This window comes from Cnephaeus nilssonii (assembly GCF_951640355.1).
Source record: "Cnephaeus nilssonii genome assembly, chromosome: 5".
NCBI classification, from domain to species: Eukaryota; Metazoa; Chordata; class Mammalia; order Chiroptera; family Vespertilionidae; genus Cnephaeus; species Cnephaeus nilssonii.
Genome location: NC_137076.1, coordinates 14,044,693 through 14,115,539, shown reverse-complemented (window position 1 = coordinate 14,115,539; position 70,847 = coordinate 14,044,693). Strand labels below are relative to the sequence as shown.

The 70,847-nt window shown below is 50.3% G+C and overlaps 1 protein-coding gene across 3 annotated transcripts; it reads left to right on the top strand.

Moving 5' to 3' along the window:
• The first annotated feature begins 21,296 nt into the window (after window positions 1-21,296).
• SLC25A37 (solute carrier family 25 member 37) lies at window positions 21,297-60,752 on the top strand. Of its 3 annotated transcripts, XM_079772402.1 has the most exons (4): window positions 21,297-21,632; window positions 54,728-54,956; window positions 57,148-57,204; window positions 59,143-60,752. In XM_079772402.1, exons 1-4 carry the CDS (start codon window positions 21,420-21,422, stop codon window positions 59,661-59,663), a joined length of 1,020 nt encoding a protein of 339 aa, XP_079628528.1. In that variant the 5' UTR covers window positions 21,297-21,419; the 3' UTR covers window positions 59,664-60,752. The 3 variants fall into 3 exon arrangements, with proteins under 3 accessions (XP_079628528.1, XP_079628530.1, XP_079628529.1); XM_079772404.1 differs by lacking the exon at window positions 54,728-54,956 and having other exon boundaries at window positions 21,527-21,632; XM_079772403.1 differs by lacking the exons at window positions 21,297-21,632; window positions 54,728-54,956 and adding an exon at window positions 54,962-55,454.
• The last annotated feature ends 10,095 nt before the right edge of the window (window positions 60,753-70,847 follow it).

Sequence of the window (70,847 nt, the reverse complement as noted above, 5' to 3'; positions counted from 1 at the left end):
CAGGTTTGATTCTGGTCAAGGGCATGTACCTTGGTTGCGGGCACATCCCCAATAGGAGGTGTGCAGGAGGCAGCTGATCGATGTTTCTCTCTCATCGATGTTTCTAACTCTCTATCCCTCTCTCTTCCTCTCTGTAAAAAAATCAATAAAATATATTTAAAAAAAAGAATATTTAAAAAAAAAGAAAAGAACATATGCTGTTAGTTGCCACTGGATAATGCCATGCTTTCAGTTAGCTACAATGTATGACCATTAGCTCCTGTCCTGCAAGCCACAATCATACAGTTAAATATTCTGAACCGTCAAAGCAGATGGGAAACAAACGACCTGTGTGGCCCCTTTAAGAGCCTTTATTTGCCTGGGTTCTGGGATGGGTGTGCTCGCTTTGGCTGGTCACTGCCGGCTTATCTCACCATACCTGCCACTTTGCGGAGACATCTTGCTTCATACATGTGCCTCTGGCCTGAGGGCAGATAGTTCCTGACGTAAGCCAAACCCACCTTTCCCCTAATCAGCCCAAAGGACCTGCAAGCCCATGGCAGATAAACACAGCTGGGATCTCCCTGCCCAGGAGTGTCTTGGGGGTTAAATACGATACGTGGACCAGTGATGGGGAGGCCAGCAGCTTCCACCTAATAACGCCTCCTGAGGGCCCTTTGCACACCTTCATCAGCTGTGCTGGACCGGCGCTTCCAAACAGAATTAAAGTGAAAGAGAAAACATCTGAATGCAGCTGGATCCGTGGGGACTCCATATGGCTGGAACCCTGGGGAGGGCTTGTCTCGTGGGTGCCCATGCATCTGATTGCTCCCCGCCTGCCTCCAGCAGGTCCTCACTGGCTCCAGGCCGCCTCGGCTGCTCTCTCCTGGGGGTCTTGTCCAGGTAGCACACAGCAAAGACAGGGCTCGGCTTCCCCAATGGCCCCACTAGGAAACCACTCCTTCAGAGACAACCTGCATGTCAGCAAGCCCCGGGACAGGCAGGACAGGACTACAGGAATTTCCTTCAGCCTGCATTTATTTGATTTTTTTTAAAGGTGGCTTTTTTTTTTGGCTTGAGAAAAGATAGGAAGAGGCTATTATTTTAATTTCTCTGAAAATTGCCGTAGTAAACAAAGCCAGAGTCTCCAAAAAAGCAGGAGAATGGTGTCCCCCAAACCCAGCTCAGTGTCCCGTAGGAGCAAGGGGCCTCAGAATGAAGTGTCAGTGGATAAGCCACTAGCTGGCGTGGCCATCTGGGGAAGGCCCCTTCCTGCTGGGGGCATTCATGAGACTCCCAGAGGAGAGACCCACTGGTGTTGGTGCCTCGAGGGTCCTTGGATTTGTCAGGGACCTTGTTGGATTTATCAAGCACACGAGATTAATACGTGGGGCTAGAATGCCAAGGTACCTGAGGGTTTACAGTGACAACGTGCCAAGCCCCGGCATGTTCTCCCTCTGCAGGCAATCCTCGCGGGAACCGAAGGGTGGCCCAGATGGTGACCCGGTGACACAGCCAGATGCAGGGGAACTAGATGAACGAGATTTTTTGACAGCAAGATGCCTAAGGAGGCTTCATATAATCACCGGCAAAGGCAGCAGGATGCTGGCACGCCAGGGGCCCCCGTGGCCCGTGTGACTTGGCATCGCAGAGGCTGCCAAAGGCTGGGCCTTGAGGTCTTGCCTCTTCCTTCATCTCAGCACCAGCAGGTGCCGCTGAGGTTTCTGTCTGTGACTCTCCTTTTATTCCTAGACTTCGTAACCCTTTCTGATGAACTTTATAGCCGTCAGATATGAATGACATACGACACTGTATTGGTTCAAGTACACAGCATAATGTCTTGATTTGCATATACTGTGAAATGATTCCCACAATAAGCTTAGTTACTATCCACCACCTCCTATAGTTGCCAAAAACCTTTTCCTTATGATGAAAGCTTTTAGGATTCAGTCTTTAACACTTTCAAATATACCATCCAGCAGTGTTAACTAGTCACCGTGTTGTACATTACATCCCCAGGACTTATCTTTTTTAAAAATATATATATATTATTGATTTTTTACAGAGAGAAAGGGAGAAGGATAGAGAGTTAGAAACATCGATGAGAGAGAAACATCGATCAGCTGCCTCCTGCACACCTCCCACTGGGGATGTGCCCACAACCAAGGTACATGCCCTTGACCGGAATCGAACCCGGGACCCTTCAGTCCGCAGGCCGACGCTCTATCCACTGAGCCAAACCAGTTAGGACAGGACTTATTTATCTTATGACCGGAAGTTTGTGCCTTTGAACCACCTTCATCCAATTTTCCCACCTCCCACCCCTGCCTCTGGTAACCACAAATCTGATCTTTCTTTCTGTAAATTTGTTTTTTAGATTCCATATATAATCGCACAGTAGACCCAAGTACTAACTGACAGCAGTTACACACCAGGCTTCTAGACAGATCAGTTGAGGGATTTTTGTTTGACCTCTTCCTCCCCTACCCTGTCCATGCTGTGGTGCATACGTAGTACAAAGAGCTTAGGTGGATGCTGGTCAGAACCTCCAGGGCCAGCTCAGGGGGCCACGGTACTGAGGAAACCCCTCTCAGTGTGGCGGTGCATGAGGATGTGTAGTGGGCACAGCATTGGCCCACCCTGTTGGTGACCTCTTTCTCTCCTCCCTGTTTCTGTCTCTAGCAAGGATGCTCTAACCTGGCTGAGGAGCCTCTGGCTTCCTTTGGGAATAGACATTTTCAGCCTGTGACATGCAGCACATGGCAACAGAGAAAGCACCACCTGGAAGTCGTGAGGAACGCAAAACTGTAGAAGCAGAGGAAGTGACAATCAGCACCTAGAACAGTGCTCACTACATATTCGATACCGAATGCGTGACTGACTGACTGGATGAATGAATACCTGAGTAGCCCAACTGCCTCTTTTACAAAGGAGGAAACCGAAGCCACAGGGGACGTTGATTTGTTCCAAGTCACACAGTTGAGTGAAGGCACCTGGGACAGACTTGTAGGGGACTTGAGTCTCAGCTCAAGGAGACCAGGAGAGGAGAGGAAGAAATAAGGGTGAAAATCAAGACTCACAAAAAGTGAAATGATTTTAAATAATTATAAAAGAACACAACCAGCATCAACCTCAAAGTTGGGTCCTTGATCCCACCACCCCTCACTCTCTCCTCCATCTCCCCTTCCATCCAGAATCTCCCGGGATGAGGTGCCATTATTTATTATCCTCGCTTTCATCTTTGGTTTCTCCTCTCTTTATCCCCTGTAGTCTAGATATGTGATCATGCATCTCATCTACACTAATAAAAGAGGAAGATGCAAATTGACCATACCTTTGCGACGCCCACCAGCCAATCAGGAGCAAGTATGCAAATTAACCCAACAAAGATGGCAGGTTAATTTGCATACACAGGCACAGACCAGTGCGGGGAGAGACGCTGGGCCTCTGGGCAGCATGGGAAGGCGGAAAGGCAGCTCCAGGCCGGAGCAAAGGCCAAAAGGTGGCTCTGTGTCGGAGCGAAGGCGGTGCTGGCAGCCAGGGGAAGGAAGGCCCAATCTTGCATGAATCTTTGTGCATCCGGCCACTAGTATTAAATAAAACTCTCACAAGATCCAGCTCCCCTCAAAACACGGCCTTATTCCTCTGTGACTCTTCACACCAAACTCTTTGCAAAAGGGGCCTGGGCCTGTGCTGCTCTCTGTGCTAGTCCCTAGCTCCCTGGGGCTGCTAAGCACTTGAAGGATGGCTAGTCTGAACTGAGATGTGCTGGGAGTATAAAATATACACCGATTTCAAAGACACGAAAAAGGAGCGTAAAATATCTCATTAATAATTATTTTGGATAAATTGAGATAAAGAAACTATATTGCTAACATTAATGTCACCTGTTTCCTTTTACATTGTTAATGTGGCTACCAGAAAATTGAAACTCACTCACTGTGGTATGCATTGTATTTCTGTTGGGCGGTGCTGGTCTAGACTCTGCCTCAAAGCCTTTAAAGACCATATCATATATTAAGAAAGCACAATGCTCATAAAATTCGAATGGGCTTTGAGTCTATGAAGAGCTTGTGTTCTCAAACCATCATTTACAACCACCTTTAAAGTCAGGGAACACAGAGGCTGTGATGTGGGAAATCGTGATGGGAAATAACAAGGTCGCTTGCTTATTAACCAGTAAAATTGACCCTGAGAATACAATAATGGTAAAGCCAATGCCGGTGCAGGCTAATATCACTCACCAGACAGCCTAGCCATCATCACATCCCCAAAGGCGGTGTGAGGGTGTGCTTCCTGAGGACAGCTTAGGGCCCCCTTAAGGGGGTGCCCATGTGGGGGGCAGGAGGAAGGCAGCACAGAGTTTCTGGAGGAGCCCCAGGCAGCTCTGAAGACCTGTCCCTGGCAGTCACAAACCCGGCAGGTCCCCTCCTGTGTGCAGGCTGTGCTCTGCAGCAGTGAGGTCTCTGGACCATTCTTCTTCCTTATGCCGACTGAGCACCTGGGGCCTGGAGTAGGTTACGTGAGACCTCTAAGCCTCGGTTTCCTTGTTTGTAAGATGGGGCTATGATAGTGCTGTCTTATGGAGTGGTGGAGAGTCAATGAGATAATGAGATAACCCAGGCATAAACGTTAAAACAAACAAAAACGTAAGAACTGAAAGAGCGCTAGCCGGTTTGGCTCAGTGGACAGAGCGTTGGCCTGTGGACTCAAGGGTCCTGGATTCGATTCTTCTCAAGGGCACATGCCTGGGTTGGGGGCTCGATCCCCAGTAGGAGGTGTGCAGGAGGCAGCCAATCAATGATTCTCTCTCATCATTGATGTTTCTATCTCTCTCTCCCTCTCCCTTCCTCTCTGATATCAATAAAAATATATTAAAAAAAAAAAAGAACTGAAAGGAACCATAAGGGCCATTCATTCCAACTCTCACCCAAACTCAGAAATGCCTGTACATTTCCCCTGATACCCAGCCCCACGTGTTTACTGCCTGCCAGTGGTAGGAAGTTTATCATCTCACAGGGCAGACCCTTGAGTGTCTTCAATTGTATTTATTTTTATTGTGGTAAAATATACATAACATAACAGTTACTGTTTTAACCATTTTAAGTTTACTATTCAGTGGCATTAAGTATGTCCCACCATCCATCTCCAGAACTGTTGCATCATCCAAATGAAAACTATGCTCATTAAACACAGACTCCCTGTTCCCCTGTCTCCCCAGGCCCTGGTAACGATGCTCTTCCTGTCTCTATGGGTTTGACAACTCCAGGTGTCTTGAATAATTGGAACCCTATAGTATTTGTCCTTTTGTGAATGGATCATTTCACTTAAAATCATGTCTTCAAGATTCATCCACATTGTAGCATGTGTCAGAATGTCCTCCCTTTTTAAGGCAGAGTAATATTGCATTGTATGTGTTGACCACGTTTTGTTTATCTGTTCATCCGTTGATGGACCCTCAGTTTTTGCATGTTTCTAACTGATAGTTCCTCCACACAGTGAGCTGAAACCTGCCTTCCTGTGACCTACACCAGATTGCCCAGCTCTGCCCTTGGGACCCACAGTATCTGACTGGCCCCCTTCCCACAGGAATCCCTGGATTCAAAGAGAAATCCTGAGTCCATAATTTCAGACTCTTTGCCATTACGGTGTAGGTTTTTAGACCTACTTTAATTTACTGATCTCCTTTTAAATATGAATTATTCTAACCTGAACTGACCTCAAGTCCACTCTGGGACTACACCCTGTCTTATCTCAACCCTTCACTAACACAGCCTAAGAACACGTTGCCTGCTTTTTGGCAACCATACTTCATTGATTCATTTATTGAACACGTTTTATTGGGTTCCGTGTAAAGGTGAAGCAATTCAGTGTAGTAGCTTAGAGCTTGACCTCTGGAGCCAGACCTCCTAGGTCAGATTCCAACCTCCATCCCTCAGTAGGTGCCATTGGGCACGTACCCTAACTCCTCAGAGCCTCGGTTTCTTCATCTATAAAATAGAAATAATGCTAGAGCCCGCCTCCTTGGGTTGTGGGAGGATGAAATGAGTGAGTGCATGAGGAAGCATTAGCAGAGCGCCTGGCACTCCACCAGCGTGCTACTCTCTGTGCAGGACGCCGTGCCAGGCGGACCAGCTACGGGGCTTTGTGGTTTACAATCTAGCGAAAGGGCTGTAAGTAAACTATTACATGACAACCAGAATGTATTCATGAGCAGACATATAATTAAAGGATAGCTCTTTAAGCAGAAATAAATCCCAATTACACTACAGTGTATTAAGTCTTATGATGAGAGATTTACAGCGTGATAGGGGAACTCGAAAGGGGGGCCTCTAACTCACCCTCATCTATTCACTCATTCATTCATGAAAAATGAAGACTTATAGGTTCCTACCATGTGTTAGTTGCTGTTATAGATTCTGGGAAGTAGCAGTGGAAAAAGCAAAGATCTCTCTTCAAAAGCTGACATTCTTTTGAAGGGAGATAAAGGCATAAATAAAACTATGCATAATAAAATTAATAAATAAAATTAAAATTAATAAATAATAAATGCAACTATATTTACCATCCTCCTGGGTGGTAGAGGTGACATTGTGTGTTTTTTTTAAATTATTAATCCTCACTCGAGGATATTTTTCCATTGATTTTTAGGGAGAGTGGGAGAGAGAGGGAAAGACAGAGAGAAATATCTGTCTGGGGACACAGCTATGAGAGAAACACACCGATTGGTTGCCTCCTGCACGAGCTCTGAGAGGGCCTGGGCTGGAGAGGAGTCATGCCCTTGACCAGGACCCTTTGGTCCTCAGGCCAATGCTCTGTCCACTGAGCCAAACCGGTTGGGGTGAGGTGACATGATTTTTGAGATAGTCCATGTTCTATGTGAATGACAATGAGGATGTCAGGAGGACTCCAGGGCTTGTGGCTTGAACAACAGAAAGCAAACATGTGAGTCAGGATGGCTACCCAGAGCGGGGGCACCTAAATGGGGCCTGGAAGGACAATAGCCGCTTCCCAGGGAAGAAGGCCTGGAGCTGGAGCTTATGCTAAGCTTAGGGGCAACGCCAGTGTCCTGTGAGGTCTTCCCAGCTCAGGAGGGCTCTCCCCTGTTTAGCACATCCAGCATGTAAGGATAAGATTTTGTCTTTAGAGATTTAAAAAAAAACACAACAACAAACCTTGACTTTTAGCATTCCAAGGAGCTGCTTCTCCTAGTATTTTGTCTTCTAAGAGGTTGATAAATCTGCATTCCATGGTTTTCCCCAGTAGCTGATAAAAAACATATAGTTGGCGTGAACCTGGTCAAGGACAGAGTCCTGTGTCACACCTCCTTTCCTGCTGATATTGGCCCCATTAATCAACCTTGGGGCACAGCTACCCATCAGGCCAACTGTACGATAATATCACACAGCCGGCATCGCTCCATCGTACTCACGAATAACAGCCCTAAGGATCGGGCGAGATAAGATTGTGACGGTGCTTGAACCTTCTCCAGAGTTACACAACTGTCATTTACTATGACTTGGCCACTGACTTTGGGAACGGAGCGACACAGGGACTAAGCAGGCACGCTGTGGCCAGGGAACCGAGGAGCTACACCATCTTTCTACCCGAATAAATGGGCTAAATAGTATAAATAGTAGTATCCTGCATGCGTACCAAACTCACCCATTTTGAGAGATTGCTATCGCTCTCAAAGTTGCTTTTGTGGGTGTGAAACTAACGGTGAGAATTTGAATAGGTCCTTTTTACTATAACATTGAAATTAAATCGAGCAAGCTGTGTTCGTGCCCTGATTTTATATACATACTTGCATATTTTTTTCTGGGGGGTGGGGTGGATAAAGAGAACACTTGAAAAAGCAGAATTAACTGCTCCTTAAGAGGCAGAAATCTTTGGTGAATATAAATCCTATCTAATAATAGACAAATATGCAAATTGACCATAACCCCGACACACCCACAAGCCACGCCCACCAGCCAATCAGAGCGAGCATGCAAATTAACCCAAACCAAGATGGCTACAGCCACAGAGAGCAAGATTTCCTAGGTAACAGAGGAAGCCAAGCTTTCCGCCTGCCCTTGCCAGGCCTAAGCCTCCACTCAAGCTACAAAGTTTCAATTATAGAAGGTAAACAAATTCAAACAAATGGCGGCAGAATGGAGCTTGAGAGAGCAGGCCATGGTTGCTGCCGGCAACAGGGGAAGCAAAGCTTTCTGTACACCCTGGCCGGGCCCACCTGCTTAAGGCAACAAAGTTTCAATTATAACCCCAACACAAATGGCTGCCGGCCTCGGAGGGAGCCCCACGCTTGGCTCCGCTCCAGGCTACAAAGTTTCAATTGTAGAAGGAAAATAAATTCCAGATACCAGGGCCTACGCTTGGGTTGCCAGGGGGCGTGGCTGGCCACCACAGGCCCCTCGCTCAGGGCCGCCCCACACCCCAAGGGAACCCCCACCTGATCCGGGACGCCCTTCAGGGCAAACCAGCTGGCCCCACCCCTGTACCAGGCCTCTATCCTATCTAATAAAAGAGTAATATGCAGATTGATCATCACTGCAACACACAATATAGCTGCACCCATGTGGTCAGAGATCCTGCCCCCATGTGGACACAAGATGGCCACCACAAGATGGCCAGCAGGGGAGGGCAGTTGGGAGGCACCCGGCCTGCAAGGGAGGGCAGTTGAGAGGGACCAAGCCTGCAAGGGAGGGCAGTTGGAGGTGATCAACCCTGCAGGACAGGGCAGTTAGGGGTGACCAGGCTGGCAGAGGAGGGAAGTTGGGGGCAAACAGGCTGGCAGTGGAGTGGTTAGGGGGTGATCAGGCTGGCAGGCAGAAGCGGTTAGGGGCAATCAGGAAGGCAGGCAGGTAAGCAGTTGGGAGCCAGCAGTCCTGGATTGTGAGAGGGATGTCCGACTGCCCGTTTAGGCCCGATCCCACTGCCTAAACGGGCAGTCAGACATCCCTCAAGGGGTCCCATATTGGAGAGGGTACAGGCTGGGCTGAAGGACAACCCCCCTCCATGCACAAATTTTGTGCACCGGGCCTCTAGTATGCTATGAAATATGTCCATGGTTATAGTAAGAGGTGACAAACATTTGTCAAACACTAAGGGGAACGGATATTTAAAACACACACACACACACACACACACACACACACACACACACACACCCACACACACCCACACACACACGGCTTTTACAACTTCTCTTTTAATCCTGTGAAGAATTCCTGTGGCCATTTTATAACTGAGAAACTTCACTCAGAGATTCTAAGTAATGTTTAGCCAGGTAGGAAGTAGTAAGTCAGGACTTCTGACTTCAAAGTTCATCTTTTCTCCTATGCTCTGCTTCCTCCTTAATCGATTGAGCACAGGTTTATTGCTCTCCTGCCATGTGCAGGAACCTGTGCTAGGTTCCGGGGATAGCAAGGAGTATAATCCAGGGACACTGCTCTCTAGGGATTTAAGACCTAGAAAGGGGACCAGAGCCATGTACTGAAACGAACCACAGCACATGATAGTACATGACAACTGTCATGTGGGTGATGCAGCACACACAACCTAGAGAAGTTCAGTGGAGAGAGATGTGTGTGCACTGTTGGGATCAGGGAAGGCTTTCTGGAAGAAGTGACATTTTATTTATTCTTTTGTATCTCTTTTGTGACAGCCAACTCTGTACCAAGCATGGTCCTAGGCACTGGGGACACAGCTATGAAGATATGACACCCAATGTCTATTCTCTAGACGCTTACAGTGTGGTTGTGCGTGTGTGTGTGGGGGGGGGGGTGAGAGAGAGAGAAAGAGAGAGAGAGAGGGAGAGAGAGAGAGAGAGAGAAGGAGAGAGAGAGAATAAAACAAACCAAAAGATAATTTAAGAAAGCACTGGATGCTAAAAAAAACCTTTTTAATGACGGGGTACTGGTTTAGTTTGTTTTCTCCGACGAAGTGGCACAGAACTGATATTTGAAAGACAAGAGGCCACTATGGGAAGAGCTGGCACTGTGTGTCCCAGGAAGGGAAACAGCAAGTACAGAGCCCCGAGGAGGGAGCCAGACAGGACATGGGCTGGCACCGGGTGTGCCAGAGACTTGGAGAGTGAGGAAGGTGAGTTGGAGAAGATAGGTGGGGGTCAGACTATGCAGGGCCTCGGGGAGCCTGGCTTTGGAGCATGCGGCTTTGGTTCCAAGGGCAATGGGAACTCCTTGAGGCTGCATGCTCCTTGAAGAACGAGTAGCTTGGGATAGCCAGGAGGAGGATAGATGTGTGCTGGGGACTTGAGGGTTCCTCTGTTCCTAACTAGGGGCAATGATGGAGGGATAGGAGTGGTGATCACTAATTCAATTCTAAAGTGTTGGGAGGGCGGGCCCTGGCCAGCGTGGCTCAATTGGTTGAGCATCATCCTATGCATCAAAGAGTTGCTGGTTCGGCCCTAACTGGTTTGGCTCAGTGGATAGAGCATTGGCCTACGGACTGAAAGGTCCCAGGTTCGATTCCAGTCACGGGCATGTACCTTGGTTGCGGGCACATCCCCAGTAGGAGGTGTGCAGGGAGGCAGCTGATCAATGTTTCTCTCTCATCGATGTTTCTAACTCTCTGTCCCTCTCCCTTCCTCTCTGTAAAAAAATCAATAAAGTATATATTAAAAAAAAAAAAAGAGTTGCTGGTTCAATTCCTGATCAAGGCTAATACCCAGGTTTTGGGCTCCATCCCCAATAGGGGGCATAAGGAGGCAGCCGATTGATGTTTCATTCTCACATTGATGTTTCTCTCCCTTTCCCTTCCTCTCTCTCTAAAAATCAATAAAAATATTAAAAATAAATAAATGAAATATAAAGTGTTGGGGAAGGAAGAGTTCTTCAATGAATCTTCCATAGGCCTGGCTCCCAGACACCTTACCCTTATCTTCCTGAGGAGGGAGGAAAGAGGATGGGTGGGGTATTTTAGTTTTGGATCTGTCATCTATAAGTCTCATCAATACATGAGGAGATGTCATATTTTCCCTCCAAAATATATAAATATTTCTACATTTATAATTAAGTATTGATATGCATGTGGAAAAGCGTAGAAATCTTATGAATGTCCACAAAGTGAACATACCTGTGTAACCAGTACCCAGGTGAAAAAACAGAACATACCAGAACCCAGAGGTCCCTCATGTTTCCTGCTGCCACAGCGTAATCACTGTGCCAATTTCTAACACTAACACATAGTTTTATCTGTTTGTGAACTTTATGTAAAAAAGAGTTATATTTTCCCCTTGCCAGTGTGGCTTAACTGGTTGGAGCATCGTCCTGTGCACCAGAGGGTCACGGGTTTGATTCCTGGTCAGGGCATATACTTAGGTTGTAGATTTGATCCCTGCTTGGGGCATATACAAGAGGCAATCTATCCACATATCTCTCCCACATCAATGTTTCTCTTTCTCTTTCTCTAAAAAAGTAAATAAATAAAAAGAATTATATTTTGCCTATATTTTGTGTCTGGCTTCTTTTGACCAATATTATGCGTGCGGGGTTCATCCATGTTGTTGCCTAGAGTTGCCTTGGATATCATTCATTCTCATTGCCACCTAACATCCCATTGTGTACTATATTTATCCATGCTGTTACTGATGGACTTTTTGGGTGGTTTCCATTTTGGGCATTTGTGCTGCCATGCGCATTTTTGTACATGTCTTTTGGCACACAGAGTATGCATTCCCGCTGGGTAGATATTAGGAGTAGAAATGCTGGGTCAAAGGTTATGTGCATGTTCAGCTTTAGTCAATACTGTCAGACTGTTTTCCAAATTGATTGTGTCAGTGCTGGTTAGTTTTAAAAAACCAGACTAAAAATACTTCTGATTATGTTGACCACATACCCTGGTTTTTGATAACCTGTCCAAGGTAGGCATATTTTGTGGCATAAACTGCTACATAGACCGACTTTGCGAATTACCACATTTGGGCTAAATGGAGAAGGATGTATTTCTTCCGTCAAGTGGGACTCTGGTAATTAACAACACATAGTTAAAAACTTCACAGTTTGTATGTGTCAGGATTTCCCTATAGCCTGGTCCTTTAATTTAGGGAAGAGGTACGTCCAGCCTATTCTAGCATAACCATGCCGAGAGCCTTGGGTATTGGTGCCCATCTCCTAACACAGTAGCTGAGGGAAGGGAGGAGATCTGGCCGCTCCCTGCTGCCATTCATTCTGAAGAAAATGAGGAGTTGGGTAAACCCTTCTTCCTCGCCTGAGATGCTCCCACTGCTAACTCAGCCTTTGGTTTGCTAGGTCATGATCCTGGGCACCTCCAAGGCACCTGAAGCTGAGGTGCACACTTGAGCGACATCCCATGCATAACAGGATGCCATGGACAGGGAAAGCAGATAGGAAGCCTACGTGGAACATCGAAACAGTTGGTGCTCCCAGTCACAGAGGTTCTGCTTCTGACGAGGCAAATCCTGAACGTTATCGAATCCTGGCCTAAAGAGCGTCTTTCCCATGCTGAGTGGAGCATTGGGAATACGGCCACTATGCCATTTGAAGGCTCATGATCAACAGACTCTTATTAATGATGCTTAGAGCTAGGTGTAAAACTCACCTGTGCGAACAAGCTGTTAGGCAAACCTGGCCAAGGTGGATAATTGATGACTATTGATTTTTACAGAGCAGGCATCTGAGATATAACTAATGACAGCCATAAAGGAGTGTTATCACCCTTGAGTTTATTTCAAAGGTAAGTGAAGGAAAGAGTACTGAATAAAATCTGTTGTGTTCTTTTAATCCCACCTCTGCCACCAACCACTTTTGTGTCCTTGGACAAGTTAGTTTACCTCTTGGACCTCTTGTGCTCACCTGTGAGATGGGATTTACAGACTGTATCATATTCTAGGTCTTTTCCAGTTCCTGGGCTTTGCAACTCTATATCCCTAAGAAAAGTTGCACCCTGATTTAGCATTTGCGACATGCTCTTTGGAAGGAAAGAAAATGTCACTTATTTCTCTCTTCTCCATGCACTGTGTCCCGAGCTTCAGGATCTAAGACACAATGTGGTTTAACTTCCCAGAGATTATGCATGTCTGTCATAATATATTATATTATTATAATAAAATGATGCTATTGGAATATGGAGCTCTTTTGAAGGAAGCTCTTACTCCTTTTTCAAAAATATATATTTATTTTTAAATTACAGTTGATGTACATAAGTTTCAGGTGTACAAACCAGTGATTAGACGTTTATATAGCTTACAAAGTGATCACCCTGACAAATCTAGCACCCACCTGACACCATACAGTTATTATAATATAACTGACTATATTCCCAAGCTGTACTTCAAAACCCCATGACTAGTCTGTAACTACCAATTTGTCCTTCTTAATCCCTTCACCTTTTTTTCACTCATCCTCCCAATCCCCCTCCCATCTGGCAACCATCAAAATGTACTCTGTATCTATGAGTCTGTTTCTATTCTGCTCGTTATTTATTTTGTTTTTTTTAGATTCCATAAATAAGTGAAATAATCTGACATTTGCCTTTCTCTGTCTGACTTATTTCACTCAGCACTATATCCTCTAGGTCCATCCATGTTGTTGCAGATGGCAAGATTTCATTCTTTTTTATGGCTGAATCATATTCTATTGTATATGTGCACCACTTCTTCTTTCTTCATTCATCTATTGATGGACACTTAAGTTGCTTCTGAATCTTGGCTATTGTAAATAATGCTGCAAAAGACATATGGATGCATATGTCTTTTTGATTTAGTGTTTTAAGTTTCCTCGGATAAATAACCAGAGGTTGAATTGCTGGGTCCTTCTTTGTCTCCTGCTATAGCTTTTGTTTTAAAGTCTATTTTGTCTGGTATAAGTATTGTTACCTCAGCTTTTTTGTTTGTTTGTTTCCTCTTTCATAAAATAACATTTTCCATCCCTTTGCTTTCAGTCTGTGTTTATCTTTTGATCTGAAATGAGTCTCTTGTAGACAGCATATATATACATCTTGTTTTCTTATCCATTCAGCCATACTGTATCTTTTGTTTGTAGGATTTAACCCATTTGCATTTAAAGTAATTGTTGATAGGTATATATTTATTGCCATTTTATTATTAATATTTATATATTTTTTCTTATTATTATGATAAAGAAGACCTTTTGACATTTCTTGTAATACTGGTTTGGTGGTATGAACTCCTTTAGCTTTTTCTTGTCTGGGAAGCTCTTTATCTGTCCTTCAAGTATAAATGAGAGCTTTGCTGGAAGAGTAATCTTGGTTGTAGGTCCTTGCTATTCATCACTTTGAATATTTTGTACCAATCCCTTCTGGCCTGCAAAGTTTCTATTGAGAAATTAGCTAACAGTCATATGGGAACTCCGCTGTAGGTAACTAACTGCTTTGCTCTTGCTGCTTTTAGGATTCTCTCTTCTGCATTTAAATTATGATGTGTCTTGGTGTGGGCCTCTTTGGGTCCATCTTGTTTGGGATTCTGTGCTTCCTGGACTTGTATGTCTTTTTCCTTCACCAGGTTAGGGAAGTTTCAGTCATTATTTCTTCAAATAGGTTCTCAGTCTCTTGCTCTCTCTCTCTTACTCCTTTAATAAATATTATTTACACAACTTAAGTCTTCAAGCAACTTAGAGTGTAATGGGATGAGAAAGACATGGTTACTAGAACTGTAGTATGGGGTGGAAGATTGTGAGGCTGTGAAGGACACACGAAAGAGTGACAGGGTTCAGCTTACATCTTGTGTAAGGGAAAGCTTCATGGAAGGGGAACCATCTGAGCTGAGAAATGAGTACCATCTTGACATATGGAGACATGGAGAGCCCTCCCCTAGAAGAGGATGTAAGGAGGGGTCAGGTAAAGGTTTAGGGACATGGTTTGGGGATGGAAAGTAAGGGCTGGCTATAAGTAGTATGACCATTTGTCCTAGTTTTCCCAAGACAGTTTCAGTTTATACCTCTGTCCTGGTGTAATTACTAACAATGCCCCTTTTCACTCTCAAAGGCACCCCAGTTTGGATAAAGGATATAGTCACCATAGCTATAAATGATGCTCTCTTCGAGGCCGGGTTTATACATGGCTAATAGGATCTGAGAAGCAGGAATGACTTTGAGCTTTCCAGCTTGTTGCTTGATAAAACAGGGGTAAATACAGAAAAAAAAATGGCATTAGAAGGAATTGCCAATTACGAGGAAAGATTGTGAATTCAGTTTTAGATTAGAAAGACAGAGCTGGAGGGGGCCCTGCACACCATTGCTTCCAACCCCTCCTTTCGCAGCGATATTCGACAGTCCTGGGACTCGGGCTTCCTGCACTCTCATTGGAAGTTCTTGCTTCTCTACCTCACTGTACTGAGTTAGAGCATCCCTCCAAATTCAAGTCTGCGCGAAACCTGTGAATGTGACCTTATTTGGATATAGGGTCTTTGTAGATATAATGAAGTTAAGATAAGGTCATACTGGCATAGCGTGGGCCCATAATCTAGTATGACAAGTGTTCTTATAAGAAGAGGGAAATATGGACACAGACACAGAGACACACAGGAAGAAGGCCATATGACAACAGAGGTCAAGATGGGAGCGGTGCATCTACAAGCTAAGGAATGCCAAGGATTGACAGGAGCCACCAGGAAGTAGGAAGAGGCAAGGGAAGATCCTCCCCTGAGAGTCTTTGGAGGGAGTGTGGCCCTATCGACACCTTGATCTTGGATGTCAAGCCTAAAAAACTGCAAGAGAGTATGTCTGTTGGTTTAGGCCAGCCATTTTGTGGTCTTTTGTGATGGCAGCCCTAGGACACTGATACACTTTCTAAGCCTTAGGTTCAGGTGGAGTGTCCAGGTAGAGCTGTCTAGGAGGCACGTGAACATGTGGAGCTGGGATGCAGAGAAAGGTCAGGATTTGAAACAGAACCAGGGTTGGTGACGGGAATGTGGGAATGGAAGAGAGATCCAAAGTGTAGCCAAGAGAGGAACTCTGAGGGCAGGCTGTAGAGAGGAAGGAGAGGTAGTCAAGGAGGCAGAGGGCCATGTGGGAAGGGCAGGAAGAGAGCAAAAGTGAGAGAGGAATTCCTGAGGAGGCAGAGGTCAAGAGGTCACACTGGGAGAGGGGGCTGATTCAGCATTCATGTCATGGGTGACCTTTTCAAGAGCTCCTTTGAAAAAGTGCAGGGGTTAGAAACTACCAGATCAAGCCTTCAGGAATGAGTGCATTGTGAGTAAGCATTGTGAGGAAGGAGAGACTGGCAAGGGGAGATTATTCTTTCAGGGACTTCAGGACCAGGAGAGAAATAGGACCATAGCTTAAGGTGTGCAGCAGGGAAAAGGGTTTTTATTAGGCTGTAGAGAATTGAATATATTTGTGGGAAAAGGTGAGGAGAGCAGAAAATGATAGATGTAAGCTCTTGGGGTGGGTGGCTAAGGCCAACCCCTGCAAACACGCAGATATGTCACACCCTACCCAGAATTTAGCCAATCCTTTGCCTCCACTGGGGCCTCAGCTCTCCTCCGCCACCCCCTCTGTCCTCTGGGGCTTTGAGCCATCCAGTAGGGGACGGACTCTTGAATAAGAGTGGAAATGAGAACAGCACAGAGAGTGTGGACCCTGGGGTGATGAGGGGCAGCTGGAACTGTGGAACTGTTTATATAATATTATATATATATATATATATATATGATGAGAGAGAATCATAGATAGGCTGCCTCCTGAATGCCCCCTATTGGGGATCGAGCCCACAACCCGGTCAGGGCATATGACCGTGACCTTCTGGTTCATAGGTGGGTGCTCAACCACTGAGCCACACCGGCTGGGCAGTGTGGGGTCTCTTCAGTAAAAGTACACGGGGCAGCTGCCAAGGAGGATGGCACAGGAGCCAGAGGATGGTCTCACAGCAGTGGGATCCGGTCCACATCACATGGACGATTGGATTCAGCAGTGGTGTCTGCGGAAGCACGAGCCTGCCAGGCTTTTAGGAGACAGGGCAGGTCAACACTTCTCTCACCCCCCCACCCCCCCCCCCCCCAACTCTGAACCTGGCCAGTCAGTTTGAACGCCTTTTAAAGTGAGAGGGCGCTGGGTTCTCTGCATCTGATGGCTCTCTCCCACCCTCTCCTTATTTGCTCTGGGGCTCCTGAGTGTGGCTAGATTTTTATCTCCATTTCTTCTTTCTTAATGGGAGACTCATGCCTAAGTATAAGCTTTTAGGAAACACATTGCCATCCTTGGGAAATCAAGGAATTCTGAGATTATATGAGGGAGGGACCCGCATGTCCCGAGGCGCTGGCAGCTCTCTCAACATAAAAAGTTGGCTTAAAATTAATGGGGATGTGGATGGCGTACATTGACAAAAACAAAGACAGAAAGCACACGCTCCACCCTGGGGCTGCACCACATGGTGCTCCAGGAGACAGCACCCGCAGCAGCGGCTCCAAGGAACAGGCCTCCTCTCTGGTAGAGCATGGGTGGGGCCCCAGGGGGAGACACAGCACTGGCTAAGTTCTGGGGAGGGTGTTCAGGTAGCTGTGTGGGCAGGCCGATGTCAGGTCTAGGGTAATTACCGTGAAAAAAGCAGGATTTTGGAGAAAGCCTGGGCCTCTTCCCTCTGTGCCCATAACTCCTTTCTGTCCTCTTTTCTTCCAATACCCCCAAATTCTATATAATTCATCATGAGATTTTAGTCTACTTTTTTTCTATATTTCATTCACCATGTGTTAAGCATCAGTGCCCATGGTCAACAGAGGAGGGAGCATGCCAACCACATTGGCCAGAGAAGCAGGGCTTGAAGGGCCCATGACTCCAAGTCAAGTGCTCTTCACCAGACACCCTCCTCCCTGCCCTCCCCCCCCCCCCCCCCCCCCCCGCCCCATAGCTTCCTCTTTCTATGTGGAGCTTGGTTCCCGGTAGGCTAGGGCAATATCATGACATCTTCAGAATTTCAACGTTTGGGAACTTTACGTAAACTTTGGTGGAACCAAAGTCATTCTGAGTCTATGGCCCATCCCACAGGAGAGAATCACTGCTGTGCTCCGGGGTCCCCACACTGCTCCTTCCTTGTTGGCAGTGTGGCCAAAGCACTTTGGTTATACTGTCTGGGATGTCACCTATTTCTAAGCAGGCTTTGTCTACTATACACAATATTGTTAGAATGGGCGAGGAGCCGACCCTTTGCCGGGCCTTCAGGGATAACTCCCAGATCCAAACTGGCCTCTTAGAGGGAACCTCTGCCACCTAGGTGAGAAAGGCCATCTACTGAAGCTATGGTGCAGGGATCAGGAGGAGGCTACCATCACCCCTGCCATCCCCCTTCTATAATGCCTTGCAACACCTATGCACCTGGAGACCAGACACTGCAAAGCTGTTGCAATAGGGAAGCTATTGCCTACCCCAGTGGTCGGCAAACTGCGGCTCGTGAGCCACATGTGGCTCTTTGGCCCCTTGAATGTGGCTCTTCCACAAAATACCACATGCAGGTGCGTAGGTACAGTGTGATTGAAACTTTATGGCCCATGCGCAGAAGTTGGTTTTCGGCTCTCAGAAGAAATTTCACTAGTTGTACTGTTGATATTTGGCTCTGTTGACTAATGAGGTTGCCGACCACTGGCCTACTCCAACTGCTCCTAATCCACATGTCTATGACCATGCTAGGCAATACAATATCAAAGCAGCAGGAAGGTGGTCTCTATCTCCCTTCCACCTCCCAGAGCTCTCCAGTTCACCTAATTGGCAGAATATATGTAATTCACTCTAGACTCCTAGCTGCAAAGGAGTCAGAGAATTGTAGTTTCAAATTTTCTAGCAACTGCAGTACAAGGAGGAGTTTAAATGGATGCTGAGTGCCAGACCTCTGTACCTACTTTATATGGTGAGATAAAAATACTGCTTTTAATAAATATTTCAAATATTTTTAAATGGTTCTGGGTTAACATTTATTTAATAAAAAATTTAAAAATTTTTATCTCTGAAGATTAAAGGGCATGTTCATATATGGTGAGAGTCCTCTTAACCATCCCAAGGATGACTTCTCTCCACCAATATCACCATGGCAAAGTTCAGAAGGTTTCTCATGCATTGGAAGATTATATCCTAAAAATAATGATTCACTTTCATTTTTTTAAAATTATGAAAATAATACAAGTATTATTTAAGTATGAAAAATATAATAAAAATAGTTACCTGTAATCCTACATCACTATCACTATAACCACTTCACTCTTTTGATATGCATATTTACATTTTTGTCGATGTAACATTTATAAAATCGTTTTGTCTTTTTCACCTAATATGCATCATCACCATTTCCCATGCTGCATAATGTAACCACGATTTTTAATGGGCCCATAATATTTCATTACTACATGTACCATAATTGACGTAGCCATTCCTCTCTAGTTGAACCTTTAGGTCATTTCCAATTATTTATGGCTACAAATAATGCTATGAAGAAGAGCTTCATGCATTTTCAGACTTTTGTGTCTGGTTAAGGGGTATCCATTTGTAAATGAATATCAACAGCTTTTGATCAATGTTTCTCAAAAATCACCTTTGGCAAAAGCAGGGAAATTCTTCTCTGTAAACACTGAACACAGAGCTTGCTTCCATCACATCCTTAGCACTCACTTTGGGAGCCACTATTGTCAGCTACCGAAAATGGGGCAATGGGGGCCCTGGGCCTTGAAGCCTCTACTGACAATGCTCACATCACGGTACCTCAGTTCCCCGAGCACTGCCAGGGTTGCTGTAACTTGAACCTTGGGGCCAGGGTGAGGGCAAAGTGTGGGCACAGCATCTTCAGGGTCTCCTCCCTTCCCTATCTCAGAGCCCAGCTTTCCTGACCAGAAGCTGCCTCTGGATAAGGTGTCTGGTGAGGTAGAAGTTGATCAGCAAGAGCCAAATCTTTAGCCAGGAACACATACATTTAGACTTTCAAATGTCATGCTTTCAAGGAGACTCCCATAAACAGGCCACTCCTCTACTTTCTGATTCCTTTCCCTTCCCACAATGGAGCAAGACAGTACTATTGAGGTTAAAATAAAGAGTGAACTTAAGAACTAGGAGACCAGAGTCTTAGGAGACAGGCAGATCGATGCATGGCTGCAAGATGTTGCTCTCAGGCACTTTGCAGCCCTACCATGGGATCAAGCCTCTAAGGACCTTCTAGGCTTATCAACTCCAAAGAAAATGGGCTGGAGGTGCCTGCCCAGAAGGGATCCATCTTGGTTACTACTTATTGTCTTGGTTACTCCAGGGCAGGGTGGATTTAGCCTCTGTGTGAGAATAAGGGGAGGAATAAATTTAGCTCTATTATGATGTGTTTGCAGTGAGAGGAAAAAACCCATACTAATAAAATGGTAATATGCTAATTAGACTGGGTTGACCAGCCAGCTTCCGGATGTCCAACTTCCTTCCGGACAAAGCCATGGCAGTAGGGGCCGAGGCAGAAGCAGTTAGGGGCAATAAGGCCAGCAGGGGAGTGTAGTTGGGGTGATCAAGCAGGCAGGCAGAGGCATTTAGGGGGCAATCAGGCAGGCAGGCAGAGTGGTTAGGGGTGATCAGGCAGGCAGGCAGGTGAGCATTTAGGAGCCAGCGGTCCCAGATTGCGAGAGGGATGTCTGACTGCTGGTAGAGGCCCGATTCCACAGGGATCGGGCCAAAACTGGCAGTTGGACATCCCCCAAGGGGTCCCCGATTGGAGAGGGTGCAGGCTGGGCTGAGGGAACCCTCCCATGCATGAATTTCGTGCACTGGGCCTCTAGTTTCAAATAAATGGGTATTCTCCCCTACCAAGCAGCCTATCACAGGGCCTTGAGTTTCAACTCTGTCCCACGTGGTATATGCCCTCGTGTTGCACAAAAGTAGGTGCATCACTGCTATGGCTCAGTGTGTCCTCAGTTCTCCAACTCCACTCCCTTCCCCATCCAGCCACCATAACTGCTCCATAAGTGACATCTGCAGTCACCTCAAGGCCTGAGGAATGCCAAAGCTTGCTGAGCAGTACTGTTTGCAAAACCCTGGGCTCTGGGGGCCAGTTTCCCCTGAGCCTCGGTTCCTGCTCCCCCTGCAAGCCTATGCATAGCGCCTCTGTGGCCAGGCTGACCCTCTCCAGGGACCGCCCCCCCACTGCCTGCCCCAAGGGAGGCAGCACCACCCTTGAGGTGGTACAACTTCCCGGGACGCCCCAACGTCTCTTCTCGCCCCCCTCCGGTTGCTTGGAAATTTGCACTGGACAGTGACGTCACACAGGGAGGCGGGTCCTCACTGGGCCGCACACCAATGGCGCGGCGGCCGCCAGCCTCTTCTTTTCCAGTGATTGGTGTCTCGGGCCCCTCCGCTCCACCCCAGCCCGCCATGGCGTCAGGCGCCGTAGCCCCGGGGAGGTGGTTCCCACTTTAAGAAGTGAAGTTTTTCACCCCCTCCCCCTCCCTGCCCACCTCCTGCAGCCTCCCGCGGCCGTGGAGCTGGCGGATGGAGCTGCGCCGCGGCGGCATGGGGAGCCAGACTGTGGGGCGCAGGATGGATGGGGACTGCCGAGATGGCGGCGGCGGCGGCAGCAAGGACGCCGGGTCGGAGGACTATGAGAACCTGCCGACCAGCGCCTCCTTATCCACCCACATGACAGCCGGAGCGATGGCTGGGATCATGGAGCACATGGTCATGTACCCGGTAGACTCAGTGAAGGTGAGGCGCCAGGAGACTTGAGGTTACGAGCGAGCAGAGGAGAGAGCGCGCGTGCGTGCGGGGTCCCCGGGGGCGGCGATCGGGGCAGCTCTGCACGGTCTCCACGCCTGCCCACGCCACCCGGGGGTGTGAGAGTCCTGGCTCATCGCGGCTCCCGCCGGCGCGCCGGGTGTCCGAGGCGCAGCGAGAGGAGAGCGCCGCCCGCGCGAGGTGCCCCGGGCTGCCCACACGTGCGCCGTTTCCGAGGGAGCTGGCCGCCGGGGAGCGCTCACCGCGCTCGCGCCTAGGAACGTGTCTCCCGACGGGCCGCGTGCCTTCCCGTCCCTGGCGTGTGGTTTCTGCTTCCCGGGTGTGCTGGGGGATCTTGGGAGTGGCAGGGAGAAGTTCTCTTGGGTCTTGGCGGCTCTCTTGGGGGTGCCGGTTCGGCGGTGCCCTGTTGATCCCCTTTCCTTAGTGTTTCTGCTCCTCGTCCCCTGGAGTTTGGGCAGCGGAGCAGCGGGGAAGGCAATGAGACCTGCAGTGACATTTGCCTTCTCGTTTTGTATCAGGGAGGCCGGCAGGTGGGGAGAGAGTGTGCTACGCAGCCCTTAACTGTAGGTTGTGTAATAGGCACCCCAGGTAGTTTTTAATGCGTGTCTGTAGGGAGGCAGCTTTAGCCAGGCAGACCCAGAGCTGCTGTCAGTTTGTTCAGGACACTGCATGCCTAGGGGATAGACGAGCGCCGGGAAGTAATGCTACTACGGACACATTGCATTTGTGCAGGCATCACTCATCCAGTTCATACAGCAACCCTGGCGGTGAACGGATGAAGAAACTGAGGCACAGAGGGGTGAACTGATTAACTTGCCCACTTTTATCCTCTGACTCCAGCCCCACTGTGTTTTGGAGGATTGGAGGCCTCTCTCGGTGGCAGTTACCTTGAATGGCAGGCCCACAGAGGTTCCCTGCCCCCCCTTCCCGGCAGCTGTATCTTATTGCTGATGCTGGCCCCACGTGAGCCGTGTGAAGGCCAGAATGTCTAACTTAGAGGGTTTCCCTGCCCTGGGCAGCTCTCAGAGCTGGCAGTCGGTGGCTGGAGAGGCACAGGTCCAGTGAGAGATGGCATGGGCATTCATGGTAAGGTGAGAGTCTGTGCCATTGGGTCCGAGCCATCGCCCGTTCTGTCCCTTCAGCGTCCCCGCGGGGAATTACAGGAATGGTCCTTGCCTGCCAGGGTAAGGGAGGGGGTTGGGGGTTGGGGGTTGGGGAGGTTGGTCTTATCTCTGAGGTTTACAGAGCTCCTCCAGGAGACACCCTGGACAGATACCAGGTGGCATTTGTAGAGGAAAGAATCCCTCCCGTGTAATAAAATTCCCCATATTTGAAGCTGTAGTCTCAAGTGCCTTGGACAGAGGGTAGGGAACGTTAGGAGCAGGGAGATGTCATCTGAGCAGGCACCAGACCCGCTGGGTCGGGGAGATGAATGTGGCAGCGAGAGCCATGCCACTTCGCAGGCCCTGGCCTCTGGGCTCAGAGTTCGGTTCAGAGCATCATTGTAGCTCACCTTTAGGATTAGTGAAAATCAGTCGTGCCTTTTGAGCTTCCTTGGACCCTGGAAAGAGGCATCCGTGTTTAGTTTCCTCCCTACCCCTCCTCCTGCCCCTTACAGGCCGGTATTTTGTGTAACTTTCTGTGTTGGTTTTCGCCAGTGGACGGGTTAATACAGCGTGTGAAGAAGGAGCTGGTTTGGCTGTCACCTTATGGGGCTTGACTGTAAAATGAAGGCCTGGGTCCGCTAATGAGTAAGGTCTTCTGGGTTCTGGGGTTCTAACGCTGACCCTGAATAAAGGACCCATAGGGGTGCTTCTGTTTCTAAGCATGCAGGTTTGGTTTTAAAGCACCTCTCATTTTTTTGCTACATTTTTGGAAGGGGTAGCCAGGCTTATTCTTTTCTGAGAAGAGGAACAGAGAGAGTTAAGCGTGAGAGCCCCTTTGCAGGACCCCAGCGAGGCTGCGCAGAGCGCCAAGGTCGGCCGAGATCAGCCCTGTTGTCTGTGCCGACCACGAGTGATCAGGGCCTCTCCACGCTTCAGTCATGGCAGAGCTTCACTTGGAGAGACCTTGACCGTGTTTTTAAATGTTTTGGATAATGGCGACTGTGAGTAATTGAGTCAGGAGCCCTGGGTTGGATTTCAAGCCCTGCCCCGAACTTGCTTCATGCCTTAGGCGCTGTTCTGTCTCTTAGTTTTGTCACTCGTAAATAAAATGGGGGCTGTGGACCAGTTCAGGATTTCTCCCCACTGTTAACCTTATCCCCCTCTCTATAAACACAGAACACCCACTGTCCTCTTTGATGTTACTTGAAATTTCAGATAACTGTGTCAGCTGAAGCCACATCAACGTAAATTGCATCTTGGAAGAAAACTTTTGTTTGTTTCTAAGGCATTTTCTTTGGTTTTTCACTTTGGTGATGTGAAGTTAAATGAGTGGTGGGTGGGCCTGCCTTTTTTCAATGTTTCTGTCCTGGACAGTGTGGACTGGAGAGCGTAAGCACACTGCTTGGTTTTATGGTTAGAGGTGCAGAAAGCTAGCCTTGCTGATGCTTAAAGTTATAATATTCAGTACTATTTCCCATCCCACCCCTGTGTTTTTGTAAACTTTGGGCAGTGACCCATTAGCAGGATCAACATTTAAAAAATGACAGATGGGTGAGAGTACAGGGTATAAGCGTGCATGGCATGCAGTAAGGAAGTGTTGCTCCATGAAACTCTGGTGTGTGTGTGTGTGTGTGTGTGTGTGTATGTGTATGTGTGCGTGCGCGTGCCTGAGTGGCTGTGTAAAGTGCTCTTTAGGCCGGGGGTTATGGCCAAAATTAAGAGACCCTGAATCCATGATCACTAATCCCTCGAGCTCCAGCTGGCATCAGCCTGTGATGACTAAATGGGTGTCGGAAGACCTTCGGCAACTTTTCTGCCCCTTCCGTGTCGTCTCCTAGTTTCAGGGCGGTGGGGTGTGAGTGTTCACTCATCTGCGAAGGGCCAGGCCCCCGGGACTTGCGGCTGCCTGTTTTCTCCTGTCAGCTCTGAGTCCCCGCAGGGGCACGAGGGAGAGCGCGTGGCCACTCCACTCCTTAGGGCTTCGGGCTTCTCCACATGGTTATTAGCAAGTACTTGCTCCTCTCCACTGGGGGTTTGCCGCAGGTCTTCCACCACCTTCTTCCTAGTGCTCCAAAGGGGCAAGTGCCCGAGTGTCGAGCAGCGAGGGTGCCTGGCCCAGCACTTGGGGTGGATGTGAGAACCCCTGGTCGGGAGTGCTCAGGACTGTGGGGAGAATGCCAGGTGGGTGGAGGAGGAAATTCCAACCAGATTAGGCACACCACTTGTAGACCATGCTGCGTCCCCGTGGTGGGGAAGGCAGGGGTGAGAGGAAACAGGAAAGATTTGAAGCGAGGGAACTTCCGCTGACCCCTTCACAGCCCTTCTCTTGCTTTGCTTGTCAGGGAAACCGTTGCCCTGAGCTCTGCTAGGAAGAGCCTTCCTTCCCGGCCGGGGCGCAGATGGGTGGGGGACAGTGTTCTTTCCCGGGGCTGTGGGTGCTGAACCATTTGGAAGCCTTGGGTTGGTCTGGGTGGGGAGGAGAGGGCTCGTAGCCGGCCCTGCCCAGCTCTGAGCAGCACTGAGCCAGGCAGGTGCCAGGATGGCCCAGCATCCCTCAGCTTCCCAGTCTGCGCCTCGTGGTCCGAGCAGTGAGGTTGGCTGGTAGGAAGGGTGCTCAGGATGGGGAAGGCAGCTGCCAGAGTCCCCTCCCACCCGCTGCATTGCTTTCCAAACAAAGTACAGTGTGGTGGATGCCCTTGAACTTCAAAAGGGTGTGAGATCCCAGACTGCTGTAGTTCCTGCAGCAAAATTATAGTGATTTTTTTCTGTCTCTCTTCCCCAGCCTTGTCTTCTTCAGATTCCTCCCCTCCTTTTCTGTCCTTCAGTGGGAGGTGCTTTTCTAAAAGGTGGATGTAGGAGGGGCAGGGAGTCAGAAAAGGAGCGTTCTCGAACTTTTGTCTTAGTCTTGGTGTCATGAACTCGCAGGCTGCAGGCTGGTACCCAGTGTGCACCTAAGCCCTACAGGCCTGCTGCTGAAGTAGTGGGGGTGGGGATCTTACCCGGTCCCAGCGTCAGCACGTGGCCCCATAGGGTCACTTTCCTGCCTGCTGCTGGCTCCCTCTGCCTGGAAATGGGGGAGGGGGAGGCTGGGGCAGAGGGCTTGGAGGGAAGCCCCTAGCATTTCAGTGGGCAGCGAACGTGGTCTCCGGTGACTTCAGCTCATCCATGGGGAGAGTCACTTGGGCTTAAAGGGGGGATTTAAGTGACTGTGACCACGCCGGGGTGTGCACGTGGATGTTGGGGGTTGTCACGAGGAAGGGAGAGTGGTGCTCCGTGCGTGTACTTCACATCCCTTTCCTGGTTTCCACTTGGGCACATTTTAGCCACCTGTGGCCCTCTCATTCACTCATTGCTCTTTGGAGCAGCGACCGGTCTCAGGACTTCAGTCCCACTTCCCCTTGGGGACAGGCTTGGGCTCTGGGCCCCCTTCCAACTTTATTTATTATTTTTAAAAATATATATTATTGATTTTTTTATAGAGAGGAAGGGAGAGGGATAGAGAGTTAGAAACATCGATCAGCTGCCTCCTGTACACCCCCTACTGGGGATGTGCCCACAACCAAGGTACATGCCCTTGACCGGAATCGAACCTGGGACCCTTGAATCTGCAGGCCGACGTTCTATCCACTGAGCTAAACCGGTTTCGGGCCCCTTACAACTTTAGACGGGCTGCCTTTCCCTGACCCACTGGGTGTACGGGGCTGGCTTGTGTTGAATGAAGACTGTGAACGTCTTTTGAACCCTAGCATGGCCTGGGTCTTTTCCTAGTACCCAGCCTTTCCCTCTCAGAGACTTTCCTGCGTGTGTGTTCTGCATCTTCCGCCCGTTGTCTGGTCCTGTGGGTGCTGACCACAGACGTGTTTGCTGGAGCCCTCCAGGCGGCTGGGGAGCCCTGCTCCTCCCACAGCCTGCCTGCCAGCCCCTCCCCACCTCCACCTTGAATGCTCACAGGGGCCATTTTTCCTAGGAGGGGTGTGGCTAATCACATTCTCCTTGTTTAACTGTAATCCTTCCCTCTAGCACCTTCTGAGCTGAGATTTCTCACCCTCAGAGAACTATCTTGGGACCCAGTCTTTGACTTCCTGGTCGGGCGGGACATTGAGCTTTCCTGAGATCTGATTCCCTTCCCTGTAAAATGCAGGTGCCCGTTTTCTTCCTGCTTTCTCTCCCCTTGCTTCCTTCTTCCTTCGTTTTCCACTGTACCTGTGGGAGTTCCCGTGACCAGCTAGCTCCCTTCCCTCTACGCTGAGTGGTCCTTCCGTCTCCCTGTCCTGATAGAAATCCAAGTAAAGGTGGTTCCCATCAGCTCGAACCCAGGTACCTTCTGGTCTCGGACAGGGGTGGGGGTGGGGACACTTCCTTCTCTCCTGTGCACCTCTCCCTCCCCTTGGAGGCTCCTGCCATCCACTTTCACCAGCATCAGCCACTCTTCTCTCTCTGGTCATCTACTCCCCTGTGACTGCAGCCGGCTTTCTCGTGCTGAGTGGCAGGATAGTAGACTGATTAGAGCATGGCCCCTGAGTCAGACTGCTTGGACCGGGACCCCAGTTCCCACTTAAGGTTTCTTCACCTCTCTGTGCCCAGTTTTCCCATCTGTGAAAAGGGGAAAAGCTGGTGCTGCTGTCCCAGGGTGGCTGTGAGGGTCACGTCCTTACAGCCCTTAGAACAGTGCCTGCTGAGTAGAGATTGCTCTCCAGGCGTCATCGTCATCTTCATCATCTGCGTTGTCCCCTTCGTGACAATGTGCAGTCACTCTTCCTCATTCTCTGCGGACGTTGGTGTTGGCTCACAGACTGCTTCTCCCCAAATCCCGTCCTCGCCCTGAGAACATGTCCTCTTGTTCAGCACCTGACTGCCATTCAAATCCCTCTGTTCTTGACATCCCTCAGGTTGATGGTCTTTACCTCCTGGGGCCTGGCCCTAATTCAGAACCTTCCGCCCCTGGAATCCTAAATTGGGACATCTCACAGGCTGGCCATAACGTTCTCACGGTCATGCTAGGTCTTCCCCCCTCATCCTGACCTGTCCTCCTCATCGGGCCTGGGCCCTGGCCCATCTCTGCTGCCACTGGGCCTTCAGTTTTTTTGTCTTTGGTTCCTCTAACACTGGCCTGCCCCGACTGGCCGGTCCTGGACAGACTGTCCGGCTACTGGGCGGTGAGCCCCTCAGGAGAAAGCCATGGCCACAGTGACTCTCCGTGTGTCCATGCCGTTGGGCCCGCGGCCTGTCCTTGCAAGTGTGTGGTCAGCCTACTTCCGTCCTCCCCGGCCGCTGCTGCAGACCAGGCTCTGCTCGGTCAGCGCCCCCCGCCCCCCCTCCACTTTTTCAGCCTCTGCGTAGCAACTTGCTTCCTAGTTCCTAGAGGAACCAGGACCGCAATCAAAGTCACCTTCCTGTCACTGCCTTCCAACTCGCCCTCTGTCCCCTGCCCCTACCCCCTAAGGTAAAGAGGGTCCTTTCCTCCTCTTGGGTGACTCAGAGGGGGCAGGGCAGGGCGCTGTGTGGGAACCACCCTCACACCTGGAATTGAATCCTGGCTACACACCTGGGGCACCCTGGGTGACCTCTCTAAGCTCAGCTTTCTTGTGTGCAGAGCGGGACATGAACACCAACACCTGCCTTCCAGGGCTGGCGGGAGGGTTGCATGCGGCAGCATGCAGAGCTCTGGCTGCAGTGTCCGGAGCCTGCGTTCTCGGTGGAGGGCCACAGCGTAGTTATTTTGGTCATCTCTCTCTTGGGTAACCCAGTTCCAGTATCTTCATCTTCCCCCGCATTGGTTCCTTCTTGAAATCATTTACCCAGGTCCAAGCCCGTCCCATGATAAATTCACAAACGAACCATAGACATCTTACCTTAACCCCATGGGCCCCAAGTACCACCCTCTTCCTTCCTGGAAACAGGCAAACACTTGTTGCTCTTTTTTCTCTCTCTCTCTCTCCTTAAAATAATAGATGTTATAAAGGATCATTGACACTTGGTCTGTACTCCCTTACTTTGTCACCCCCTCCCAGGTCACTGGCTTTTGTGCCCCCCACTCCACTGAAACCTCAGGAGGCCGCTCTCGATCCCCAGGATTGCTGCCAGCCCCTGCTGCAGCCATCTCTCTGTGAGGGGGGCCTCGTGACCCTCTGACCCCTGAGCTCTTGGTATCCCCTTTGGGTCTGGCTACCGCTGGCCCCTGTGCCGCCGTTGGTCTTCTGCAGAATGCTGCCCTCCGCTCTCTTTTCTCCCCCCAGGACACGTCTCAGTTTGCGCCTGGGTCCTGATAACTCGCAGATCCGTGTCTGTGGTCCAGTGTCTCCAGGAGCTGGGTATCCAGTTGCCTCGCAGACATGTCCACTTGGCTGCCTCATGGGCCCCTCGGCCTCGGCGTGTCCAGTGTGGACACTCTGACCTCCTCTCGGCCCAGGCCCGTCTCAGGAACTTGGTGTTCCTCTTCATTTTCTCTCTGCCCCTGCCCCCTTCCTTCTCCCCACCACAGGCTTCCTAGACCTGGCCATTTCTGCATCCTGTAACACCGCTTCAGTTTGTTGTCGTCTCCCTGTCCCCACGGCTATGACCTCGGTTCAGGGGACACTGTGGTCTCCTTTTCATTGACAACGTCCCATTGAGTCCACCTGCCCCTCACCCACACTTCCCTATGGTCTGGCCCTGCTTTTATCTTCTCCACAGCATTTATTACCTTCTAAAATATGGTACCGTTTACATATATGTGTGTGTGTGTGTGTGTGTGTGTGTATATATATATATATATATTTAATATATTTTATTAATTTTTTACAGAGAGGAAAGGAGAGGGATAGAGAGTTAGAAACATCGATGAGAGAGAAACATCAATCATCTGCCTCTTGCACACCCCCTACTGGGTATGTGCCCGCAACTAAGGTACATGCCCTTGACCGGAATCGAACCTGGGACCCTTGAGTCCGCAGGCTGACGCTCTATCCACTGAGCCAAACCGGTTAGGGCACCATTTACTTATACTTATTATTGATATTGCTTATGTATTTGATTGATGTTTATGTTATTTACCTGTTTTATTTATATCTGTCATATTATTTATATTGTTATGGTCTGTCTCCCCTCATTCACATGTAAGCTCTCCGTGGGCAGGAATTTTGTGCTCTCTTGTTCTCATTGCCGGAAACAGGAGCGGGCACATAGTAAGTTGCGCAGTGAAGTGTTTGTATACTGAGTTACCACAGATCCTCCGTAGCCAGCCCTGCTCACGCCCACCTCGCAGCCCTCCAGCTTCCTGAGGCGTGCAGTTTTCTCTTCTTAAATAGGGTAGAGCAGTGATTTTCAACTGGTGTGCGCAGGAAATTTTAAAACATGCACTACCTGACTGTTTAGCCAGGGGCACTGACCTCTTTTCCCTTAGATTGTCAGATAAAAAAAAATGACAACAGCCAACACAACAATAGCTGTCAGGTAGGAAGGTATCAAAATTATACCTATTTTTTTTTTTGTCAGATTGGTAAAAACTATATTTTTTGATGTGCTGCAGAATTTTAGTAATTAGTTTGTATGTGCCAGAGATGAGAAAGGTTGAACATTTCTGGGGTAGATTAACAATGCCCATCCTGCCCACTTACTGCATCTAGGGAAAAATGAACAAACCTTTCTTCTGTTTAAAAAGTATAAGGACCTGGCTCATGTGGCTCAGTGGTTGAGCGTCGACCTATGAACCAGGAAGTTACAGTTTGATTCCTCATCAGGGCACATGCCCGGGTTGCAGGCTCCATCCCCAGTAGAGGGTGTGCAGGAGGTGGCCGATCATTGATTGTTTCGCATCATTGATGTTTCCATCTCTCTCTCCCTCTCCCTTCCTTGCTGAAGTCAATAAAAATATATGTTGAAATAAAAGTATAAGGCTCTGTGTAGGTGCCAGTTCACGGTGTTTATTACCAAACTGGGATCCTGCTCAAGGAAAATCCAGGCCCTTTCTCAGGGTGTAGCAGAGCCTGGGACGGGGGGCCATGGAGCAACCCCATGTCTGCAGTTCACAGCGGGTGGGGTCCCCCCTCATATCCCCCTAGCTGTCCCTGTTGCCTTCGTAATAAAACCTGAACTACCTCACGTGGTGCTCACAGAGACCCAGATACACCCCTGCACACACATACACAGCTTGTCCACCAGAGCGAGACACAGGTATCTGTGGGTGGTGGGTGCATGAGTGAAGACGCTGATGTTTTCAAGGGATGTGAAGAAGAGAGCCGTTAAAACTGCTATTAAACAGATGCTCCCTTTTATTTTGTTTGTGTAGTTTTTGTTGATTTCATAAGGTGTCTTGGCCACAAAAAGACTTTCTCTGCTCTTTCGTTTGTCCTGCAAGTCACAGTTACACCCCAGTGAGGCTGTGGGTTCACCTGGCCACCCACTTCATTCAGCCACACGTGCCGGGGCCCCTCCCTGCAGGCTCTGTGCTAGACACCAGGCAGCAAAGATAAGTCCCTGTTCCCAGAGCGTGCTGCTCCCTATAATTAGATCCTTTAAAGCAGTGGTTCTCAACCTTCCTAATGCCGCGGCCCTTTAATACAGCTCCTCATGTTGTGGTGACCCCCAACCATAAAATTATTTTCGTTGCTACTTCATAACTGTAATTTTGCTACTGTTATGAATCGTAATGTAAATATCCGTGTTTTCCGATGGTCTTAGGCTCTACAGCAGCGGTTCTCAACCTGTGGGTCGCGGTATACAAAACTAAGCTCTCCTTTCCTCTTTTTATCTTTTCCTAGAGGCCCAGTGCACAAATTCATGCACAGGTGGGGTCCCTCAGCCTGGCCGGCAGGTTGAGAACCGCTAGCAGGGTCGCCTAAGACCATCGGAAAACACAGATATTTACGTTACGATTCATTAACAGTAGCAAAATTACAGTTATGAAGTAGCAACGAAAATAATGTTATGGTTGGGGGTCACCACAACATGAGGAACTGTATTAAAGGGTCGTGGCATTAGGAAGGTTGAGAACCACTGCTTTAAAGAGAAGATTGGCCCAACTTGATCTTTACTTTCAAATGGGCACAAGGTCTGGGGTGCCTGGACTCGGGGGTGCTCAGGCTGCCTTCTTGAAGGTCTGGAGCCTGTCGGGAGCATCCCTCCGGCCTTCTCTGCCGGCCACTCTGGAGCTGGCTCCTCGCCCTGTAACGAACAGTGGCCCTCAGTTGTGCACCCTCCCTGCCCCCACCGTCCCTCACTCCTGAGGTTGTTAGTCATTCTGGAAGCCACAATTGGCTCATAGAAGACAGCTTTGAAAACATTCCCTCTCCTACCCGTAATCCCAGACAAGTGGGAAGGGCCGTTGTCTGGTTACTGCAAGGTGTTGTGGTCTCACATTCATGCTTCCTCTCCGAAGAGAAAACAGAACATGTTGAAATTGAGAGAAATCCCAGCAGATTGTTGCATAACAGGTTTAGGGAGCGTCTGGCCATCATGGGTCCAGTTAGGGGCTGCAGCTTCGTGTCACTGAGAGGACTCCTCAGGGGCCGCCGGCCTCTGGATCCATTGGACACATCCAGTGGGTGACTCAGAAGCTGTGGTACCCTGCGGTCTGGCTGGCTAAAGCCCCTGACCTGGTCGCTCATTGTAAGTCACAGCTTTTGTACCCTGGCATGGCCGCAAGGCTACATTGGAGATGCTCCTGTGGGCAGGGGCAGGGGAAGGGTGTGTGAGTATCGGGCTGGTGCTGGTGTGGAGGCCTGTAGAAAGGGCTCCAAAATGGGGGGATGGGGAGAAAGCCCATGAATTTAAGTCCAAGTTCCACCATTAACCAGTTTTGAATCCTTGGCCGAGTTAGTTCTCTGGGCTGCTGTCTCCTAGAATAACATCATTTGTTTACCTACTTGTTGAGAAGCTCAGGTGGGATCACATATGTGGGTGGCTTTTGTAAACCTTAACATGCCCAGCTAATGACCGATCGTATCAGAGGCATTATGCTTATCTATATATATATAAAAGCCTAAGCGACCGTTCGACCAGTAGCTATGACGACGTGCACTGACCACCCGGCATAGAAACATGGAACAGGCTGATGAATCTCAGAGGGAAGCGGGAGGGGGCAGGGTGGAAAGAGATTAATCAAAGATCTTATATGCATACTAGAGGCCCGGTGCATGAATGTGAGACCATAACACCTTGCAGTAACCGGCAGTCCGACATCCCCTTAGGGGTCCCTATTGCAAGAGGGCACAGGCCAGGTGGAGGGACCCCACTGGTGCACAAATCCGTGCATCGGGCCTCTAATCAATTAAGAAAAGGACAGCTCAGGTTAGCAGCCTCAGGTGCTGGGGCCAGACTGCCTGGAGTGGCACCTGGTCAAGTTACTGAAACCTCTCTGTGCCTTATTTTTCTCATCTGTGAAATAGGGATAATAATAGTACCCACCTGTTGCTATGGGAATTAATTATGACACGCCTAGGATGTTAAGAATAGTGGCAGATACATGGTAAGCACTCAAATAATATTAGCTTCTATCATTTCTGAAAGTCATATTACTTGAATGCCTGCTTCTATGTTGCTTCTATGTTGCTGTTGCAATTGTATATTGCAATACTTTTGTATTGTTTCCACCTATACTGTCATTCGATCCTCTTAGTTCTCCTTTGCAGGTGGGAAAAGGCATGTATTGTGCCTCATTTCATAGATGAGAAAACTGAGCTTCAGCATAATAACATGCGTTGGAATTCAGGCCTCTTTCTGCTATCCCAGTGCTGAAGGGGGAGAATCGAGGGAGGGAATTAGGTGGGAGCACGCGAGTGAGGTGCTGGGGTGCCAAGTCAGACATTAATGACGGCAGAGCCCTTGATCTCGGTTCTGAGGGAGAAGATAATGGGGCTCCCAGCTGCATTCTTGAGAGGGAGGATCTGGAGTGGAGGGAGTGCCAGCAGGAAATCAGAGTAGGGCATGGAACTTAGGGCTCTAACATATAGGTAGGAGTTTCTTGGTCAGATACTCCACTGTTGAGGGCAAAGGGATGATGACAAACAGTTATTGCCACTGGCTGTTTTTGGCCTTGTCTGGCTTCTTTGCTATTGCACCTTCTCAGTTTGTCCAGGGGTCAAAATTGGACTCAATATAGTGATTGGAGTTTGGGCTGGCCTGAGGATTCCTTTCCAGATCACAGCGTAGAAATGACCTTTTGGGAAGAGCACTGCTAAATCGAGTTCCTGTTAGGGCTGCAATTTTCTCCTCTTAAACAGGGAAGAGTAACAGTGCCTATCTTGCCCGCCTTTCAGGGCCACTTACTGAATCCAGGAAGAAATGGCAACCAGGTTTGCGGTGAAACACAGTTTAGAAATTACAAAGCTCCCTGTAGGTGCCAGGTCATGGTATTTATTATCCAAGTGGATCCTGTTAAAGGGGTGAGGTTAGCTCGTTGGAATGGAAAATACAGGCTCCCGTCCCAGGGAGACGGTAGGATTCACTGCAGCTGCGTGGCCTCGGGCGCTTCACCTCTCTCCTTACACGGCGTCTCCCATCTGTTGGGTAAAGACCAGGGTGGCCGTCTGCTGCCGCCTCTTCAGCTGGGTGACGAGCAAGAGCCAATTATACTGCGAGCGTGCTCAGAAATGCATTTAAAATTGATCATGTTGGCCCGGCGGTGGGAGGCGCTGCCTACAGCCACTGTGATGAAGGCTAGTGAAGGACCAGGCTACCCTCAGGGAGGACAGCAGTGTGCCCAGGGCAGTTAAGGCCCAGTCATCTCTGTAGGGTTATTATTTCAAATGTGCGCTTTTACCGTATAAATGAGTCTGCCCTTTTGAGTGCCAGGCAGATGAGGCTGGGGACATTCCCACCGTGGTCCCTCCCGTCTCGTCTCTGTTTTCCTTGTTTGCTCGTGATGCTGACACAGTGAAGTAAGAGGGGAAGGAGGTAGGACACAGATGCCTTTGTCTTGGGGTCCCCTGGCCCTCCTTTCCTTATGCTGCCCACATGGAGGGTTTTTTTGTGTGTTTTTTTGCTGGCCTCTGGCCTTGGCCCGGGCCTGGCAGCGGGCAAGGAAGGTGCAGGGAGGGTGTGGCAGCCTGCGGGGCCAGTCAGACTCACGGGGGCCGGGCACACACTGGCACTGCCTGTGACTCTCGGTGCTCCCTCCCCTGCAAGAGAGGATGTCCCACGGGTGACCCGGGGCTGGCGGGAGCCGGATGAAAGGAGCCATGGCTGGCTGGTGATCAGATCCGAGAAGTCGGGCTGGAAGGAAGGGGAGGCCTCTGCAGGACGGAAGGCGCCCATGTTTGTGCAAGTGTGTGAGCGGGGAGGGCGGGCCCAGGGTGCGTGCACTGGAGAACCACGGCGGTCTTTCCTTAGCCACCGTCTCCACGGCTGGTTTGCTAGATCTGGGCTTGGTGTTAGCCTGGTTCACAGACATGTCTCCAGTGAGGCCGAGAGGAAAGGTGTTTGCAAAAATTGCAACCTGAGCCCTGGTCTTCATTGAATGACTCAGTTAATCAGGGAGTGGGGTTCAGTGGGGGATGTGACCACATGTACCGGGCAGGAGGGAGCCAGGAGGGCGACGCCTCTGAGGTCTCGCCTGTCCTCAGGGAACTGAACCGTGTAGGACGGAGTCCAGGGAGGGCCCACTTCACTGTCCAGACCCAGACTGAAGGAGACGTCGATGTTCGTCCAGAGCCGTGTGACTCTCTCTCTCCTCCTGAGCGTCATGGCCTGTCCCCAAGGTGCCTGGCTGTCGGCAGGGTAACTGCACTGCCCCTGACAGTCTGATTTTTGGGGTTCTGCCCTGGGCCTCCTGGCCGCAGAATCAGCTGAGAAAGATTTTGTGGTTTGGGGTCACCACACCGGGGCCTCCAGGTGGGACCTGCCCTCCTTTTCTGAAACTTCTTCTTCCAGCCGTCCTGAAATTTTCATTTCCTGTCTGGCCGCCAAACAACGATCTGGTGGCATCGAGGGAAGCCCACCCCCTCCCTGGGTGGACACTTTCACGGGTAGCCGAAGGCCAGAGGAGGGTGGGAGGAGAGCTGTGATGTCCGAGGCCTTTCTGCTCCTAAATCATTCTTAATTAAAGGGTGGCTCATGCCTGCGGAGCAGCTGCCAGCTAAGTGGCTAAAAAAATTAAAGGCAGCCATGTGACCTGTGGGGGTTTAGGCATTGCCTGGTGACCTTTACCAGCCCACGTCACAGGTTGCAGGTTGAGGAGAGAGACTTGACGGGAAGTGTAGGTGACAGAGCTGGCTCTGGAGCGCACAGCACTGTTCTGGACACTCGGGTTTGTGTGTCATTCCTTGTCACTTTTTAAAAAATATATATATTTTATTGATTTTTTTACAGAGAGGAAGGGAGAGGGATAGAGAGTGAGAAACATCGATGAGAGGGAAACATCCATCAGCTGCCTCCTGCACACTCCCTACTTGGTGCCCGCAACCAAGGTACATGCCCTTGACCGGAATTGAACCTGGGACCTTTCAGTCCGCAGGCCGACGCTCTATCCACCGAGCCAAACCGGGTAGGGCCCTTGTCACGTTTTAAAGGAATGTGCAGCTGAGCGTTTTCCCCGCCCTCTCTTTCCTTTTCCCCTCTCTCTCTGGTGGCGCCTCCTATAAGATGCAGAGCTTCGGCCCTAACCAGTTTGGCTCAGTGGATAGAGCGTCGGCCTGCGGACTGAAGGGTCCCAGGTTTGATTCTGGTCAAGGGCATGTACCTTGGTTGCGGGCACATCCCCAGTAGGGGGTGTGCAGGAGGCAGCTGATGGATGTTTCTCTCTCATCGATGTTTCTAACTCTCTATCCCTCTCCCTTCCTCTCTGTAAAAAATCAATGAAATATATTTTTAAAAAGATGCAGAGCTTCGGCTCCCTGGGCTTGTCCATCAGTCTCTGCTGATTCTGATCGAGGGCCTGAAACGGGGCCCGAAGATTTTCTTCCCGGTGTCTGTGTCCGTCCAGGGATTGGACAGATGCTCCTGGATCTGGCAGCTTCTGGAAGCTGAGTCCTGTTTCTCCAAACAGCCAGCCTGGTGACCTGGGCGAGAGCCCGTGACCCCAAGGCCCGCCCTCCGTTTCTGTGCCGGTGGATTCCCTTGGCACAGGCGGTCTTTGTTACTGAGTCTGTTTGCTGGGTGTCCCAGGAGGACATGTGTGGGCCTTTTTCAGTGACATTAGACAATGCTGAGCTGTTACCCAGACAAAACAGAGGACAAACAAAGATTTGGTCGGGTTTAAGTTACGCCACAGAACACGCCCTGCAAGGGGGAGGAGCTGTCCGTGAAAGGGTGGAAAACCTAACGTGTATGTAAGACGGGAGAACTCTCCTTTTTAAAAAATATATATATTTTATTGGTTTTTTTACAGAGAGGAAGGGAGAGGGATAGAGAGTTAGAAACATCGATGAGAGAGAAACATCGATCAGCTGCCTCCTGCACACTCCCTACTGGGTATGTGCCCGCAACCAAGGTACATGCCCTTGACCAGAATCGAACCTGGGACCCTTCAGTCCGCAGGCTGACGCTCTATCCACTGAGCCAAACCGGTTAGGGCAGGGAGAGCTCTCTTGTAGTGTAATTGGGTTTGAATTTTTTACCTCCTTGTGTTTTGGCTTGTCAATCACTGAATTAATGTACATTATTTATTATACAGGCCAGGAAGGGTGACGCGTGATACGAGCTTACTTTGAAAATGACTGAAGATTTCTAGTTAGCCTTTAGCGTTTCGAGAATATCAGCTTCAGAAATGACTTTTTATTGTAAAAACAATATAATAACAACTGGGAATATATCGACAAGTTGAAATGACTCTTAGCTCCTTCTTTGCTTCAAAAAAAAACACAACTCACCAACTTTCAAGTTTTGAAAGAAGGCAGAGAAGACGTTGAAACTGCAGTTTGTCGTGATGGGGTGCCAGGTGGTTCAGTTTTCAGTGGCCGCCGGGCCCATTTATCCTTGGAATCAGGGTCCTTCCCACCACAGGCTTCTGAGAGCGGGCTGGCTGGAGGCTTTCCCTGAGCCTGGGAAAGAGTTGTTTTAATCAACTTCCCTAGCGTCTCTTCCGACAGCCTTTGCATTTTCTGGTCATCCAGTTGTAAGAAAGCTTCTGAAATTCCCCTTCAGGACCCAAAACCTCAAAGTTGCCACAGGCCTGGGCCTTGATTGCCAGATCTGTGCCCTCTGAGCAGCCGGAGTTTAAGGACAGGGAGAAAGAAGCTGTGCCAGCCCCGAAGTGGCCACGCCGCGTGTTCCCGGGTGAGGAGGGCAGGGAGCGAAACTGGCAGGAGCAAGGTCAGAGCGGTTCTTTCCGTGTGTACCCACACACAACATTTGTATTGGCATTTAAGGGCGCATTATAATTAGGTTGAGGCAACCAGAGGCCTGCCAGCTGAGGGCCCCGGGAGACGCGTTGTTTGTCTGAGTCTCAGTTTCTTCATCTGTAGAATGGCAAGAGTGAAGGGTCTCCCGGGAAGTGCCCAGTTCCAAAATTTCCACTCCTTATTTCCCCCCGGGGCAGTGTAACTTTGATTCAGGAGACGTAATGGAGCCCTTCCAGACATAATTACGACTTTGAATCTATAGTATAGACTTACAAGCATTTTTTTTTTTTGAGGAGGAAGCTAGGAAGATCCCTAGAATTCTACCCAGGGCTGAGGAGCAGGGAGAGGACCCAGCTGCCGGTATACCACCTGGGGTCCCTACACCCTAAGTGCCTGCCTAGAAGTTACAGTGTGTTTAGTTTTTTGAAACCTCCATTCATTCAGGCAATTCCAGAAATGCTGACTGGCCACAGCCCCACCCTGGGATCGAGGGGAGCCGTGGAGCAGATGCTTCTGGAAGGCCGTTTATAGCTCCCTGACTCGGTCCTGACGGGACCTTTTATAAGTTCACTACCAGGAAGCTGAGTCATCGAGCGGGTCGGCGCATGGCTGAGGTCACAGTGTTGCCAGCAGCACAGATGAAGTTAGCCCACAGGCCTGGGCATTGTGGGGTAGTGTTGGGGGGAGTGGAGGGGGAGGGGAAAGCTTGCAGCAGCCTCTTCCCCATGGTGACAGGCATGCTACTGCTCCACACGGTTTAGATTTCGCAGTGGGAACCCTCCTGTTTCATCCACCTCATTTCTTCCCCCCTTCCTTCTCCTCCATTCATGAATCCACGGCAGGCGGGCAGGACCAGGCAGGTGGCACACAGCTCGAAGGACCAGAGTGACCCTGCTGTGCCATGGTGTTCAGGGCTCAGCGTGGGCACTCATCTCCTGGTACTCGGCAGGCTGCCAGTGACGCCAGCCTTCTCGGGGCCTCTGTCCGTCCCACCTGCCACTACCTGTGCCCTAGGGAGCCCCTTTTTCCCGTGCTTCACCTGCTGGCTCCCCCAGCCCGCAGGTCTCCATTCCAGAGTCACCTCCCGGACCCCTCCCCAAATCTAACCTGTCTGGGTCCCCTGACTTTGCTCTCATAGCACCTTCACCTTCCACGTCGCTTCAGGACGCAAGTGTTTATGTATTTGTATGATTTTGGGCGTACTCTTCCAGCCCCTACTGGTCTAGACACTCCTTGAAGGCAAGGACCCCATGCCTGCTCTGCTCATCTGACATTTATGGAGCAGGGAGAACGTTCTGGTAGCACGACCCTGTTGTACCAACTTGAGGCCGCTGCAGCCCGGCCATTCACGCGCATCCCTGGCACTGGTCTCCTCTTCCTTCTGGAAACCCTGCCTCAGACGGCTGCGCATTACATCGCACATCCGAGCTCTTGTTTCCAGGGCGAGGGTTTGAGTCAGCACGAGATCTCACCCAGGACTGAGGGTTCCTGCCGTTCCCTTTGGCATCCAGTAAAACTTAAAAATGACTCCCCACAAAGCTCATGAAATAATACCTGCAAATATTTGTGCGGGCAAGTCGATTCCAGAGGCTGAAAGGTAAGTCTCCAAGATGCTTCCTTTTGAGTCCCCCCCTCCACACACACACACACTCCCCAGACCCTGAGAACATCAGGCCTGGTGTTTCTGGTATTTTATCATCTTTCCTGTTATTGTCTGGTATGAAAGGTGTGTGAGGAGAGCGGGAGAATGTCCCCTCTAGCTGTGACCTGGCCCCGCCTACATGTAAATTGTCCAGCGTTATGGAGCGAAGTGAGGAGTGGTGTTTGTGGGAAGTCTGGCTTCGGTAATGTCTGGGAAATTTACCCTGGACACCCACTTAGACCTCCCGTGTTCCCTGAACTCTGGAGCTGGCTCTGAGGGGGCTCATGCCCTTGGGTGGTAGACCCAGAAAATGGGGAGGTGCATCCAACTTTGGAACACGGATCTGCATCGCGTCGGTAGCTGTTTGGAGAAGGGACTTGAAGAGCCCGCTTTGTGTGTACGCCTGTGGGTGAACTTCAGTGCATGTCTGAGTCCTTGACAATTGGAGGGGTGCCTGTTTTCGTCCAAGCACAGTGCTGGGGGCTCTGAGACCACGAATGGAGGCGGCCGTCCTTCCTTTGTGTCTCTCAGACTTCAATGGGAGACAGGCCTGCAGACACGTCACCTGGTATAATTATAAGTAGAGGAATGAGCAATAGAAGCCTGGCGACAGGGCTGCTTTGAAAAGGCTTTCTTCCCTGTGGCCAATAGGCTAATAGGGGGCATGCTTTAGAAGGTGCGGCTTCGGTGAAGGGCGTGGAAGCCGGTCTGGCCGAAGCTGCAGGACCACACTTGACTTGAGAAGCAGCGGCGCCTAGGGCTTCTGAGGTGCCCAGCTCCCCGGGCCTGTCCAGGGCGGATTCCAGGGGCGCTGTCCTCCCTAGCACCCAGCTCCCTGGCTCGGGCCGTGAAGTGGTACCTTGGAGCCACCACGTCAGCCCCAAGTCTCTCCCATTTGGCTGGTTTTCGGCAGCTGCCTCCACGCCTGAGCAACTGGAGTACTGGGTTCTGGGAAAATGCCTTTTGGGGTGGTACAGGCCAGGGTGTATCACTGGGGCCAGGGGCCAGTGTGTGGGAAAGGGCAAGGATTCAAAGTGCCTCTTCAGCGTTTCTGCTTTCCGTTAAAGCTTTGCCTTCCGACCAAGAGCCCCTGGGCTGACCTTCCAGGTGCTTCCTTCCGAGGAAGGCTCTGGAGCCAGGAATACTGCTGCGTCCGGGGATCACACTGCACATTTGGGGCGCCTGGCTGCCTTCACCAAAACAGACAAACAAAAGCCCAGGAGATAAAGGAAACCCGAGGGAGTTATTTGATTGTGGCGGGATTTCAGACTGTGAAATGCATGTGGAATAAGCTGTTGATTAGATTTAGGATTAAAAAATCATGATGAAATACACTGAACATAACATTTACTGTCTCAGCCTTTCTAAGCATACAGACCAGTCGTGTTAGGTCCATTTATGTTGTCGTGCAACCGATCTCCAGAACTTTTTTTATCTTCTCAGACTGAAACTCTGTGCCCCTTAAACAATAATTCCCTATTGCCCCTTGGCCCCCCAGTCCCTGGCAACCATCATTCTAACTTGCTATGAATTGGACTGTCCTATGTACCTTATGTAAGTGGAATCATACAATTCTTGGCTTTGGGGATAATTTCTGCCTTATTGCACAATGTTCTCAAGGCTTATCCGTGTTGTAGCATGTGTCAGAATTTCCCTCCTTTTTGAGGCTGAATAATAGTCGATTCTACATATATGCCACGTTTTATCCACTCACCCATGGAGGAACACTTGGGTTGCTTTCACCTTTTGACTTTTGTGAATAATACTGCTATGATCATGGGTGTATAAGTATCTCTTGGAGTCCCTACTTTCAATTCTTTTGGCTATATACCAAGCAGTGGGATTGCTGGGTCCTATGGGAATTCTGTATTTAATTGTTTTAGGAACCTCCATACTGTTTTCCATAGGGTTGCACCATTGTACATTTCCACCATACAAGGGTTCCAATTTCTGCTGGGATTTTTTTTTTACAGGCGTTTTAAAATGGATGTGTAGTCATGTAGGCCTACCTCCCCCCCAAATAAAACACACCCACAAACTGTTTTTCAAAGGATTCTTTTCCGGTTTCAAAGGTTGAGAATGCTAGAGGTCAAAAAGGACCTTCTTGGAGACAGTCTGTTAACTCCACTTATTTATTCAACAAATATTTACCATTGTCGGAGTTGGGTAAACAAAACAGAAGAAGCCCCTGCCCTCTTGGGTGTACCTGCTGGTGGGAATCGTGTTGATGCCCGGCCAGGTGATAGGCTTGCTCCAGGTTCCATAGGGATTTGGAGGCAGAGCTGACGGGAGTTTGGGTCTTCTGACTCTCCGTCTGTCATGCTCACATACGTGTAGGTGCATGTTTGGGGGATCGTCCTGTTGGGAAAGGGATTCACACTTGGTGGGAACATCTGTGGTTTGCAGTGCCCCAGGGGCCTGCGGGGGTGACAGGGGCGAGGGGAGGGAGCAGAATCCACAGAGGGCTCCCCGTGCCTGGTCCTGGAGCTCAGCTCGGCCCCATCTGGCTGTTTTCTGTAGTTTAAGGCCAGTGAGTCCTTGAACAGCAGGGAGGGCCTTCTACACGGCGGTGACCTCGTGGGAATGGGTGCCAGTCGGCAGTGTCAGGGAGCCTTGGTATTTAAGGTCCCGGCCGCAGCCTCAGACTTAGCACCAGTTCAAGGTCCGCAGAGCTGCCCTTGGCGCTGAGCAGTCAGACCAGGCGAGCCAGCTTCTGTGGCCCTGTCATCTTGCACGCTTTGTGCCTGGGTAAACTTGACACTGGTGATTCCCCTACCTCTCTAGCTCTCTAAGTTACCTCGTTGCATAACCAGGATTAGTGTAAGCACCGGGTCCTTTCATATGGAAATGGCGAGGGAAGAAAGGTGCCCCTGGGAGTCGGGGAGTGGGACTGAGTCCCTTCGCAAGTCCCCTCTCTTTTCTGGGCCTCGGTTTCTCTTCTGTCAGAAGGGGCAGCGAACGAAGGGGCTGCCTGACTCAGGTCGTCAGTCTGCGTGCAATGATTGCTGGTGGGTTTGCTCCCAACCAGGGCCGATCCTCAGGGAAGGAGAGTTTTATGAAGGAATTAGAGGAAATGTGACATCGTCCTAGGAATTCACTGTTTATTTAAAAAAAAAAAAGCTTAAAGAAAAGCAACAGCAGCTGTATGCCAGCCCTCAGGCAAAGGGCCTTTCATTCATTATGGCCTTTAATCCTCACTGAGGCTTGAGGAGATGGGCGCAGTTATGAATTAACCGAGAAGGAAACAGGGAGATTGAATAACCTGGTAAGGTGACAGGTAGGAGGAGGAAGCAGCAGAGCTGGGATGGAGCTGAAGGTGGGGCCCCCGGGCCGGTTCTCTGTCACTGTGAGGACTGGCGGCCTCCTGGCCTCTGAGCCCCAGCCTCGTTGTGGTCAGAGGGAACGGGGGTTCGGTCTCATTCCTGTCCCTTCCTTCTGAGGTGGTAGGAACTGCGGCCTGGGGTCCCAAACAGCAGCGCCCTGTGGCTGTAGCTTCCTTCTGGAACCCTGGGGTCTGTTGTGTGGTTTGTGGCCTGCCCTCTTCTGTATTCTAGTGATTCAGATCGAACCTGTCAGGAGATCCTTTGTGTCGAATGGCCATGTGTCAGCAGGCAGGGGAAAGCACCCACACTTTCTAGGCCCGTGGTTGGCAAACTGCGACTCGCGAGCCACATGCGGCTCTTTGGCCCCTTGAGTGTGGCTCTTCCACAAAATACCACGGCCTGGGCGAGTCTACTTTGAAGAAGTGGCGTTAGAAGAAGTTTAAGTTTAAAAAATTTGTCTCTCAAAAGAAATTTCAATCGTTGTACTGTTGATATTTGGCTCTGTTGACTAATGAGTTTGCCGACCACTGCCCTAGGCAATATCAAGCTAGTGTTCGTGCTGGTTCTGAAGATTTCAAAGCCATTCAAATTACATAGGTGGTGGTTTAGGGGCCATACTCAGTCCTTCTAGAAAGAATCACAATGATGACGAGCATGTATTGAGCACCTACTGTACTGTATATACTAGGTGATTGATGTGCTTAAGTTTTCTCATTCATCCATCACAGTTGGTGTGTGAGAGAGGAGTTTTTACAGGTGAGGAGCGAAAGTTCAGAGTTCAGTTACTTCCCCAAGTGCATCCAGTAAAAAAATATAATAGGATTTTTATTGGGAGGCGGTTGAGGACAGGGGCCCTGTTTGCGTCCTCAGGTCCTAAACCGGCCTCTGGCATGGATGAGAAACTCAATATGTAATTGCGGAGTGACTGGATGGGCTGCAAAGCTCAGGGACTGTGTCAACATTGGGTGGATGGGTGGTTGAATGCGGTTTCTTCGAGATTCCCTGATGGGGATTTTCAGCAAAATATGGTTGATGGTCAGGTGGGCCGGGACTGGGAGATGGCGTGCTCTAGGATCCTGGCTCTGTGGCCAGCTCTGGAGCTTGGACATGTTACATAAAGGTTTCCTCACCAGCAGAGCAAAGTTGGGGTGAAGAGGCTAGGAGGGTGGCAGAACTCTGAAATCAAACCAAAGGCCATAGGGAACCCTACCATGCAAGACAGATGGTGGCAGAGCTGCTGGGCTGAAGTAGGGAGCAGGGGCCGGAGCTGCTGTGTAGAGTCTTGGAATATTCCTGGATTCTGTTTTGCATGCGGTAGGTCTGGTGCTCGGGGCTGCGTATGCTTCTAGCGCACTTCTGGGTGGCTTCTTGTGTTAAAAGTTTGTTTTTCTCTGTGGCATTATGATGCTTTAGCGAGTTTACCTATGTACCAGGAAAATAAACTGTTTTTGAGAATGAGTTGTTTCTCCAGTTCTGCCTCTGCCATCTCGTGCTTACTTGTAGGTGAGGTGTTCATGAGCCAATGATATGGACAAGGTGGCCCAGTCAGGGGAGGCCCTGGGGGGGCCCTGGGGAGGCCAGGTGGCTAGCAGTGAGTTAAAGCAGCCTGGCTATTGAAATATTTCGTCTTGGCCTTTGAATACTGATAGAGGGCCAGGCTTTCATCGATGGGCAAAAGGTCTCAGTCTGGGTGGGCCAATGGTTCAAGCACCTTTGAAGGAGAGAGAATGGGTTTGTGTTGAACCAGCCAGTTCCATTTGGGACCAAGGGCCAGGCGCACGACCAGGATTGGGAACCAGGGAAGCGGAGCGTCCTCCACGGGACTGCGCTTGTGACTGCCTGTGAGTACACCTGCTTGCAGGGTGGACATAGACCCCACCAGGAGCTGCATACACTGCACCAGTGAGGATGGGTGACTGACACAGTCAGGCCTACTCCCTCTTCTTCCAGGGGGTGGGGTATCCGGGCCTTGGCGTCTTAGAGGAAGTTGGAGTTCACCTGTGAGCCCTTCCAGTCCACCCTGTGGTGAGAGGTTGTTGCCTTGTGGTGAAGGGCATGGCCCTGGAGCCAGCCGCCTGGCTTCCAGTTCTGTCTGCATCTGTGACCTGGGGGGCAAGTCGCTCAGTGCCTCTGTGCTTCAGTTTCCTAGTTTGTCAATGGGGATCGTTGGCTGCTAACACAACTGTTTTAATTATAACTGTTTTGTGAATAGAGGCATTGGGGCTCCGAGAAGCAAATTGGTTTGCCTAGGACCACACCATTTTGAGTTGCCAGATGTGGGGCTCGAACCTGGGACCCCTGCCCCTGCTCGTCTTGCTAGAGCCAGGCAACGTGGGTAGGAGTGCCGGCCGCTGGTTCCGGCCTCCCCTCCAGCCCAGTCCTCCGCGTGTCCTCTGGGCTCCCAGTGAGGTCACCAATCCCACCCATGAAACACGAGCCCGTTGCCTGGGATCTTGGGCATTTGGCCACCTGTAGAGCAGAAATAATTTAATCCTTTGGGCGGGCCACAGACTGAGTGTGTCCTGGGTACACTGGGCCTGAGCCAGGCACAGATTCCTTTATCCCTCCCTCCTCCTGCTGTAGAATTTTCTAGAGAAGCGGAGGAGGAACCAGGTTTGGCTCCTAGGATAAAGGAATGGGGAAATGGTTTGCCCATAGGCAGGGTGGTGAGCTGCTGGTGTCCCCGGGGGGGATGCAGCCTGCAGTGGCCTGTGCCGTTCCCGTGGCCGGGCCGGCAGCCACGGCTGTGAAGAGAGTGGGCGGCCTGAAAGGAGACCCGTGGGGAGGGCTTCTGCTGCAGAGGCGGCTCCCCGCTCCCAGGGGCAGGGAGCCCTTCGGTCTTGCTTCCGTGCAGCTCTCATGGCTCCCGGTGTCCTTTGCAATACGTACCCGTGGAAAACACTTGACTATAAAGTAAATTCCAAACGCCCTAGCAAGTTATGCAGGGCCTCCCATAGTCCAGCCCCAACCTGCCTTTCTCCCAGCAAATACGTATCGATCATCTAATGCTCAGCCACCCTCCTGCGCCCGGGGCTCCCTGTCCATCCGTACCTCACCTCTGCATCCCCTGCACATCCCTCCCTCAACCCTTTCCCGCTTCCCAGGGCCCCCAGCACCTTCACACCCCCCCTCAGCCAGAGTTGTTCTCTTCCTCTCCCTGCTCTCTTGGCCTTTCCTGGGCGCTAAAGTAACACATACTCATAGTCCAAAAATCCAACAGTATTTGATGACAGCTCCGTTCCACATCTGTTGACGTGTCTTCCCTCTGTCTAGGTGCAGCTCAAATGGCCCCGCTGCTGCCCCGTCCCGGGCTGGCTGGGATGGGGTCTGACTCCTCCCACTGTGGCCTGGTCCCAGGAGGAGTGGTGGTTGGTGCTGGGCTGGGCTTCTTCCCTGGGGGATTTTAAGGAACTTGGTTTTGGTTGCCTTGATGGAATTTGTGTGTTTTTTGTTTGTTTGTTTGTTTACTTTTTAAAAAAAAATATTTTATTGATTTTTTACAGAGAGGAAGGGAGAGGGATAGAGAGTTAGAAACATCCATCAGCTGCCTCCTGCACACCCGCTACTGGGGATGTGCCCGCAACCAAGGTACATGCCCTTGACCGGAATCGAACCTGGGACCCTTCAATCCGCAGGCTGACGCTCTATCCACGGAGCCAAACCGGTTAAGGGCGAATTTGTGTTTTTTACCAAATTTGTGATGAAGGCTCTTCACGTTGTCGTTTTGCTCCTAGAGGCAGCACTGCCCCTGATGCCTGCCCCTCATGAGCCCTGACGGTTCCAGGATTGTGCGTGGAGAGTGTTCATGACAGGCGTGACCCCTTGCAGTCCAGGCCCGCACCTCGGGGGCGGCCGGTGACCGAACGTTGGAGTGGCTGGTCTGCTCAGAGGGCAAATGTGACTTCTGACGTTGGGCCCCGTGGGACACACGTGAAAAGGCTGCACAGCCTTGATGGTTTGTTCTCACGTGTTGTGCCCCTGCCTCCCACCGTCCCGACATCAGTGTGACGTGGAAACTGAGGGGTGTCTGGAATTCCTAGAGGAGACAGGAAAGTTGGTGCTGATATGATTTAGCTGCCACCTGTCATCTTTTCTCTATTCTGGTCTCCTGCCCAATTTTCTCAGGAGCTGGCCCGTTGCTTGTTCTAAAATCATGGTTCTCAACAGGGGCTTTCGGAAGGACTAGGCCTGGAACTCCTGTGCACACCTGCCACCTACTTCTGAAATGTAATCACTCCCCCCGGCCCACCTCCTCTCTTATTGGCGGGGGGGGGGGGGGGGGCGGAGAAGGCAAGGACTGCTTTCGACGAGTCATTTTTTCTCTCGCTGATTCCTGAACTTCAAGAGGATCAAGTTTTCCCTTTGATTAAAGGAAAGAGAGAGACAAAGTATGTTTTCTTTGTGCACATTTTTGCCGGTTTGGGAGATGTAAAGAGATGTGATTGGAAATTTGAACTCGTGAATACACTTTGATGAGCCTCAGCGCGCTGTGAGGGCCTGGCTCCCTCAGAGGTTCCTGCACGGCTCTGTGGCTGGAGCGTGTGTGTGTGTGTGTGTGTGTGTGTGTGTGTGTGTGTGTGTGATGCTGATGGTGAGCTCATGCCTCGTTTTGGATGACTTCTGCATGTGTTTCCAAAGAGCTGGGCGTGAAATCTCGCTGGCAGATTTGAGCTCGGAGTGCTGAAAGTTTTACTGTGCCTGGTTCTCCCCGGTGTGGTTTGTGTGCCTCCAAGGATTCTGGGACGCGAGACAAGGCTTTCCAAGCCCTCAGTGAGGCCTGTGGCTTTATTCTGGAAGGCGGTCCTCTTCCCACAAATCACTGTGCCCCAAATGCCTCTTCCTCCCCGCTTAGCTGTGATCCATGGGTGGCATCTCAGCCAGCGAGGCCTGCGTGGGAATGCGCTCTCAGGCCCAGCACTCTCTGTCCTTGGTGGTGGTGGGTGGGAGCTGGGGTGTCATCAGTAGACCACAGAGCAGCGGGCACACCGTGCCGTGGTGAATGGGCCACGGGAGAGCTGCCAGCCGCGGAGTTATGGGTGAGGCCTGCGACCGTGGGAAGGAGGCTGGGGTTGGGCCTGCCGTTGGCTTAGACATTTTACTATGGTTCAACTTAGTGATAGTGCTCCTTGGCGACAGCTGGCAGATGGGATAGACTTCAGCTTAGCAATTGGATTTCTCATCCCGAAGCAGACACTGGGTGGCAGATGCTACCATTAGTTGGCGTTTCTCTAGCACTTTCTAGCTTCCTGAACCTGCATTCCTCTCTCTGGGAGAAAGACTGGAACAGAAATTCCTGGCTGGCCTCTGGCGTGCAGCCCTGGTCCCTGGGTGGGAGCTGTGCCCCTCGCTGAGCTGTGATGTTTGTTTACTCGCTCGCACCAGGAACCACGAGCCCCCACCCCTGCCTGTCTCCCCATTTCACCTCCCCAGAGTAGGATCTCAGCAGGTGCTTTGGGATGGATTAGTGGGCAGGTACTGTATTGTCTTCTCCTGGCCCTTTAAGGGCCTCATGTACTTCCGGCATGGGAAGTTTCTTATATTATTACTTCTTTCTTATTTTGAGAGGTTGAGGAAGGAGGGGTGGGAATCCCCAGCTGTGTCCAGGTGAGGAGTGGACTGGCCGGGTGAGGCTGCAGGGGCTGGGGCGGGCGGGGCTGTTCTCGGCCGGGATGCTCAGGGAGGTGAGGTCTCCCTGCCAGGCTCAGCTCCCTTCTTCGCTTTTGTTTGCTGGTCCTGGCCCAGATCCCAGATGATTCCAGATCCGTGCCTCTTTGTCCTTCCAGATCCGTGCCTCTTTGTCCATAGGATCTTGGGCAGGGGCTTTCCCGCTCGGGTCCCAGTGTCCCATCGGAACAGGCAGGTGCTGAGCTAGATGTGCTCTGTGCCCAGGGCCCTCGCAGCTCCCGTCATCCGATCCTGCCAGCTCACCTGGGGCAGCAGCGTATTTTCCACTCTCCCTGTTCCCCCACTCGTGCCCCCCCCCCCCCCCCCCGTCAGTGAGAGAACAGGCCAGCAAGGCAGGCTGGTCCTGTTTTGTCTTCTTGGGGGAGTTATTGAGCAAGGGGCCTGACCACCCCTCACTCCATTCTGGCCAGGCCAGTGCAGGTCCAGAGTTCGTATCATTGCCGTGGCACCTCCTATAGCATCGCCAGAGGGGCTTGCTCAGGTCGCACAGTGAGTGGCCGAACCAGGCCAGAGTCCCGGGTTTCCTGTTTTCCGGGCCAAGGCATGTTTCTCCACCTGCCCCTTTAGGGCAGACAGCAGGCATGCAGTGTGTGGAGTAGCATGACAACACGCAGCAGAGGGCTCCCCCTGCTATGTCCGCTGCCCTTCTCGGGCCCTGTCCCCCGGGCTGCCCCGCTGCCCACGCTGCAGGGGTGCCGGGGCCTCTGACACCTGCAGCTGGTGGTGCGCTTCCTGCTCCCAGGGCCCGTTGGCCACAGCCGTGTGTTGTCAGGTGCGCTCTGCAGGGCAGAACTGGTTCTCCAAAGAGCCAGGGCTTCCGTCGCCAAAGACAGACGTTTCAGGAGGGCCTTGTGAACCAAGTTCACCGGGGGCTTTCCTGAAGGACTCCCAGGGCCTCTAATACACCACTGTGCATCCTGAGTTTTTAAGAAGGGAGAATTAAAATGCAAAGTGGGAGTTTCTTCTGAGGAAATGGAGAGCCATGGAGCAAGGCCTTGAGCAGGAACTGAAACCCAGGACCGGAAAGGCAGATTGTGAAATTCTCTGTCTCCGTTGTTTTTGGTTTGTCATGGTGTTGTTGTTTTGTAAGCTCTGCCCTCCCTCCCTGCATCCTACTTCATTCATTTTATTTTTCCTTTTTCTCACCTCCTCCCTGACTTTTTAAAAAATTGTGGTAAAATGCACATAATAGCACAGGTACCATCTTAACCATTTTGAAGTGTCCAGTTCAGTGGCCCTAAATACATTCACATGGTTGTGCTACCATCACCACGATCCATCTGTAGAACTCTGCAAGTTGCAAATCCAAAACTGTTTCCTTTAAATTAAAAAAAAAAAGTTTATTGATTGATTTTTAGAGAGAGAGAGAGAGAGAGCAAGAAGCATCGATTTGTTGTTTCACTTACTTATACATTTATCGGTTGATTCTTTTTTTAATTTTTTTTTATTTTTTATTAAGGTATTACATGTGTACATATCTTACATTGCCCCCCCTACCCCACTTCCATATATGCCCTCACCCACCAGAGTTTTGCGTCCATTGGTTATGCTTATATGCATGCATACAAGTCCTTCGGTTGATCTCTTATCTTCCCCACCTCTCCCTAACCTTCCTGCTGTAATTTGACAGACTGTTTGATGCTTTACTGCCTCTGTTTCTATCTTTTTTTATCGGTTGATTCTTGTATGTGCCCTGATCAGGGATCAAACTCACAACCTTGGTGTATTGGGACGATGCTCTAAACAACTGAGACACCACACCAGGCAGCTGGTTCCCCTTTAAACACTAACTGCCCTCACCTCCTCCCCTTCGCCCCTGGTAACCACCATCCTACTCTTTGTCCAGATGAATTTGACTGTAGGTCCCTCATAAGTGGAATCATACAGCATTTGCATTTTGTTGCTGGCTTATTTTACTTAGCATCATGTCCTCCCAGCTCACCCATGTGGTAGCAGGTGTCAGACCGGCCTTCCTTTTCCAGGCTGAGTAATAGTCAGTGGTATGGATGGACCACATGTTGCTTATCCATTCGTCCGTCCATCGATGAGCCCTTGGGTTGTCTCTAGCCACCGGGACTTTTTCTTCGTCGCTGGTCCACAGGTGTGTTTTTTACTGGTCTCTGGTCTCAGTTGGTGTGTTTTACTGGCCGAGTCATTGAACGGGAAAAAGAGAAACTGAACGGATGATTTCCTTTCTGGCTCCGGCCTCTTATGCCTCACTTCTTCCCTGGCCACCCCCAGCTTCTCTCAGCCTCTCTGCTGAAAGGCACCACGGCTGTCATGGCGCAGCCTGGTCTCTCTGAGTTCCGTTTCGGCACCCTGAGCAGTCTGTGCCATTCTCCCCTTCTCACACACTTTCCTTGTTTCCCCATTGACTGACGTTTCCTCTCTGTGTCCTGGTGCCCGACCCAAGTGGGTGCTCCCTGCCGGCAGGTTGAAGAAATAAAGGTGCTGTAGGATGAAGAGGCTCTGCCCCCACACCTGGCCACCATGGCTGTGATGGGCCCAGAGGGGCCTTGCCTGGGTCTCTGTTCTAGGCATGTGTCATTAAATGTGGCCTCCCCCTGAGGATGGAGAAGTCCACGGAGTGTGCAGAGATGCCCAGTGTTTCGCCTCTTTCCCATAGGAGGCGTTTTGGTTCAATAATATTTACTCCTCCCACTGCCTCGCCCCTAATTTTACAAAGGGGAGGTGAGAAATGAATCAGAAATTCACTCTTTCTGATGTGAGCAGCTTTGTAAGGGAGAGTTCTTCACATCCCTGAAGGCGGGGGGTGGGGGGTGGGGGGGTGGGTAGGAGAGGTTTGGGCATTGTTGACTGCCCGTCCACAGCAGGTGTTTCCCAGGCTACTGCAATCTGCCAGTGGCTCTCTGGGGGATTACTTTATGCCCCCAAGTTAAGGAACCAGCTTAGAGTCCCAGAGCTAGAATTCAGATAGATGGCGTTGGCTTGGCTGGCTCTGGAGCCTTGGCACCATGTGCCCCACTGCTTTCTGCCCCCTCCCCCTCCACACTGCCCTCCCCATGCACCCCTCGCCACCTCCTCCTCACATACCCAGAGGTGACTCTCTTATTGCACAGGCCAGAGGGAGCTCGTTACTAGAAAGTGCTAGGCCTGGGGGCGGTCTTTATTTAGTGGTTCTCTGAAAGAGACTGGCAGATCCAAAATCTGCAGGGCAGGTTGGCCGGAGACCCAGGGAAGAGATGATGTTGCAGCTCAAGTCCAAGGACTGTCTGGCGGCAGAATTCTTTCTTCCTTGGGGGACACCAGTATTTTTCTCTTCAGGCCTTCGAGGGATTAGATGAGGCCCACCTATGCTATGGAGTTTTTCTCAAAGTCTCCTGACTTACATGTTAAGCTCATCTAAAAAGTACCTTCACAGCCACACCTAGCCTAGTGTTTGACCGTATCTGGTGCCAGTGCGGTAACATGGCCTCACCGGGTTGACGGATAAGATTAACCATCGCATCCACTTGGGTGCCTGGGAGGCATGACGGCACTAATGGAGACGGGAGAGCCTGGTCTCCGCCTCAAGGAGTCCAGACTACATATTAAAAATTTAGGAACAACACCGCTTATATTTAGGTGCTATCTTATAAGGATGAAATGTGAGAGGAAATGAAGGGGGTTCTAGGTACTTTCACCATAAGCATTTTCGCTATAAGGCAATTTCACTGTGAAAGATAAAAATGACCAGTTGATAGTTTGGCTTACAATTTGGCAGACATCGTGTGTTTAACCTAGATGTGAGTTTGGTTTCATTTCTCCACTGACCAAGTTCTCACAGTTACTCCCCTTTGTGTATTACGTAATCTCAGCCCTCGTAATGGTCTGTACAGCGACGAGTAGTCGTGGTGGCCTTAAAATAGTGGATGATAACAAGTATATAGAAAGCAGATTACAAAACTACCTGGGAAGCCAGATTTCATCCTGTTATAGAAAATGATCGAGCATCAGTTTACAAATCCATTGGGGACCACAGTCAGCCCTCACACCCATCAAATAAAAGTTTATCAAGCTCTGCAAATACCAGAGAGGTGGCTCCTGATTCACAACAGTCTTCGAGGGCATTACCGGTTCTTTAGCTGGAAACAGACCCTTCTTAACGAAGGAAGAAATTGTTGCTGAAATAGAAAAAGTGTGAGACGAATCAACAAGCAAATGAACTTGGAAGACGTAGAAGACGATGTATTTTCATTTTGTGCAATAAAGTCCTTTTAATTTTTCATGTTTCATTGTGTCCCTTTTTATGCCCCTCTTTAATTTTTTATTATTTTTTACAGCAAAATTGCCTTGTGGCCAATTAGTCGTGCTGCAAAACTGATTGTGGCAAAGATGTTTACAGCAAAATGCTTATGGCAAAAATGCCAGGCGGGCTCTAGAATCCGGGGAGATTTCATGGTAGGGATTGGACAGGAGCTTTCAGAACATGGAGGTCTCAGATAAGTGAGGACACAGAAGACTAGAACCGGAGTGGGAACAACAGGGTGATAATAATAATGGTACTTAGTTTCTTTAAAAACATGTTTTTATTGATTTTAGATAGAGGGAAAGAGAAGAAAAACATCGATTGGCTGCCTCCTATACGCCCCTACTGGGGATCGAGCCCACCACCCAGGCATGTGCTCTGACCAGGAATCGAACCAGTGACCTTTCAGTGCCTGGGAAAATGCCCAACCGCGCCACGCCTGCCAGGGCAATACCCAGTTCTCATGTTTCACTAGGTCTCTGAGTTTATTGAGGATTTTCACATGCATTGTTTCACGTGATGGTCATGAAAACCCTGTTTTGTTTTTAATTTATCATTGCAGTTGACATTCAATATGTTATTAGTTTCAGGTATACAGGGTAGTGATTAGGCACTTATATAATTTATGAATTGATCCCCCTGATAATTCTAGTACCCACCTGGCACCTTACATAGTTATTACAATATTATTATTACTAGAGGCCCGGTGCATGAAATTCGTGCACAAGAGGGAGGTCCCTCAGCCTGGCCTGCACCCTCTCCAATCCGGGACCCCTCGAGGGATGTCCAACTGCCAGTTTAGGCCTGATCCTGCATGCTCTCTCCTGCCAGCCTGATCAACCCTAACTGCCTCTGCCTCGGCCCCCGCCACCATGGCTTTGTCCAGAAGGACATCCAGAAGATGTCTGGTCTAATTAGCATATTACCCTTTTATTAGTATAGATTATTATTTAAAGTATATATTTTTGTTGATTTCAGAAAGAGGAGAGGAAAGGAAGAGAGGGATAGAAACATTAATGTTGAGAGAGAAACATTATTGATCAGTTGCTTCCTGCACAACCCCTACTGGGGATCGAGCCCACAACCGGGCATGTGCCTGACCAGGAATCGAACCGTGACCTCCTGGTTCATAGGTCGACACTCAACCACTGAGCCACTCCGGCTGGGCTGTTATTACAATATTATTGACTCTATTCCCTATGCTGTACTTTATATTTCCATGACTATTTAAAAAATGATATTTTTAAATTTATTTTAGAGAGAGAGGAAGGGAGAGGCAGAGAGAGAGAAATATTGATGAGAGAGAAACATCAACCGGCTGCCTGCTACACACTCCCTATTGGGGATCCAGCTGGCAGCAACCCTAGCATGTGCCCTGACAGGGAATTGACCCAGTGACCTCTCGGTGCATGGGATGACAGGATGACGCTCAACCACCTGAGCCACACCGGCCAGGGCTTTTTTTTTTTTTTTTTTAAGTAAAGGATTCCCAAGGCCCAGAGAGGTTAAGGGACGCATCAGAGGTCACACAGCTTGCCAGTGGCAGGGCAGGTCTTCCTACTCTAAATCCTGTCTCCCATCCTTACCCCCTTGGCTGGGTATAATGAAATCCATGGGAATGTGTGTGTGTCTGGGAGGGAGGAGAGATGAGCAGTGAGCAATCCAGGAAGGCGAGAGCCCGTGTTTGCTTCTCCAAGGAATTCTGTGAAACGATGAGCATGGACTGCTTTCTCTCCCTCTCTCCGGGTCCCTCTTTCCCGCCCTCATTAATGCCCCTCTTTTTCTTGTTTTGTTGCCCTCCCCCAGACACGGATGCAGAGTTTGAATCCAGATCCCAAGGCCCAGTACACAAGCATCTACGGAGCCCTCAGGAAAATCATACGCACTGAAGGCTTCTGGAGGCCCTTGCGGGGGCTCAACGTGATGGTCATGGGCGCGGGGCCGGCCCACGCCATGTATTTTGCCTGCTATGAGAACATGAAAAGGACTTTAAATGCCGTTTTCCACCACCACGGAAACAGCCACATAGCCAATGGTATTTGAAAGCGTTTGTCTGCAGTTAGAAAGTTCTGTCCTCAGCAGACCCTTCCCCAGGGTTCTCCTCCCTGGGGCCCAGCAGCCTGATGCCTCGTCTCCGCCACGCTTGCTTATATGAATAAAGAACTCTAGCGCCGCGTGTGTGTGTGCGCGCACACACCCCCAGACACACGCACACGCACACACATGCTTTTTTTTTTTCCGTTCCCCTTCTTCGCTTTCTGAAGGCTGGGGAGATTGGTGACAGAGGTGTTTCCGTTTTCATTGTTGTGTGGGTTTTTCACGTTTTTGTTTTTGTGTGTGTGTTTTTTTTTTTACACATTCAAAAGCCATTAATGATCAGAGCTAGGAAAATCACCTTGAATAGACACAAAACTTTTGAATGCTGGATTCCAAAAAAAAAAAAAAAAAGTTGTCTGGACAGCTTCTTTGAGACTATTTAAAAAACTGGTTCAACAGGTCTCTACAACGTCAAGACGTAACTAAGCTTTAAAAGGTCAAGAAGTTTTATGGCTGACAAAGGATTTGCTCCAGCGCAGACGGCCTTTCCCACCTTAAGCTTCTGGGGGTTTGGGGATTTCACCCCCAATTCTCTTCTGTTTGTTTGCGTTGCATCTCTCTGCGATCAAGGGCTGGAATAGTTCTCTTTTGTTGTTTGGGAGTTGGGTGGGGGCTCTGGGCCCACTGGGTGGTGGTTTCGCTTGTGCTGTGGGGTTTGGCCTTTTTGGTTTCTGTGTGGGTATGGAACGGGGCTGTGGATGGCAGTGGACGGTGCTCTCATTTTAACAAAATTAATTGTTCCACAATGGAGAGGTAGATGTGACCAGCGACAACCTTTTTCCCCCTTCTCTTTTCTGTGCAGAACCCAAAAGTGTCCTTCCCGTCAGCCAGCCTTGGTAGTAATAACTCTGGCTGGCTGGTGTGCAGACATCTGTTTCGCTTTTTAAAAATTGGGCATGAATTGCGTTTATTGAGATGGTCACTGAGAGCCTCCTCTGAGGCCATCCCTCAGTTCGAGGCTCTCCTTTTGCTGAAACTGCCTTATGCAATTAATGGTTTAGCTCCTTGGTCACGGGACCCCTTGACTGCAGTTTGATGGTGCCCAGTTGATGCCAGGTTATGCCAAACGGTGCCCAGTTTATGCCAGGATCTGCCCAGCTGTGCCTGCTTCACTGTGGTGTGTGCTCTGGTTGACTGCACTTTGACCTTTCTGGGGAGAGTCATCAGTGTGTGTGGAGGGAGGGGGGCGTGGATATATACTTCTGAAGCCTTATCCTGGGGTCCCTCATTCCTTTCACCTTCCAGCAGTCATCTTAGTTACCGGGCATGTGAGCCACAGAGGGAAGAAACCCAAATCCAAAAGCAAAACCCCGGGCCCGAACCAGGATTTTGAAACGCCTGGTTTTTGAATCCAGATGATTGGCCCTTCCCGAGACAAGTCATGTCTTTGCAAATTAACCCTGAACATCTACCAGGTGCACGTCTTCCGGACCTCCTCTTCCCATGCCCTATTGCCTAGGTCTGTGGTCGGCAAACCGCGGCTCGCGAGCCACATGCGGCTCTTTGGCCCCTTGAGTGTGGCTCTTCCACAAAATACCACGGCCTGGGCGAGTCTATTTCGAAGAAGTGGCGTTAGAAGAAGTTTAAGTTTAAAAAATTTGGCTCTCCAAAGAAATTTCAATCGTTGTACTGTTGATATTTGGCTCCGTTGACTAATGAGTTTGCCGACCACTGGCCTAGGTCTTATTAAGGCATTTTCTTAAAGATTTCTTTCCCGGTGTTTTCTCAGCCGTGTGCATGGTGTCGCTCCCTCTGATTGCCCCAGCGTAAGTGCAGAGCGAGTTCATGGGGTAGACCCAGGCGAGGGACAAGCTAGCATTAAGAGGTGTGTTTTCTGGGTGCCATCCAGCGTTAGCAGGTCTAACCTTTGCCCAGGATGGACCGCCAGAGAGAACATGAGGTTTCCCCAAGATGAAAACGTGGGTACCCGGGCCTCTCACGTCCCCATTGTTCTCCAGTATCTCCATGATTACTGCAGGGTTTTAAGAGCCGGCGCGCACCGGGGTGGAGTCGGCAGTGGATTTTGCTGCTTAGGAAGCTGTGCCCAGGGCTCCGTCTGATTGTAGGTTCCAGGAACTTTCTCAGAGCGCCTGGTCCCAGAGGGTAATTTTCTGGAGTTTGTTTTGCAGGGATAGCTGGGAGTATGGCCACCCTGCTCCACGACGCAGTAATGAACCCGGCAGAAGGTAATGTTTTCTGGTCCCAGGGAGTGGCAGTGGGATGTCAGAGGGGCAGGAAAAACGGTGGCAGGGATGGGGGACAGAAGGTCGGGCAAGAGGACTCCTGGTCCCCAGGCAGAATAAGCAACAGACTTTTTTTTTTTTACCACATTTTATTAAAGGCCTCAAGAAGGGGCACTAGTATTTGAGCTTCTGGTATTCCTGTTCTCTTAAGCAGGGCTACTCGGGGGTGTGATCTGGGGACTGGTAGCCATCAGCATCTCCTGGGAGCATATTAGAAATGCACATTTTTAGATCCCACCCGGGTCTACTCAATCAGAACCTGGGGGTAGGGGCAGGGAATGTGTTTTCACAAGCCCTCCTGGTGAGTCTTTTGCACTAGTCTGAAATCTTTGTACACGCACACATACACACACACCTCTGGCCCTTGTCAACCTTTCTCAGCCTTAGACACATTTAGGGGGGACACCTGTCAAAGGCCCTTCATGGAGGCTTATGTTCAATTCGCTTCTTTTTGGTAAATGTATTTTTTTTTTTATTATTGATTTCAGAGAGGAAGGGAGAGGAAGAGAGAGATAGAAACATCAATGATGAGAAGGAATCTTGATTGGCTGCCTCCTGCACGTCCCCTACTGGGGACTGAGCCCACAACCCAGGCATGTGTCCTTGACGGGAATCGAACCCAGGACCCTTGAGTCCACAGGCCAACGCTGTATACACTGAGCGAAACCAGCTAGGGCTCAATTTGCTCTTGTTGAAAAGGAAGTTGAAATCATCATGGAACATTTCAAACATGAGTAGAGATGAGAATATTCTGAATCCCCATGTATGCATCACTCTAGTTTATAAATGAACATCTGGCCGTTTTGCTTTAGCTGTCTCCTCCCACGTTACCTTTTGAATTTTGGGAGCATTGAAGAACAGCTCTCAGCGGTGCAGACTCGAGTCAGCTTTTCCTGTGTCCCAGTGGCTCGCCGACTGGTCTGAGTCCGAGGAGCGTTGGGACCTGGTGCTGGGCCTGCTTTCCGCTGGGTTAGGCTCTGTGAGAGGAGGGGCTCCCTCCACCTTTCTCCCCCATAAAACGACCCCTTTCCAGAAGGGAAACTTAGAGGCAAAAATGTCAACATTTTAAATCTTGGCTTACAAGTTTGTTTTTTAAGGTTAAAATTTCTTACTTGTAATCAGCTGCCTCCCAGGCCCTAGCAGACAGGGGACTTGTTCTGTCCTTCAGGGACGTGACGGGTCCGACTGGGAGGTGGGTTTCTCTGTGTGTGCGTTTAAGGCGATTCATACGGGGGCCTGGTCAGTGACCAGTTGGCGCATGCCCACCAGGCGAGAACTGTGTTTGCTTCTCAAAGGAGCAGAAAACCAGTGTCAACCCCCACCTCTTCTCCCTGACATCGTGTTGACTGACGGACTTCATTCCTTTAACAACAAAGAAAAGCACACTGCGTGTTCACTTGGGCAATGGGTGGGGATGACTCCAACTCCAACGAGGGACCACAGTGGGCCCTCATTTGCCTCGTGGCCTTTGACCCACGTGGCCTTTTGTATGAACAAAGCAGGGTCTTCGCTGGAGGCTGTCAGTGAAGTGGGCTGGCATAATTCTAGAGTCTCCCCAGAGCACTGTGACCCAGAAGCTGATGACACTGTCAGACAGACAGGCAGACCAGGAAAGGAAAGAGGGGATGCGTGTCCAGGAGGGGAGGACAGGAGGGCCGGGGCAGGATTCAGATTTGGGGTGGGAGCGCGGCCGCCTGGAGCTGGCCCTCCGTGGCCTCTGGCTGGGGCTGTGTGTACGCGCTCTGACCTGTTGCCAGCGTGTCTAAACTTGCTTGTTTTTCTTTATGGCTTGGCTCCCCATTGCACTCTGACCCGGGTGGGGCCACACCAACCCACTGCCCCCTGCCTGCGCGTCCGCCGTGCCCTGCGGCCCACCTGCAGTTGTGAAACAGCGCATGCAGATGTACAACTCGCCACACCGGTCGGCCCTCGGCTGCATCCGGACGGTTTGGAGGACCGAGGGCCCGCGGGCCTTCTACCGGAGCTACACCACGCAGCTGACCATGAACATCCCCTTCCAGTCCATCCACTTCATCACCTATGAGTTCCTGCAGGAGCAGGTCAACCCCCACCGGGGCTACAACCCACAGTCCCACATCCTCTCAGGCGGGCTGGCCGGGGCCCTGGCCGCGGCCGCCACCACCCCCCTGGACGTCTGTAAGACCCTTCTCAACACTCAGGAGAACATGGCCCTCAACCTGGCCAACATCAGCGGCCGGCTCACGGGCATGGCCAACGCCTTCCGGACGGTGTACCGGCTCAATGGCCTGCCCGGCTACTTCAAAGGCATGCAGGCCCGCATCGTCTACCAGATGCCCTCCACTGCCATCTCCTGGTCGGTCTACGAGTTCTTCAAGTACTTCCTCACCAAGCACAAGCTGGAGAGCCGAACTCCATACTAAAGGAACGGGCTGTGGGCAGTGACTCCAGAATCTTGTATTTTTAAAAGGTTTTTCCCTGCCTGCTTCCCTCCCCGCGCCCTCACAGCGGGATTATTTTTGCAGGGTGTTCTCAGGAGGGGGGGCCTTCCGTTCCCTGACGCCTTGGAGAGAGGAGAGGATGGGACAGCGCCTACCAGAGGCCGTCCGCAGGGACACCCGAGGCGGTAGGAGGGGGGGAAAGACTTTGGAAGGAGAGCAAGAGATGGCTTCCTATTTCCTCCCCTAAGAGGAATGTAGCTTTCTTGCCTCAGTGTGGCAGGCCCTGCACGCCCCTAGGGTCGTAGGTCACGCAGTGGGGGAGAAAGTGTGCATGGCTGAAAATCGTGAGAGCGAAAAGAGCACATTATGTATATAAAAGTTCTAGGACACAGTATAAAATGGATGGATAATGTTTATTCTTTATTTTTCTACGTAGAGGTTTTTGGATTTGTGTGTGTGTGTGTGTGTGTGTGTGTGTGTGTGTGTGTGTGCCTGTGTGTGTACGGATAAGTGTGACAGCTAGGAATACAAAGCTGGTTTTAAAAAAATAGAGGGCTGAATTCTTCCATTGGGTTAGGGAAAAAGGCACCAAAGTAATAAATTGCTAAATGTGGCCTAAAGTTGCGTTGAGCCCCCAAATGGGAGTTTCACTTGAATGTAACATAATAAATATGTTTATATTTTTGAATTTCTCTTTTTATGGGGTTTGGGGGAAAGGTACATTGAAAAAAACAACAACAAACAATATGTATCTTTCAGCTACTTTTTTCTTTTCTTTCATTCATTCAGTTACCTTCATGTGCCTTTAGCCTTGGTCTTTCCTTAAAATTCCGGGACCAGACACCTGGCCCTGGGACATTCTCTTTTGCTGTGGGCACACACACGTGCCGGGTCACCCGGCAGGACAGTGGCCCCAGCAGAATTAGAATGACGAGGCTTACGCCTGCAAGACCATCTCCTTCCCGGGGACGGAACGTGCGCCTCCCCGGGCCAGCGCTTGGAAGCCCGTGAAATGCCAGCGTCTGGCTACTAGCTGGGATCAGTCCTACCATTTCCTAGGACTTCTTTCCACATCCACCTTCTAACCCAGGCGCCTCTGGTGTTCCTGTTTGTGTGTGCTTTGACTAAACCTCCTGATCTGTTTCCCTGTGCAGTTTTAGGGATTTGAAAACACATAGCAAGTACATGGTATTTGCCTCTCACCGCAGTGACCGGCGGCAGGCCCTCCAGCCGGGCCCGGCCGCTGAAGCAAGGCCCAGACCCCCATGCACAAGTCAGGATGCCTCTGGAGCCTCCTTCAGCCTCCATAGGTCCTCATCAGTGGAGAACATGGAGCCTGACGACCTGGTTCTCTGCGATGGTGAGCCTGAGCCAGATTATCACAGAGAGACGGCGGGCCTGTTCCTCTGGCCACGGCTTTCCATTGGCTGCCAGACTTTCAAGGGATGACCCAATGGCCTCCTTTCAGAGCCCGGCTTTTTTTTAAAGGAGCAGAGCACAAGTGTGCTTCATTCCTGCAGGCCTGGTCCAGCCTTCGCCCTTGGCCCTTGGCCCTTGGCCTCAGGCAGTCAGTGCTGAGCCGCTCACTGAGGCTCAGACCCGGCTCCTAAAACTTTCTGGGAAGAAGCCAGGTGGAGCTGGGACAGTTTTCATCCTGGGACGCTGCTTGTGTGGGGGTCTCAGATGGACAGGAGAGGGCGCTGGCAGCTCCCACGTGTGCCTGTGAGCTGGGCCATCCTCCTGGGTGGGGGTCAGCTGCTGGCCTGTCCCAGCTCAGGGTTAACCCCCCGGGGACACCACTTGCAGCCAGCATCTGTCCCACTGGGGTGCAAAAGCCTGCGGAGACCATGTTGCTGTGGCAAGTGTTTACGACTCTCCAAACATGTCCCGTGTTCGTGTTGAATTCTGTGAATGGAAAAAACAGATCGAATTCTGGAATAATTATCCAACCACCCCTTTTGTCCACTTACCCTCGCCACATTGTTGCACCATGTTGCTTATTTCTTACAGGCTTTGGTGTTTGCTGTTATTCACAGAAGAAGCTGCTGACTTCTCTGGGAAAACTTTCCCTTAGGGTGGGCGAGGCAAGAAGCAGAAGGAGGGAGTGGAGTTCAGAGCTCTGGGCTCAGGTGGGAGGTCTGAGCCCCACGGTGCAGTGGATTGCATAGAAGTGGGGGTGAAGCCACCTCTCCTGCCTTCCCCAGCGGGTCTCCCTGGGGCTGCATGAGCACTAAACAAGTGATCGCTTATTTTGTGGGAATTCATTTCCCCCCCGCTCGTCCTGAGCTCCAAAGTTTGTGCTGTTGCCTTGTGCCGACTGCAGTCCACTTGTTGGTCGTGACTTTGCGGTTGTGAAGTACTGACTAGGAGTGACATCCGCAGGCAGCCAGAGCCTCTTGAGTACAACGCACAGCTCTGAGCGGTGTGCGCATGTGTGTGTCAGACCGTGATCGGAGAGTCACCCACTTGTTCAGTTTTATTTTTGAATAAAACATTGATTTTTTTTTCCCCACAAATGGGATAACAATCCAGTCCATGATTATATTTTTAAAATTTTGGATTAAATCTAGCTCTTTACTGGCCCACATCCTTTTGTATGGTTTCTCTTTCTTTTTCCTTATTTATTTATTTTTTTAATGCTGATGTCCTATTCCCAGCCCTGTGCCCAACACTTTGTTATGCCAGTAGCTTTATTTAAGGACGACGGTGCCTGTTAAAGGCGAAGGTACTTGCTGCTTCCGGCCAGACACACAATGAATGTTATAAGGGTGTTGTTCCTTAACCGCCTGTGGTAAATACCGTAGTTTCTGCCCCAATTGTTGCCCGCTGTTTGAAGGGGAGAGATGTGTGTTCATGTGTGGGGGGTTCTGATGTGCTGCTGCAGTTGTAACGCTGGAGCTAGAGACGAATAAAGCCTTGGTCCTTGAAGTGCTGTGGGCTCGGTGTGGGACTCCCGGAGTGGGAGGAAAGCGGGTGGAGAGCAGAAACGCATCTATGGGGCGTGCCCATGCCAGTCTCGCGCACGAAGGACCGGGGTCTGTGGTGCTGATGGAAAGGTCCCTTTCCACCCTTCTGTCCAGAAGGAAGCAGAGTGCCCTGGAGGCCAGCCGGAGGTCACCCTGCAGGGAGGGCGGCAGCTGCTCTCCTAGTGTGGGAGCATGCGTGTGACAGGCCCTGGTGCACGGAATGCTCATGCCCGTTCCTCTCACATGCACACTGATGACCCCTCTGTGGAGGGTCCGAGTTCCTCTGTGTGGGAGGCCCAGGGGTGGCCGGATCCACACATACTTCTACCGCATACACCAGAGAACCGACCCTTTTCTGGGGAGAGAGTGAGGCTGGGGGCGTCCCAGACCCCTCGGGGAAGCCAGGACAGCTCTCAATTCTTCACGTGGTTCTGGAGGCCAGAGCACCCACTTCACTGAGGGCCTCGGCACCCATGGCAAGGTGCCAGGAGGTGGGATGGGGGCCGATCGGAGGGTGAGGAAGGCTGGAGCTACACTTCCCGCTTGGCAATTACCGAAGACCAACCGAGTGCTTCTCAAAGCTGACTTGGGGCTTGCAGGTGCTTCCACGTGGGGGGTGGGGGCAGGTGTGGGAGGGCCCGCCTGCTCCCAGCGAATGTGGGTGCATTCAGCAGGTGGTCCCCTGCCTGCCCCACGGAGTCAGTCTGCCCCCAAACCTGGTGCCTCCCGTGAGCCGAGCCCGGTGCCGGCGTTGTGGGGGAAGAGGCAAGTGTAAGGTGGGGTTCTCACCCTTCCAGGCCTGTGGCCGGACACAAGGCCGTCCGGGAAGACCAGACTTCCTTGAGGCAATCAAACCTCGCCCACCAAGATGTAGCGGAGGCTGCCATGAAGTGCCAGCTGAAAGTCAGTGTTGACGAGGTGTTTCCTCACCAAGAGGAAAAAGCAAGGGTTGCAACCCAGTGCATGCAGACCTGGCAAGCCACGGGCACATCTGGGTTTACGTGCCACGATGGAGGGGTGTTTAGCCACGGGAAAAGGAAGTTAAGGGAAGGGAAGTTAGAACCAGAGACTCCACGTGGGCATAGAGCTCCTGGAGCCCCAGCCCTTCCCATAGACCCTCCGGGCTGACTGTGTTTTCTTAAGCTCCAGTTAGTCTTTATCCGAAGTAGAACAGTGAAGTGATCCCGTTGCCACGCTTGCCCATCCGTTCGTGGCTCTGTCCCCCCCAGTGGCGGGCTGGAGCCGCGCCCCCCAGCCCCTGGAGCGGCCGGTCTGCATCCCTTCCCAGCTTCGCATTCAGTCACGTGCTGCTGGCTGGAAACCAGCAAACGTGGGCATCTATACCCAGAAATAGACAAGTGCCAGCCAGCATCAGGGCTCTTTCGAAGCCCAGTGTTGTACAAGAGAGAGACGACCACCGGGAGGCAGTAGAGCTGGGCTAGTCCTGCGCCCAGGGAAAGGAAGACTTGTCTCCGTGATGGTGACAAGCTGTAGATGAGAACTTGGCTGCCGTCACAAGGAGTTTGACCTTTAATAGGCAATGGGGAGTCCCTGAGGGTCGTCCTGCAGAGGACACCGTGACCGGCGCTCAGCTTCAGGAAGAGTCGTCTGGCAGAAGCAGACAGGGCGGAGTGGAGAAGGGATGCAGAGGAGGCCAGGTGCTTGGTGTCACAGAGGGATTGTCTAGAGCAGTGGTTCTCAACCTTCCTAATGCCGCGACCCTTTAATACAGTTCCTCATGTTGTGGTGACCCCCAACCATAAAATTATTTTCGTTGCTACTTCATAACTGTCATTTTGCTACTGTTAATGAATCGTAATGTAAATATCTGTGTTTTCCGATGGTCTTAGGCGACCCTGCTAGGTTGAGAACTGCTGCTGTAGAGCCTAAGACCATCGGAAAACACAGATATCTACATTACGATTCATAACAGTAGCAAAATGACAGTTATGAAGTAGCAACGAAAATAATTTTATGATTGTGGGTCACCACAACAGGAGGAACTGTATTAAAGGGTCGCGGCATTAGAAAGGTTGAGAACCACAGAAGGATGACTAAGGGAAAGGCAAGGGACACTGGAACAGAATAAGTGCAACCGGTGAGTGCAGAGGTGGAATCAGCATGGACTGGCGGGGGCCTGAGGGTAGAGCGGGATGGCAGCAGGCTGCCTGGGAGGCGTGGCAGGTGGTGCCTTGTCTGCAGACCCCTGGCTCCCCCCGCTCCCCTCCCCGTAGTCCTCATTCTCCCTGAGCAGGTGCAGCCCGGGAGCTCCCTCTCTTGCTCCCTTTCTTGGCTTCCATTTCTCTGCCCTTCAGGCTGCCCGTGGGGACTCCCTTTGGCTCCCCCCACCAGCTGCACTTCCTTCCTGGTCACTGCAGGGCGGCTGCTCGGGAAGGTCCCGCCCTTGCCCCTGCTGTCACCCCACCTCTTGGTGCTGAGCTGTCCTCGCAGCTTCAGCTGGGAAGTTGATTCCTAGATGTGGATCTAGCACCCCATCTTCTCGCCTGGGCTCCCGATCTAAATGTCGCCCAGATCTCCACTCCTTCCTGCCCCCCCCACGCCCCCAACCCCAACTCCTGCCCGTAAGCTTCCAGGGGCTTACCATGTTGCTCACTGGCTCAAAACCTTTAAGGGCTCCTCATTGTCCATCGAATTTAGGAATAGGCTCCCCTACCTAGGCCAGTGCCCAGTTTAGCTCCACGAGTGAAGAAATAAAAGAGCAACAGTATGAGACAGCATCATGGATGCATAAGACCCTTATATGCTGCCTATAAGAGACTCACTTTAGAAGTAAGGACATACACAGACTGAAAGTGGAGGGAGGAAAGGATCTTATGCAAATGCAAAGGAAAAGAAGGCTGGAGCAGTTATTATACTCATATCAGAAGAAAATAGGCTTTAAAACAGACTGTGATAAAAGATGAAGAAAGGCAGTACATAATGGCAAAGGTTTCAATCATGCAAGATGATGTAATGTTTATAAATACATATGCACCTTACATAGGAACACTAAAGCAAATATTAACGAATCTGAAGGGAGAAATTGACAGTGATACAATGGTGCTGGAACAATTGGACATCCACATGCCAAATAATCTATACACTAACCCAGTGGTCAGCAAACTGCGGCTCGCGAGCCACATGCGGCTCTTTGGCCCCTTGAGTGTGGCTCTTCCACAAAATACCACGTGCAGGCGCGCACGCACAGTGCGATTGAAACTTCGTGGCCCATGCGCAGAAGTCGGTTTTCAGCTCTCAAAAGAAATTTCAATCGTTGTACTGTTGATATTTGGCTCTGTTGACTAATGAGTTTGCCGACCACTGCACTAATCTTACCCCCTTCACCAAAATAAAGTCTAAATGGATCACAGGCCTAAATGTAAAATGCAAAACTATAAAACTAGAAGATAACAATGGATGAAATCTAGATGGCCAACCTTGGTTTTGGCGATGAATGACTTTTTAGATACATCAAAGGCATGATCTATGGATGAAATAATTGATAAGCTGGACTTCATTAAAATAAATAATTTCTGCTCTACAAAGGACACTGTCGTGAGAAGGAAAAGATAAGCCACAGACTGGGCTTATCATTTTATATATATATTTTTTTCCCCAGAAAGCCCTATCAGATATAGGACTATTATTCAAAATATACAAAGAACCATTAAAATTCAGCAAGAAGAAAATAATCTGATTTTGAGATAGGCCAAAGGCCTTACCAGATGCCTCTCCAAGAAGATACACAGATGGCAGATGAGCCCATGAAAAGATGCTCCACATCATGTCACCAGGATAACACAAATTTAAAAAATGAGATATCACTCCACACTTACTAGAATGGCCCAAACCCAGAACGTTAACACCACAAGCGCTGGCGAGGACGTGGAGCGGCAGGAGCTCGCTCTCATTGCCGGTGGAATAAAAATGGTGCAGCCGCTCTGGAAGACAATTTGATGGTTTCTTACAGCACCAACATGTTCTTATCCTATGATCCAGTGACCACATGCCTTTCAACCCAGAGGAGTTGAAAACTATGTTTATAGAAGCTTTACTCATAGTTGCCAAAATTGGAAGCGACCAAGATGTCCTTCATAGGCAAGTGGGTACATAAACTGTGGGACATCCAGACAGTGGAATATATTTCAGCACTAAGAAGAAATGAGCTAGCAAGCCATGAAAAGACAGAGAGGAGCTTTAAATGCATATTACTACGTGAAAGAAGCCAATCTAATAGGTTCCATACTGTATGATTCCGACTATGTGGCATTGCGGAAAAGTCAAAACTATGGAGAGAGCAAATCGGACCATGGTTGCCAGGAGTTAGAGGGAGGGATGAATAGATATAGACACATACGTGCAATAGATACAATCAGGGAAAGGGAGCACGGAGGGTTTCGGGGCCAATGAAACTGCCCTGCATGGTACTATGATGTTGGACACAGGTCACTACACATAATAAAATGCATTACACAAAGAGTGAACCCTGATGTAAACTATGGACGCTAGGTGATAACGATGTGTTACTGTAGGTTCATCAGTTATAACAAGTGTACCACTCTGGTGGGGGATGTTGATAATGGGGGAGCCTATGCTTGTGGGCGGGGGGGACTCTCTGTACCTTCCTCTCAATGTTACTGTGAACCAAAAACTGTTCTAAAAAATAAGGCATATATATAGCTTAGGCATATAGACGCTCCTATTAAAAGTGCCACAGAAAAACCACACGTGTGCACCGTGAAAGTAAGGGCCTGGCTGCCATCACACCTCCCAGCTGCAGGCACTCAGTCTGACTGATTTTCTTTTAGCCACTGTGCTGGGCCTGAGTTCAACCCAGGTCAACAGGTCTCACTCAGAATTTAGGCAGAGAGATGTAGCAACTATAAACCTATTATAAGGCATATATAAAGGGTGTGAAATCCACTCATATCCATCATTTTCCTCTATCAACCTCCTGGAGTTTTATAATTTACTAGAGGCCCGGTGCATGAATTTGTGCATAGGTGGGGTCCCTCGCCTAGCCAGGGATCAGGGCCCATTGGAGGGAGGGACTGCAGGAGGTTGGCCGGCCAGCCCTGATCAGGGCCGATGGGGGCTGGCCAGCCTGGGGGAGGGACCAGGGAAGGTCAGCCGGCCATGGGAGGTTGGCTGTGGGGGCACACTGACCACCAGGGGGCAGCCCCTGTGTTGAGCGTCTGCCCCCTGGTGGTCAGTGCGTGTCATAGCGATTGGTCGTCCTGTCATAATGGTTGCTTAGGCTTTTATATACAGTAAGTCCTCGGGTTACATCGGAGATCCGTTCCTATGGCGCGAAGTAATTATCGCGATTTCCCCCGTAAGTCGGAATCCACCTACATAAGCACCTACGTCATTCACAGGGAACACATACACAGCAGTAATGAAGTGAAACAGTAAAAAAAAAATTAAAAGCAAGATAACAATTCCTGACCTTCACTTGTGGTAAATAAACAATAAAAAACATAAAGCACATATGTACATATGTTGAAATGACGGAACTTTTTTTAAATAAATAAATGGGGATGGTGACGTAACCACGAAACGACGTGCGGCGAGTCCAACGTAACCCGAGGACTGCCGGTATAGATTTGTAGAGTAGTTTAGGAAGTGAGGAGTGAAGCACAACGAGGATTCTTTGTGGCGGGCAGGCTGAAAGGCTGTGCAGATTCTCTTCCTAACCTCCTGTACAAAGCATGTAAGCTACCTTAGTGACTGACTCAGAGACTGGATAGGAGTGATCCTGGGTGTTCCAGCTGGAGGGACTAGCACAGGCCCTCTGGCCCAACCCTTCCCTTTTACAGATGAGTGTTGGAGGCCGCCCATTGTCCTCACCAGCAGAGAGGTGTGGACAAGGAACCCGGAGGGCTGGTCAACCTTGAAGCTCTGAAAGGTCAGAGCCAACCACCCACTGTCTAGTTGAGACAATGGTAGCTAAAGCAAGTTCCACCTTTCGTTTTATGTAAATCCTTGCTGATGGGCTGTCATTGGAATTGCCTGCCTAAAGGCTAAGGGTGTATCCCATAGTCTTAATAAAAGGGACAGCTAGGCCGGAGCGGGGTGGAGTCCTTCCCCTTAAGTTGGGCTCCCGCCTGGCCCCCAATATTTCCAAATTAATATTTTCCAGTCTCTTTCATTTGTGTGCGGCCTCCTCCAGAGCCCGAGCCTGAACTACGTGGGACGTGGGGTGGGGGTGGGGGGTGGGACACTCGCAACTGGCAGCCCAACGTGGGGCACTCACAGATGAGGAAACCGTAAAGGAGAGAAATGAAAAGATATGCCCAAGACCATTCAGGATCGCCCAACCTGCTCATGGCCTGCAGGGCTAGTGCTCCAGACTCTGGGCACGCTGACTTATCCACTGTGTGCTCCGTGGGTAAAATGGACCAGAGAAAAACTCCCGTTAAACCAACTACAAAAAGCTGATCCTTGTGCTGGTATTCACAGGAGGTATGCTTTGCAATCCTGGCTTTCAGAAACTTGCTGATTTGAAAAGAGTTGTTCTAGAGGCCAAGGTGAAAATTCAAGATAGCATCAATACACAGAGGTTGTTATTTATCTACTAGTAGCCCATTTGCAGGAAGAATCCTGCAAGCGGCCGCTGCGGTCGTGTGCGCTGCCGCTACCGCTGCTGCCGCTGCCGCCCGCCCCACTCCACCCCGCTCGGCCCGGCCCGGGCTTTCCCTCTGGCAGCCACCTTGCTTTCCGCTTTTCCTCCCTCTTCCTTCTAAGTTGTCTTCAGTCTTCACTCCTCCCTCCCTCCCTCAGCGTATGCAAATTAACCGCCATCTTTGTTGGGTAATTTGCATACTTGCCCTGATTGGCTGGTGGGCGTGGCTTTGGCTGGTGGGTGTGGCTTGGGTGTAGCAAAGGTGCGGTCAATTTGCATATTGATATTTTATTAGGTAGGATGTCAATGCCAAAATAATCTCTTCGACATAGAAAGTTGGATCAGACCAATCATGACAGTAAGAAAGTAAGAACATTTATGAAGGAATCCGTGTTTTTCCATCACCTTACACCGGGACACCACGAGCCTTACAACCTCGTGTTCTGTTTTGTGTGAAGGAAGTTTTTCTTCCACGATGAATAATAGGCTCAGGATTTGGTCCAGTCTTTCCTTTCAAAACATTATTTAAAAAAAATTTTTTTATTGGTTTCAGAGAGAGGGAGGGAGGGGGAGAGAGAGATAGAAACATCAATGATGAGAGAGAATCATTGATCAGCTGCCTCCTGCACACCCCCCACTGGGGATCGAGCCCACAACCTGGGCATGTGGCCTGACTGGGAATTGAATCATGACCTCCTGGTTCATAGGAGGATGCTCGACCACTGAGCCACGCGGGCCAGGCTGCTCCTCCCAGTAGAATTGCCTACTCAGTACCATTAAAGGGACCCCCTTGCCCTGACCGGTGTGGCTCAGTGGATAGAGCGTCGGCCTGAGGACTGAAGGGTCCCAGGTTCGATTCCGGTCAAGGGCATGTACCTTGGTTGCGGGCACATCCCCAGTAGGGGGCGTGCAGGAGGCAGCTGATCGATGTTTCTCTCTCATCGATGTTTCTGACTCTCTATCCCTCTTGCTTCCTCTCTATAAAAAATCAATAAAATATATTTTTAAAAAAGGGACCCCCTTAACGTGTAATTTTTCCAGGTTTTACACATATCATGAGCTTGAGGGGACACCTGAGAGGGAGTCATACAGGACAATTGTCCCTCAGACCCTGTACCCTGCCTCAAGATTGTGAACTGACCACAGAGCATCATTATTATGCTCACAAACTAAACTATGGATAAGACGACTAGATGTGCTAGAGAATCAGAAAGAACCGCAGGAAGCTGCCAGCCCTTGGGTCTTAAGCTCCCAGGCGGCTGCTGGTGCTTTCCGTCTTGGGCCCCAGGCTGTTGAAATTTGGGCCTTGCCCCGAGTCCTCAGGGATTTCTGTTGTCCAGGACTTTCATTATAGCAAATGCTCACCACAAAGCTGTGCCCATTAAAACCTTGAGGAGCCTAGTGCTTCATGAACATTTTCACATCATTTTATTCCACATTTTACACAGATGCAATCAGGAAGAGGGGGAGGATTCGCTGCAGTGTTGACTCACCGGGTTGCATTCAGCTGAAAGTATGAATCTTGGGATGTATATTTGTCACCTGTCAACCCAAACAGATAATATCTGCAGTAAA

Coding starts and splice junctions, on each gene's coding strand:
- SLC25A37 (XM_079772402.1), top strand. CDS start 21,420: ATGGAGCTGCGCCGCGGCGGCATGGGGAGCCAGACTGTGGGGCGCAGG. Junction 21,633..54,727: donor ACCCGGTAGACTCAGTGAAG/GTGAGGCGCCAG, acceptor GCCCTCCCCCAG/ACACGGATGCAGAGTTTGAA. Junction 54,957..57,147: donor AAACAGCCACATAGCCAATG/GTATTTGAAAGC, acceptor TTTGTTTTGCAG/GGATAGCTGGGAGTATGGCC.